The sequence below is a fragment of the Hermetia illucens genome, chromosome 2 (assembly GCF_905115235.1).
Source record: "Hermetia illucens chromosome 2, iHerIll2.2.curated.20191125, whole genome shotgun sequence".
Taxonomy (NCBI): domain Eukaryota; kingdom Metazoa; phylum Arthropoda; class Insecta; order Diptera; family Stratiomyidae; genus Hermetia; species Hermetia illucens.
The window spans coordinates 127,460,182-127,532,270 of record NC_051850.1 but is presented as its reverse complement, the minus strand read 5'-3'; the positions used below and the strand labels follow the sequence as shown (position 1 = coordinate 127,532,270).

At 43.3% G+C, this 72,089-nt stretch overlaps 1 protein-coding gene across 1 annotated transcript; it reads right to left on the bottom strand.

Annotated features, from left to right (window-relative positions):
• Positions 1–35,577: 35,577 nt before the first annotated feature.
• Positions 35,578–59,216, bottom strand: LOC119649880. The gene is made up of 4 exons (XM_038052257.1): positions 59,149–59,216; positions 58,796–58,895; positions 36,028–36,210; positions 35,578–35,968 (listed from the first exon to the last, which is right to left on the bottom strand). The coding sequence occupies exons 2-4, from the start codon at positions 58,847–58,849 to the stop codon at positions 35,951–35,953; spliced, it is 255 nt and encodes an 84-aa protein (XP_037908185.1). The 5' UTR covers positions 58,850–58,895; positions 59,149–59,216; the 3' UTR covers positions 35,578–35,950.
• Between the last annotated feature and the right edge of the window lie 12,873 nt (positions 59,217–72,089).

Below are 72,089 nucleotides of genomic sequence, written 5' to 3'. Positions count from 1 at the left end.
TGTTCGCCTGAGGTTCCCCCTCCTTGATAAGTACGTAGTCGTAATGAGAATCTTAGGGTTCTGAAGGCGCAGTGATTGCACAAACTTCTCCTTATCCATGCGGATCTTCGGCAACTACATGCAAGCGACCAGTCTCCTTGGAATCTCATCATACGGGTTTACTTTCAGCTTCCCGCCCTCCCAAGCGTCGCTGATCTTAGAGACGCGTGTTCGCCCTTGGCGTACAGGAGGTGCTCAATAACCATCTCCGGCAGCCTGGTCTCAACGCTCGCCCGTATCTCATCTGCTAGTTTGCCGCTGGTGGAATCGCCATCCGCCAGCGCCATACATAAGTGTCTCCTGGCCACGTCGCAGAAGGGTTTCGCAATTCGTGGTTCATCGACAAGCTTTGGCTGCTGACTAGTCTGCAGAGGTTATATTGCGTGCTAGTCAGCCTCGAGATCAATTGGGTTTGAGAGCGGCGTTTGCTGATATGTTCGTCAACAATTGCCTGGTATTTACCATATTTCATCCCGCTTGTTGCCAGTACCGGTCTCCTTATTCTTCGCAATCTTGCTGAGAATATGCATGGGCTTCTGGTATATTTTAAGCAAGATTCCAGTGGGACTCCGCTTTTTAGCCGAATTCGGGTGGCTGACATTCTCGTCAGTCCTTGCTTTTGGGAGGCTCCGACGTCGACGGTTTCAGGTTAGGAGTACTGTGGCTAGTACTCGCCGTACTCAGCTTAGCAGTGGTAGATTCTAAAATGAAAACCACTAGTCTGTCTGTCGCCTCGCTTCGGGAGGTCCCTACGGTTGGTTTCAGCACAACAGTGCAATGACTATTGCCGCCCAGCTGGAAGCCAGCAGCTCGTCCTCCTATGATTAGCCTGACGTCATCACCTCTTACTCTATCGTCCGTTTTTTTTAGTTTTTTTTTAATTGACTCCATGTCTTGGTTACCACGGCTTCACCTTGCCAGGCAAGTGAATTTGCTTTAACGGGTGAACTTATCATCTATCTTCGCACAAGGCTCTCATAGAATTGTGAAGAGTATATGGTTATTGACCAATTTCACCAATTGTGTTTCCCAGGTTGAGGATGCTCGGATTATCAAAAATCCTGACTTTCATAGCTGATGGTCTCTAACCTATCTGCAAGACTTTCAGGAATGTAATCAATTAAAAGAATGCATCAGCATAATCTTGTTAACTATATCTTTCCATGAATTCAATTGTAATATATTTACTTCATTTGTACTCGTATAGTGTCAAGCTTCATCAATGCCGTTGTCATTACAAATACATCGAATTTGGGAGTGGCAGTTTGAAATAGCATCGGAATATAGAAGATACACTAGCACATTTATTGAGCAAATTGCTTTGCTCAGCGGAACTGCACAGCAGCCTTTACCCGTTTGTGTACCATTTTTCAAAAGCCACAGTTGCTGGAAATAGATTTATATCCCCAATTCGGTTTTTAGAAATGCAGATCCATTAATCGCTTTCACATCGTTCGATGTTTTATCGCTTTATTTGTTGGTTTGCAAGTGCATTCCAATTTCCAATTCAGTTCACCGGAGAGAAATCAATGATTTACTCTATGAAGTACGATTATGCCGTATCACCATTAAATTACATTCACAAAGCCCCCTCCCTGGGGCTATGCCATATGCAAAGCGGAATCAAACACTAATTAGTAAAATGCAACATATTCAGGAGCCTCATTCATTAAACAGCCAGGCTGCGGTATTCACGCATGTATGCTGCCTTCCCTGCAAACTATATGTAGGCATGTAATCGTCCACACTATTTCAATTAGCTTTTTAAATTAAGTACTAAGTATGCTCCTCCAGCCAATGCAAAGCGGTCAATGGCATTAGCTTTTCGAAAAAGTTTCCCTATTACGGCGGCACTACCAACTGTAAGTAAGTGGAAAAAGCGGGAGAGGTGCAACCTGCGAGATGCGAGAAAGTAGAAAAATTCAGACTGTTGCAGTCGGATCTGAATAGCAGGAACGGGAATTCCGTTTCAATCCGCGCCGCTTTGACTTCGGTTTCATCCCTTAACATAATAATTCAAGGGAAGAGAAAACAGAAGTAGAAAAAGTCAACTGCTCGTCATTAAAATTTTCTCCCTAGACATTAATTGAAACTGAAAATAATTATAGCAGTATCGATCGACTGGGAATCTCCAGGGCAGAGCCTCCATCTCTTCGTCTGCAGGCATGGGAATCGCGAGCTGAAAAAATGCTCACGCCCATAATGTGCAGAATCCAGTTTTTGCGGTAGAACTGGGTAAATGGGAGCAGGATTGGAATCAAATGAATGTGGATTCTGGATTACACTTTGAGTTAGACCATTGCAATCCCATTAGGATTATTTTATCTATATTTTTGGCATTTGCGTGTCAGTGGGATTTGGCGACCTTGCTTGCGGTTGGAAATTCACTGAAAACACGTCACCTTAGATGCATTGGTTTCCTTATCAGCTGCTCGGTTGCCCATCATTCCATAGATAACCATGGTCAATCGAGGAGACTAGAAAATCGTTTACTTAGCATAATTAACTAGCGAACATTCTGGTGAGGACGAAAATTCGAACGGGGTTTGTGATGCCTAGGAGGGTCCTCGGTACCCACATTCTGTCCGCATTTACCCGAACATGCGGTAAAGGATCTGGATCCATGGCTTTCTGCTATCCTGAATGCAATACAAATGCAGCAGCGTATTGCATTACACTGACGATACAGGCACGATGCAATTGCTGTGTTTATAATGTAACCATCGACACGACATTGAGCCCCGGCTCTGTGAAGTTGGTTGCAAATAATCAAAGGCGCACCCAATGTGAAAGTTGGGGTCTAGGTGCACAGCGGATATCAAGCACTGAATGGGCTGAGGGCCAAGGGCAAAAAGTTTTAATTACCTGCCAATGCTACGGTCCAAGCTTCCTGACTTGGATAAGGACTTTTCCGCTGCCTCATTCCCTGCAGCCCTTCAGCCTGTAAAACGCAAAAATTTTATACCAGGCATTCGCGGAACCTTCTATTGAAATTCAATTGAATGCTGTTGAAATTGTGGGAAAAAATAAAAGCCTGGGAATGAGATTTGTCTGGATTTTTGGGGAATTAATGCGAAGTATAGTCGGGTAGGTCAGTCACCCAGTCACGAACCATCCTCGTGTGGTTGCTCACTGAGTGCCGATTTGGCACTCAGACGAGCTTTGAACCTTAGTAATTTTGCCAAAAGAGTTATACTGTGCACTTCCGTATTCCTAGTTGCGGTAAAATCCAGATGTTTCCTAGAAGTACCTCAAAATGAAATTCAAATATTTCCTACTGAAATATGAATGTATGTATGAACCATGGAAACATGGAAGACCATTTCACGTTAGCAATAATTTATCTATTTCCACGTGCCATGTGTTTCCATATGCTACTGCACCATTAATACGGACGTACATAAATAAATATTAATATCATTTGAATGGCTTTCAATGAAACGGAAGAATTATTGAACCTGACTCTAAATAATTTCCATAGCAATCAGAAATTTCAGTGTAATTAATGCTTTTTGAAAATCATCGGCTTGTTCAAAGGCATATATGAGAGATGATTTGTCTGATACTTCTTAATTGCAACATACACCAAGGAGTCAGTAGGGCTTTTAGCTGTTGAAATAAAAGTAATACCAGCCATTTATCTGCTGTTTCATTTAGAACCCTCTTTGGCCTTTTATTAGTTAATATTTGATTTGTAGTTGGTAGCCCCACAAAGAAATAGAAATGTGTTCAAAAGTTTTCACCATCGATAGTCAATATGGTTTCTACTATCATCACCCAATAGATTTGCTGAAATTTTGAACAACAGCCAGGGTGGTTGTTGAATATGTAGTCAATCAGCGCGACAGATGATATTGTGAGGGTTTTATATAGGAAGCATTGGTGACATAATCAAAAGGATCGTTGCATGAGTATTGAAGAAAAAAGATAGTTAACTGGTTCCCACAGGAAAACCCCAGTGAGAATATCTTTTTATTAATTTTTCACTCAAAGTTTTTGAAGGCAGTCCATATATCAGGAGCGGAAGAAGAGTTTGCAACGGGGGAGGGAGGGTATCGATGCAAGCTCGTGGTGGTCACCCCCATTAAAGATTTATGGCTCTTCAAAGTGGGGTTTTTTATAATATATCATCATTGTAAAGTTTGAATTATTAACCCAACCCCATTAGGGAGAGTGCATAGGGACGCTACTCGTTAAAAAAAAGAGTCTAGAGCTCCCTTTTCTCGAACCCACAATTTGCAGCGGCCACTTTTGCTTAAAAAGTTATAGCGGTTGAATATGATTATGCTAAAGATTGATTTGCTAAGCCCACCCTCGGAGATAGAGGAGATAGAGAGGATATGTAGAATGATAAAGAAAGCTTCCTCTTTCTAACACTGTTGCAGAATTGTGGTCGTCACCCCTGGCTGAAAGGATACCACTCTCCGAATAAGGGCTATTTTCGTATCAATTATAAGCTTATTAGTAGGGTAATCATTGTTGACATGGGTAACCGGTGTTACAGGGGAAGCAGTTCCGTCACTCCGCGAATTAGATTCATTGGACTTCGTAGGTCGTTTTCATAATTTTTTGGGGTTTCGTCTTTTGATAACTCAACTCGCGCAGATGAAGAAGTGAGAAGTGAAGAAGAAGCCTCCGTCTCTAAGACTCTTTGCATACCAATAAGCTTATATGAAAATAATCTCATCGGGGGGCAATAATTTTTTACTGTGTCCGTTTTTAGGAGAGGTAGGATAGTGGAATTTGTTCTTTCTGTTGCATGCCCCCTCTCCTCCCACCCTCGAGAGTAAGTCTCGCCAATCCCAATTTGCCTGATGTCAAAATACTCCCCATTTGCAGTGCAGTTTTTAAGGAGGGACCGCCGGGATTTCTAACTAGGATTACATACCCTTCTGTACAACCGTGTGGATTGGGCACAAAATTAAACTCAACCGTTCTGACAAATAGCCCCACGACATTTTAACAAAGTATGGATGCCGTAATTCTTTAAGGGAATTATAAAGAGGAGTTTCCCTTTCATCAGCTCTATTCATACCATACAGCAGCTAAGGTATCCAGGACTGAGCGTCGTCAGCATAGCCGAAATTATTCATACTATTCAGCAACTAGCTCGTCCAACATGTAACGTGTCAAACACAAAAGAATTCTTCCATACATTTAAGGGCTCGTCAAATAGAAAGTGGACTGTTCGCGCGAACTCTCGGTGCCGCAGTTCGTCACGAACAGGTGATGTCAAACAGCAGGCGGACTGTTTATAGCGGACTAGTTTTATGCAAAAAGTGATTGAATTTTCTTTCCAAGATGATCTTCAATAAAGAAGAACTTTTTTCAGTATCCATATTTCCTATCCGTCGCGAACTCGTTAATTTTTCACTGGTCCGCCGCGGTAAACCGCACACTGTTTGACTAGAATGATGCAATATTTCATACTACAGACTTGGCGACGGACAGTCCGCCCTGTTCGCGCAGGCAATGCTTTCTGTTTGGCGAGCCCTTTACTACGAGAGTATCCATACTATCTACCAGCGGGCGATCCGTGTCCAACACGGAGCATGTCAGATACGGTGAGAAAACTCCTCTACCAGTTGGAATTTGCATATTGGAAGGAAATAATTGAGCTTGCACGCCATTACATGCATTACAGTGGAGCTTTCTGCAGTTGTTTGGTTTCTACATCGATAATTTCATTAATAAACACTATTAAGAAATGAATGTATGTAAAATAAGTATCGACAAATGCAACTATCGCCCATTCTGCATGACATTGTAATCATTCATTTATTTTTCGAAGCTGAACTGATAAATTTACAATTAAAAAAGAAACAAATTTCGCGCAAAACTAGCTTTTTTCGCGAAATTACAAATTAAATTAAGTTTATATTTTCGAAAATGATGCTTGATTCCTTGAGAGGTACATTTTGATATAGATTGGCCTCTAACGGAACAACCACTAAAAAATCCCTCAAATGAACATATGTACAAACTTGTTCACTTCCAGTGGAATGGCTTTTCAATTTCTTTGCTGAGACCCATTGCAGTGCGGGGAAAAATATCCTTTGCAAGAATTCTGACCTGTGCTCTGCTAGGGATCCGGAGCGCCTACTGTTGGCTAATATGAATACTGTCATATTAAATAAATGGAAAAATTCGCTTGAATCTGACACTTTTGTTTGTGCTGTTTTGGACACTCTCCCTGCTGGATACTGAACGCCTGCTGCTGGATCGGATAAATACTCTCATAGTGAAGAGTTCTTTTGTGTCTCTTATGCGTTAGGTGCTATGCGTTGTTGACCTGTATAATATAAAAAATTGTAATATACTTTGAGGAATCATAAATTTTTAAGGAAGGTTGACTGCCGCTTCCCCTTCCCGCTCCATAAACTTTCCACACCCTCTGAGGGTGGAGTTGGAAATTCAACCTTTACCGAATAGTTTTCTTCTCAGTACAGCCTGCACAAGTTGACGCAAATCTGAGGGCTCTACATGAATACTCAGTAAAGCTTGTAATTAGCATGGGAGTTGACAATCGTCAACTTTGACAGCAATGCCATGGTTTATATCGGAAAATTGGTGGTGATTTTTAACAGTTGAGGTTAAAGTTCCTACCGAAAAGTTATTGCTCGCCAAACTGGTTGGCAAAGAAATTCAGATACTTACTCATTGGTCCCTCATATACCATCAAAGAAAATTCAGGTATATTAAATCCTCTACCGTACCTGTACCGAGACTGGCGCGGGCATAGATTTTATAACCAACAATGTAACCGAAACCAATCAGAACCATTAATGGTTCGACCGCAAAAGAAAAAGGAGAAAAAAGAATGGCTCCACTACCCGTTTGAAGTCACTAACCTGTAGTGTCTGCTAATCACACGGTGAGCAAGTCATCTTCATTTTAATATTGGTTTGTTCTGGAGTCGCATGAAAACTTTATTTAATTATTTACAGCCTACCAACCTTTTCCTAGCATATAGCAATCAATAATGTCCCGGCCGGAATTGTAATGGTTGAAGCACGGGAGTGATGATCCTTAGTATCCTGCAGGATTGAAGGCTGGATGGCCGATCCTACCAATAGTAGAGTATCGCAGTAGGATAGCACAGCTGCTTGAAATATCATACCATCGAATTTTATGAGGCTATTTTCCTTAGTGTGGATTATGCTGATGACTTATAACGACAACTCGACTCTTTCGCCTTAGCCTGAAGCCGTATTTTGTTTGATGGCAACAGACAATCAGCAGGTGCCATAAACTCCTTCCATACTATCACGTTAGTTTGTTGTTCCATACTGTTAGTTAGTTACCCAGTCCGAACGGTATATTAGTGTGTTGTTACTACACTTACTATCCAATTTGGAAACATAAATTTTTGATAAATTTTCGGAAGCACTGGCTTGACTTGAGCTTCGAATCCTCACGCTAGGAATAGTTGTCCTCGTTAAACTCAACAGTCACTGTGGGAACATTAATGCTGATTTTGTGGAGTCCAAAGTATATTGTCCAATCCGTCCGATCTTCATTATCATTTCGTTGATAGTGCTGATCAGTGCCTCTACTTTTATGAAGTTCAGAGTACTCCGGTGACGATATAACGCAAACCGTTAGGCTCTCATAGTTCGCATCCAATTTGTCACGAAAGCCGACAGTGATCAAATATGTAGGCACGTATAACTATAGCTTGACCAAGCACAGGGTCCATAATTCATATTTGTTCGAAAATAAGTTTTGCGCAAATATTATCCCGAACGATAGGAACAGAACCACCTATGCGAAGCTTATGACCAGTTGTACGGTGAAGCCCGTACCTCTTTCGGCCGTTTCAATATAGTAGGCTGGTACCGGGCCTCAGGGGCTACACCATATAGTATATACAACGGATTTAATATCCACTCATAGGCTCCGTCAACCTCCTTTCTGGCTTTTGAATCATAACTACTGACGAACTAACGGCGGTTGGCAAAGGAAAAATGCCAAGTTGCTTCTCCGGCCAACCTTGGTAACGAACAGTGACGGTTCGAATTCACTCATTATCTGTTCAGTGGGCCCGCTGGATGCCTACCAACGGGCATTTCGTCGGCGCCATGTTGCATTCTCGTTGTGGAACCAGTTGCTCATTTTGATCTAGCCTGTAAATGATGCAAAACTACTCTCGGGTCCACCTCATTCCTCGTGCAGACTTCGTTGAGTGCTAGTCAACGGTCATGGCACCCGAGAATGTCCTGTCGTCATCGTCGTTCGCAAATACACTTGCGACCTTCTTGACTGCCACTTTTATTGCCTACTGCATTTCCTTCTCCAAGTGATTGCTTGCTTCCTCGAAATTAATACTGTCACTCTCGGAGCGGAAACCTCTTCTCCTAGTAAGTCTTTTATGTGATGCCAGTCTTACTAGTTTCAAATGTATACAATTGTTTACCATGCATATGAACATACAAACATATAGTTTCAGTATAGCAGTGATCCTGCCTTTGAAAGAAAGGGACTGCCCCATTAGCTGCGCAGTACAGCTGCTTACATATATAATACAGGTCAGACAACGATGGATCTCTGAATCACCTTTAAATCGTTCAGGATCCAAAATCGCATCCTTAAATAATTGCAGCCAGTCATAGCCCCTCCATGCAGAGTATTTTCATGCACCTTCCGTATTATCAGGAATGTAAAATGAAGACTTCGACAGCCTCGTAAATGGCTTTGCGACTGAGAGGACTCTTGTAAATAACTTCGCAGACATTAACAGACTGCCCTTCCTCTGGAATCTCATACGAAACGAAGAAGCGATTGAGTGTTACTATATCAAATTAAACGATGGTGCTTTCCATTGGCTGGGAACTTTTCTGGGTAGGACCCAGCTTAATGTTGCCTCCTAGACAAACAAGTGATTTCCCCCACGATACAAGAATCTATTGTTTCTTCAAAAACATCCATTCCAATATGAAAATCGACACCCGGTTTTTTGTTGTAATCTTGGTCTACAAGTTGCAGTCCCTTCGTCCATTCCAATTTGCAATCAGCCAGATTTTCTTCCATACTGAATGTTGTTAAGTACGAATTTTCCACGCCTAACTCACATAACAGCTTCCAGTAACTTGCTCGAAAATCATCCATTCATTCTTTGCGCTTCTATGGTATTTTTTGCCAGATAGTCCACAGATTCTTCAATCTTTCTCGAAGGTACCGGCGTCTTTCGTAATGTCTCTTCTTTCTCCCAGCTTTTAGTTGTTACTCTTCCAGGAATTTTAGAATTTTCAGGACATTTCAGGGTGTAAGATTTGGTGCAAAGGGATCCGCCTCGATGGATAAATTGTTAGAAAAACTGCCGGTCCGACCACTCCGTTTAGAGAGGGCAGTGAAAATTTTAGAAACCAGTCAGCAGGTTGAAGCCCTATATGGTTGACGAAATTTTGTGGGCTGGTGGAGGCATGAAATCCAACTCATGGACCGAGGGGCATGGGCTGTATGATGAGTATTGGGAGGATCCAAAAATGTCAGGGGAAGATGATTACTGATTTTGTTCAACAAGTTAAGCACTTCCTGAAGCAGGTTTTAGCTTTCAGTTTGGTTGCAAACGTGAAAATTCGAAAAAGCCTATAATGACATCCCATTCAACCTAGGACTCAAAACAGATGCCGTTCCATTATCGTAAGGGATGTTTTCATCGATTCAACGGCCCCTTTTGAAAGAAATTCCCACCAGCTAGATATTTGTGTTTAAGATTGTTGTTTTTATTTTGTATAATCCTTAATATTTGGACTACTTCCAGATACCCTGTTTAGCCAGTTACTTCTATAAAAATGTTATAATAATGAAGTTACACTAATGATATTTTGCACTATACTAAAAAAAGAGATCTCCTCCTACAGACGAATGCCTTAAGCAGTATAAAATCTAGAATATCAATAAATTCAATGCTCGTTATCGTAATTGTATTAGATCCTGTTAGTTTTGGGGCGCTTATTGGATTACACAAACAATTCTGACGAACCGATTTCAATCGAAATCAATTAATTGAGATTAGAATAATGGACGACATTTCTATATATAGTAACAGGACACAATACCCTGCTCAAAGTCTGATTCGGCACCCAAGTAGAAAATTTATCCTGTGCAGATGTTTTAATTTTATTTTCAATAACCAACAGTGAATAGAGCATGGTATTACTTGTACACGTTGCAGGATATTTTGGAGACGACAATCGAATTAGTCCATGAAAGAAAGTAGGATGTTACACACTAACAAAAATGTTGTTTTCATCTTTAACGCTTGTGTATTTTTGTTGTAAAGAACAGGCTTCATATATCACGGGAATATGAATAAATTCTTTTATGTAGGGTATATTTGGCAAATTTTTCAAATGCTTGGAAAAGCGAATAAAAAAGGAAACAGGTTACATTTAGCATATACATAGTATTACTCAATTAATTTTTTTTATATTTTTTGCATCCGTGTTTTATGCGAATCTCATGGGACCAGCCCCGAAGCTGAATTGACACCTTTCGCATTCTTCATATCTGCTACGTATCGTCGTCTAAGGGGTTTCGGAACTTTCCTTGGTATTTTTACTCTTTGTTCAAGATTTTCTGCAAAGTATACATAAATATAACAGGAGAGCTATTTTGCCACTGACTTAGATTTCAACGCCAGGTTTTGATAGATATCATTCGAACGGATTTATGATGGCTGGGGTCCGGCGGGACTAATCAGGATCTTTGATACCGATGTTATGTGCTAGATGGTGTCCTCTACATAGTTACACACTTAAAATTCAAGTTATCAATTGAGGAAGTTGTTGGAGCAGGTGAAGCGAGATCTAAACTCCGCGCATTGTTCTAAAATCATGAGTAGTTAATAAAAGAGTATCCGGAGTAAGTGTAAGGAGCAGATCTGCATAAATTAAATAAATCTATGGAGAGACCGTCAAGCCCAGTGGCCCTATTCCGTTTGCGGCATTGATGACCGAGATGATTTCTCTTCTTAGGGGAATAGTCCCTAACGAGGAGAGGCTTCGCTGAATGTAATGTGGTTAAGAACCGCGGTGAAAGGTTTATTTTTCCAGCTCTTCAGTTGCTCGTTATGTCGGATGAGGAATCGATGGGTAATGTCCTAGACAGGACCATCGAAAGGTTTACGACCCCCACCAAATTCTTTCGTGATGCGGTATACACTTCTAAAATCAATGCGCAGAGCATTGTTTGCTTCCCTGAAAAGCGCAATAAGAAATTCCCTTTTGTCACATCGCACGTTGTCAATGCCACCAATTGCAGAATATAGATTATCTATAGTTTACAGTTTGTAGCGAAGCATCCCAGATTAATGTAGGGAAGCATTTGTCCCGAAAAACAACACACCACTATTCAAAAAAGTATAAAACATCATCAATCATGCAAGAATACCTATTCAGCAGGATTTGTTGAAGGTTAAAATACTTATTATATCATCTACACTTTACCCGAAACTTTATATACTCCTAACACCAGAAGATTAAGGTTAAACTCTTGACTTTGAAAACGATTCAGTAATTTTTCCTCGGAAGCTCTAAGTACACGCGTGGCCTCCGGTATAATTATAGGTAAAGTGGCCTGACTGTTGCCTAAAAAATATCCTTGCACCCGTGAGGTAGCCAAAAAGTCATCGTCCCACCCCTTGTATGAGTGTTCCGGGAGAGGGCCCAAACAATCTCGGATACGAACCCAAAAACTTGCGGGCCTCTAAATGGGCAAGTTCATTTAATGGGTGTCTCGCATGAGCGGGCCCCAGGTAATTTTCAGTGACTTAAAACAGGGGTCAGAAGTGAGGGTATGTATTTTGCTCACTACGTAGTGCACTCGCGAAGTTTGTTTGACTAATTTGCTGTCTGGAGAGAGTCTGTAATGATGGCAACCTTCTTTCCACCCACTCTGCAAGCCACCTTGATGGCCTGAGGGACAGCAAAAAATTCAGCCGCCAAAATCAAACTGACATTCAAGAAAAAGCATGAGATCTGGGTCCCGTCGGGGCCAACCATTGCACAGGATGAAACATCGCGCTTGAAGGCAGCATCCGATGTCAGGACCAGAAAACTTCTAGATTCAAGTCTATCGGCCAACCTTTCGCAAGCAGCCTTCATGTGGGCCCTGCCAAAGGTTCCCCCCAAATCATAAAACAAGATGATCTGGGCCTTATTTGAAATCACGGGGACTTCAGTGGGCACTACAATGTCAAACAGGCTCCGAAACGACCTGTAGATCGAGGACAGACCATTGCCAGCATCCGGATTTCGTACAATCAAAGTATAGGTTTTTAGATTCCTTTTCTTTAGTTTAAGAAGTTCTTTGGTCATCAAGAAGGGGGCTTCTGAAACGGAACTTCCTTAACCAAAGCAAAAATCTGATGCAAGGGGGTGGTTCTGGTCAGTTACAAGTAGATGTGGAGTTAAGTTTGCAGTATCTGGGCGGATTCATAGTGGATTTAGCTGCATACTCTAAGATAGGCCTTACCATCTATGTATAGATATTGATGGGCCTCTTGGGTGTGAGGCCCCAAGTTGTTGCAAAACTAATCAACCTTTCAGGTTTTCGGGATAATGGAGATCAAATAATCTCTGACGGAACTGCCTAAGTGATGGACTTGACATAAGCAAGAGTGTGATTATTAACTTTAATTAGCTGGGGTATGAGCCTGCTTCTCTTAAAGGATGTAGATTGGGATTTGGTTGTATTGATCAGTAACCCGTAACCTATCTTTGCAGACATTTGGAGATCGAACTCCAATTATCTTCGGTTGCCGAAATAATCGTCCACATATTGGAAGATTTCAATACTACTAGAACATTTACTGTGCAGTAATTCTGTATAAAGGTTGAGCAACATCGGTATTAAAACACATTGTTGGGTGATGCCATTGCCAACTTGAACGCTGCCTAGCCCTAGTTGAAGGCATCGATTGGACCATATCCTTAACACCCATAAGATAATGTCAGCAGGCAAGAAAATGGAAACGTGACATTACATCACACAGAGTCGTAAAATCCACCTTTTCCTAGGCATTCTTTACATTCAACACTACACCCAATCCCTGCTGACCCTTCCCTTTAGCAATCGAGATGTACAACAGAACATCATTAATGCAAGAAGACGTAGATTCGCTTGCAGAATAGTTTGGCAAGCACATTAATGAGGGCGATCCAGCGGTATATTGTCAACATTTTAGGGTCATTAAGAACTTTAGGGATGGGTACCACCCGAATAATGGACCAATCCTCGGGTGGAATCAAACTGCTCCAGGTGAAGTTAAGCCTCTATAGCAAAACCGGGAGGGCTTCAGGCGCCAACAAGGGTACATATTGTGATGTGATGTTGTCAGCACCAGGAGCAGAGGCACCCTTGTGCGTGAGCAAAACGGAAGATAGCACTTCTAGAGAGAAGGGGAGAGACATTGTGGGATATCTGAGGACATAAAGAAGAGAGGGAGAGTCCCTCCCTCCCAGCTAGATAATCAAGATGTTCGAAATTCTTCCTAGGGTCCCAAATTTGGGGCTTGGCACTCAGGTCGTCACGGAATCCCCTCATGCATTTCCAGAAGTTTATAATATCTTTTGTCTGAGTTAAACCAGAGTAAATTTCACGCCAATGCTTCCGCTTCGCGTTCGCAACCACCATCCTCCACAGTCGTTTGGCCTCTATTTGCCCTAAGGTTTTGAACGTTATACTTCATTATTTTCACTAACGGTATAGCGAGAATTTAGGTGATCACGTTGCAAGTCGGTCTGATTGAGTGTTTTCATTTTGTCAGCGACTTTACTCTTAAATTCCTGATCCTCAAGTCTTATAAAAGTTTCATTCAGCATTAGCAATATTTTGCTGAATTCCCCCTGGTACTTCGATACCACCGCATACAGAGGGTTCTCATATGCAGGAGTGTTTGGTTTGAAAACATTAAGCAGTGGCAGTGTTGTTGCAGGGAACATTACTAAATTTGTCTGAGTCTCTGGCAACCAGTCCAGAGTGGTACTTTTGGTATCAGAGCTCCTTTTACTTGGAAGAGAGGGGAACACACTACCATAGCCATCCGAACTCAGCAGAGGGCGATAGTAATTGTTAGGCTCATGAGCAGCTTTTTCAACCGTTATGTTTTTGATCGAAGCAATGCTAATTATAATAATCGAAAATTACTAAACATGATTTAAGATTTGAAGAATGGCGAATTTTGGGTAGAAATTTTGAAGTATAATCAAAAGGAAAATATAATTGGGAAAATAGAAATCGTAGAAGATGCTATTTAATAGGAAGAGAAGAAATGCTGCGTACAGTAAAATGAATCTAAAGAAACAAGACGATATATACCCTCAGCAACTGCCGATACTGCAAGGCATTATGTCATTTTACGCTAATCTAAAATGAAGGGTGTCCTCTGTAGAAAACGTTATGTATGGCTGATCTCTTTATTTTTTCTATCTTTCTTAATGACACAGTAGTACGAATCTCACACTCGAAGTCTGATGTCGCGGAACCAACAAGAGCATCTGGAAAATGTAGAATAGTGGCTGGTTTGATGGATAACTTGAGTGAATGAGGCAAGGTATTATCTTTTCTACTAAGGTTATGCGTAAAACAAAATATTATTAAAATCGATTTACTGTCTGTCTGTCTGGCTTTTTTTTTGAGGAGGCAGAAATCTTCAAAAAACACTAGTCTGGACACACAAGCGAATGCAATTTTTACCCACTAAAACCATCCCCGACTCGTTCCCTACTCCGCGGAACTACCATACGCTATTACATCACGGGGCGGGGTCAGCTTACCTCTAGTTTTATCACGTTTCTTCTATACTGGCATACGTGACCGCGCTTTTCTCCTCTCCTCTGCGTTTCGGAGTTTATTTTAGATAGATGCGATTATGGAGTTGAGCACATCCCAATTCTCTTGATGTGTTACCATTTTCGGCACCAAATTTTCTGGTACCAGCACCTCTCCTGGAGTCTCCTCTAGATTCTTCCTAAAATCTCGAAAATGGAAGCATACATGCTCTGGATTCTTTGGGATACCATCGCAATTTGGGCAGTCTCCTATATAAACCCATTCAGGTATTGGCGATATCCTCCGGGCCCTTTGAGAAGCTAGGTGAGATTATAATTAAACTTACCGTGTCATCTGACATCCGCAACGCCTCCCTCCAAACTGGGGTCGCGTAGAGCATGATTGAGGGTACCACCGTGGTCATGAAAAACCTAGAGGTATACCGTGACCCTCCCACGTTCAGCATCATCCTTGGCAGGGCCATACTTCCAGTGGAAGGTTTGTTGTAAACTGAGCTTCCTGTCTATCACCACCCCCGAATATTTGATGGTCGGCTTGAAAGTGATTATATGATTTCCGATTCTAATACAGGCGCAATTTCTCTTCCAGTACTAAGTGATGAGGACCGCTTCTGTTTTCCCTCCGCAAGTGCGCCTGACCTAAGTATAACTCAGCATTTTCGAGATGTTTTGCGACAACAACTAGCGATATGTTGTCAGCGTAACCCACCACTGTGGCTTCCCCCAAGGGGAAGATTAAGTATATCGTTGTACATGATGTTCCATAGTGGTGGACTCAATACGGAGCCCTGGGGTCCGCCATCGGTGCCATGCAAGAGCCTCCTTCCAGCTTAATAACTATCGACCATAGCAGCGAGACAGGCGGGAATAGCAACCTTCGCTAGGAATCCCAGCGTTAGATTCCAATTGACCGAATTGAATGCAATTTTCACGTTCGGGGTTATTACCACGCATTATTTGCGGGTACTACCCTTTCCGTGAATTGCATCTTCGGCCAAGCCAGTAACCAATTTGATGGCATCAATGGTTGATCCGAGGTCGGTATTAGGATGGTTCACCGGGAGGTTTACTAGGTTTTGGGCAGAAGTACCAACTTCTACTGCTTCCATGCCGCTAGAAATATCCCCTTGGACATACGCCCTTTCCACGCAGAAAACATGTCCGGTCTGGATTTCCCGGCAAACTTTGCTACTCCGTCCAGACCCGGCACTTTATTGTCTCTTATTCCACCGCAGATTTCCAGTAGCTCGTCTTTGGTTACTGGCGGTGGTGGTTGGAATGTGGCGATGCCCTCCTCTTGCTGACGGATTAACCCCTGGATGATTTTCAGAAAGAGGGTAGGACACGTGATCAGCGGAGATGAACGGCGTCTGAATTGTCCCATCGTGATTCTATAAGCAGTCCTCCATGGGTTTACGTCCGCTTCTGAACAAAGCTCCATAAAGTATTTCCTCTTGCATCGCTGAATGGCGAGTTTGAGGATTTTGAGGGCTGCCTTACAGACGCACTCTATTTGCCCCTGATCGACTCTACCTACCGCCCTCTCAGCCTCCTCTTCTGGCTCGGTGGCGTTTGATCGAAGGCTGGCAGGTTCATAATTGCACCAGCAGTTTGGTCTTCTACTGGGGAATGAGCATTTCCTAGGCATGGACGCGTTACATGCTTTGACGATGCGTTTTGCCACATGGACGATTTTTTCCATAGCAGGCGCCTGTTTTATCAAGTTGATTCAACCACACTTCTATGAAGGCCTGCTCACCCAAGGCTTTTGCAGACCAACCTGAAATCTTTCTCAATGTCTCAAAGAAGATTGTTTGGTGATCGTTGTGGGTCTGTGTGCCTGCCTGTCTATCTGTCCGTCATACGCATTTTTTTCGGAGACGGTTATAGCGATTGGCACCAAATTCGGTTAAAAAGTGAAAACTGTGAACACTCGCACATATAGTGGGTCACATCTTCCTATGTCGAATTTAAGGAGGGTCTCCATATATGCTAGAGAGAGTGTAATTTTTTTTTCACCAAATGTCAGTCATGTGGGACAAAACTGATCATTTCTTTAACGGACTCGGAAACTGCGCACCCAAAAATTTGAAAAAAATTCAAAACTGTCAATATCACGCGAAAGTTGATATTCTCACATAATATTCTACATACGAGTACATATTTAACGTGCTGGGTACTAATAGGACAAATACATACGAGACTTTAAAGCTGAAATAGTCAGCTACCTTGAGAGAAACCTATTATATGATTAGTTATAAAGTTTGATTAATATTCTGTCAGTTTGTTTATGAGAAGCATCAGGGCAATAAAAAAGTATAAGTAAAAAAAAGTATATAAAAGTATATAATAAAGTATGCTAAAATATAAAACTTTCCATGTTGGCTAATTACTGCATTATTTAAATTTTGATTGGCAAAGTCTCAGACCAATTTTCGAAATTTTATTAGCAATAAAATTCTGGACATGGGAGATATTGCATAATTTCAGCCCCATCTCTGATATCTCTGCATCGTCAATAAAGGATCTGCCGGAGGACTATTTATGAAGTCTTTTCGTCAATATTTTTCAAAACAGTACTCATAGTAGTCGTTTAATTTTATAAGTGTCATTAAATTTTTATATCCTCCTAAATCTTAGAAATCACATAAATTTGAATTTTCATATCAAGGATTCTCTTATGCAATTCCGGAAATATGGACATACTTAACATAGTTGAGATGAACATATCGGAATAGTTCACCAAAGAATTAACAATTCTTTAATTTGGAATTGAATTTAACATGTATCTTAAGGCCAAATTATATAACTAAATTTTTGTCTTTAAATTTCTTTCTTTGATCTAAGTGTCAGATGGAATTGCTCTCCGATTGCTGATTGTGCGATGTTACTGCACAAATACTGCCTCAATCGGTATCGTCAGTAATAATCAACTCTACTTGAAAAATTTATTGTTTGAATTAAATCTTAAATCAAACACAACAAGGGCTTTTAAAATTGCTCATATCACTGCACTGAATACATTCAGTTCGTTTTACTTGGATGACAAAATTTCGCCACATTGTATAGGATTGCTTACACAGTGATTGCAAACGCATCCTTTTTGCAGACATAGACGCTAATCCACATTTTAAGGCAGTCTGCACGGGGTATGTGTATGGTACCTTCGCAACGAATGCTGTAACAACGATTTGGATCAATGTTCTAAATTTGAATGACATATCACAATGCCATCAACCTATCAGAAAAGGAATCACAAAAATGTTCCCAACAACTTGTACCCTGCGGGCGTGGGGGCTGGGGTGGATATCCTCCTGTTGATATACATGAATGCCAACATTAGAGTGTGGTATGTTCATGACGCTACTCTCGAACGCTCGAGATTTCACCAAAGCCACTCAGACGGAATCTGTTCATTTTGTTTGAAAATGATTTCCACTTAGAAGATTTCTATCTTCCCGTTCGCAAACATTCTTCAAATAAATTGAAAATTTCCTTGGCGGTGGTGAGACGGTATCAGGACGTTAAAGCACCAGGCGAATGGCGTGAAAAACGCTCCAGTCTGGAATGCTTGTTACCAGTCTTCTAAACTGTCACCTTGGAAATTTTACATGAAAAGTTTTGTCGTATGTATGGATGTATGCAAACGGGAAGCCCATTTCGAACATTGCCACATACTTTTAGAGGCATGAATGATTTTTCAAGTATTCCCGTACATATGTATATGGTGTGTAACGGCGGGGGAGGGTGTGGGAGCCATAGGGTTTGAACAGTAGTGGGTTCGAGGGTTCAAGCGCTCGCTCATACGTGCATGAGGCTGTGTATTAGTCCGTTGCTAGCACCCCTATGTCTTCAAGTTACCGCCGCAGGATAATTTGCAAAGAATGGAGAACGGCGGTTACAAAAGGTCTCCAAGCTGAAGGACCGACACTTAACATTCAACCTCTTTTGTATTAGCCTGAATTTGAACAATAAACGAAGCCCTTGAGTATATCCTGTGAATAGAATTACAGCGAACCCTTTACTTGTGCGCCCGTGACGTTAGTGACGTGATTGTGGCTGTAATTTGTGATACTGGGCATAGGGAGTGTGAAGTAAATCGAGGATAGGACATGTTTACGTCGACAAGAGAACTTTCCTTCGTCCTGACATGAATCATGTTTGATGCCCACTCGGGTTTTGATTTTGAAAGTGGTGAATCCGGCAGTATGGGGAACACTTGGTTATAGAGGCAGGTGGTTAACGGTACTACTGAGCTCCATTCATATGTAGGTCATTGTATCTGCAAACGCTCTGCACTGCTTTTGTTTCTGATTCATTTCCACCGCAATGATTTTCACCTCACAATGTACGGCAACAGCCGTAGTGGAAATCCTTTCATTTCTAGTTTATTTGTGAAGCATTTGGGCTCCATGCATTGCGTTTTAAAATATCGTCCGTGCAAGTTTCCCTTGAAGGATATTTTACGTACGATATGCATAGTTTAAGATAAATCGTGAAAATCAGAACTTAATTAAATTGTGAGGACGGGACTTAGTGGCCTCATATATCAAGCTATCTTGCGCTTCATGAAGATCATTTTACTAAATCCTATCTTCATCAAAATTTACAATGATTTACTTTTCTTCCGATGAATGAAGGGTATTTTGATAGTAATTTCAGATAAAATTTAATAATTTGAAATAATCTGTTTCTCCAAAGCAGAGATTTTCAGTATTCAAATTATTTAACTTCGTCATTTACGACCTAAAGCCTGAGAAGAAAGTAGGAGAGATGACTTACTATGCCTTAGAACTATCTTCTCTGTTAGCTGGTCACGAACTCGCTGCCTGCCGCAAATCCAAATAAAAAGTATAGATATTTGAAGCAGGAGCGGCCATGCCTCGTAGGTGATGTTCACGTCTTGAGAACCAATATTAGATCAGATAGAATATTAACTGCAAGGCTCTGGTCTAGACTGAGCCAAGTCTGTATAGCACAGTGCTATTCATCAAAGGAGACTTTCAATAAAAAGGAGAAGGAGGCTTTCAGAAAATGACGTTGCGAAATTCACGGATGACATGACATGATATGGCGCCCGTATCGACAATAACGAGAGGTTAGCAAATTTTGGAAGCTGCCAAATTAATAGAACAAAGAGCTCGCCATAAGGTCATTTGGGTTTCAACTGGGATACAACTTACGGTTGTTGTCAGCCAACAGAGCCTATTTCAGCTTACAAAGACTGTTCCGCTCGAAACGTCTCACCATAGGGTCAAAGCTCTTACTGTACAAGGCTATGATCTTGCCAGTCCTCATGTATTCCTCGGAAACTTGGGTTCTTAGCAAGAAAAATTGCGAACTCTTGGCCGCGATCGAGAGAAGAATCCTCCGAAGAATTTTTGGCCCCCTACATGAGGATGGACGATTCCGTAGCCTACACAATGACGAAATCTATGAGCGATACCATGACCGTCAGGTTGTGGATAAAATCCGGCTCAATAGGTTACGGTGGGCGGGTCACTTAATCCGTATGGATGAAGATGATCCCACCCGGAAAGTCTATAAGGGCAATATCTATGGTAGGAAAAGAAGTCGAGGCAGACCCTGCCTTAGATGGAGCGATGGCGTGGGCCAGGACGCCAGACAGCATTTGGGGATATCGAATTGGTGGACCTCGGCGCAAAACCGGGATGTCTGAAGTTCCTTATTAATGCAGGCCTAGACCGGATACCGATTGTTCCGCCGTTGATGATGATGATGATGATACAACTTACATCTAATCAGATCGACAACATTGTGATTAGCAGTAGATTTAGCATTTGTCTTTTGAATATACGAAATATAGTGGGGGAGAGTAAGAGAATTTCGGCACCATGGCTCGCTTTGGTGATCCAGCTTGAAAAAAGCTGACACAAATATCTAGTAGCAGTCGAACTGAATGAGATATATCTTGAAAACCTAGGCCATATCTCAAAGGGATCTCGCTGATTGCGGAATCTACGGAAATTTCGAAGTGGACAATTGAACGAAATGAACTGGAGTTCCTTATTGCCGCTGCGGTGGAGCAAACGTGATGTGCTTATGCCGCAAAACTCAGGAAGTGCGGAATACTGTGCTCCGTGGAAAAGGGAATAGCAATGGTTTCAGTATTAAACATCGCAATACGGAAGAATTTATTCCCGCTCACAAATCTCTAAATAGTCCGGTCAAGGAGGTGAAAAGTGGCCTCCTAGTCCCCAATGATGAACACCCAAAGGGGTGGAAGGAGGAATTAACGGTAGTTCACAACCGTATAACATTCCGCGATTCTGCGCAGGAAATAACTAGTCATCGTAACATGATGATAAAGAATGTATTTCCAAACAAAACTAACATTATCTTGGTAATCATTGCACTCTAGTAAGGTAAGACCGTTAGGTTTAAAGCTCGCCCTCCTACCAATTAGCTTTCGTTGCCATCTCTTCAGTTCGGTTTTGAATGACCGGTTATGGTGGTTTCCAGAAAACCCCTATACTTCTACACCGTGACCTCCACCCCAATGTGCCATCAGTGCCTCTATTGTTCTACGCCACGTAGTACTCTGTCGACTCGCTCGTTGACTATTTTGGGATAATCGGGTCCCTTGCTTGACATAACATGCACCTACATACTCTTTCGTGATACGGTATACTATAACGATACCATTTACGCAGTGTCTGTTGCTCTCATCGGCGCATTGGTGAAATCCATTTTTCCACGGCACACACTAGGCTGCACTTCTCATGCTTTTTGACGGTCATGAAGATCTAGCGCTTCGTGCTTACCTGCACTTGCAGCTATCCGCATCCGCATTCTTTTTACGCTCGTCGTATCATTCACGTTTCATCTTTCATAATTCTTATTCTGGACATATGCTCCGCTAATGAATTATGGTCAGTCGAAATGCTCACAATATTGCTGTAAGTCCTCCTGCATTTCGTCACACAGACAGAAGTGCTCGGCGACCCCTGCGCTCATATCGGTTTTTGGCAAGTCGATACAGATTTCACTCGCATCTTGAGTGTCCAGCTTATCGTTAAGGTCTTTGTAATGGACCCGCTCGCTCTTATAAATCTGCGAATTAGCTAGAATTTTATGGTCGAGAAACTTGTGGTATATATATTTCTTTTCACAGACCTTTATTTCAATCTTATCACTCCAAAGCTTAGCTAGCTCGGTTGATGAGCCGCTTATTTGGCTTGGTGACTTATCTTGGTTCCACGATTCTTCAGCATTCCTAATGATTGGTAATCGCGTCAGTGAGATTATTACTTCTTTCTTCTTACGAAATCGCCACAATTCAAGGCAAGGGGGGCCAGTGCGTTCCCCATGCTGTTTTATCGGTGCCTTCATTCGCAAAACGGCGACCAATGGTCGATGTACAGGTGCGATGGTCTCATAGCGAGCGGCTTTGTGAAAAGTGGCGGAAGTAAAATATCAGCATCTTATGAAAATATAGTCGATTTGAGCTTTACTGTTCCCACTAAAAAATGTAAGAAGATGAGACAATCGCTTAATGAATGATGTATTTATAATCATAAGGTCATGGATACGCTCGCCACCCCCATTGCGTGCTCTAAACCCTTTTTCCCCTAGCCACCTCTTGTTGTCTGTCTTTTCACCCACATGACCATTAAGATTGCCTGCAATAACAACACAGTCCTCAGCAGGTACGTTATCGGTTTTCCCATCGAAAAGTTGCCGGAAGGCATCCTTCTCGGAATCATGCCGACCTGCCTGTAGTGCATACACGATGAAGAAGTGAATAATTTGATCAGTAGATATAATGGTGAGCTTAATCAGTCGGTCATCAAATCGTTCGACTTATTCAACGGCATCATGGAAACTTTCTGAGATGGCAATGCCAACACCGTATTGAGAGTGAGGGCCACCAAAATAGAGAAGTGTATAACCATTTGCACCGCGTTTGTGTTCTATGTCGCAGCTTTTGGCACCAGACCATCGCGTTTCTTGCAGATCCCAAATAACGATATGTCTTTTCCGAAGTGCTCTTGCGAGTTTCTCTGTCTTTCCTGTGAGAGTAGCAATTTTTAGTGTGCAGATACGTGTTTGATTTGCTTGGGCTAAATTACTTACGTCCTGCGTCACTGCCCTTTTTCTCAACAGGACCGTGGCCCATCCTGCCGCGTCCACTGAGGTAATTGCCCTGGAATTTTTCCGAGGAGGGAGAACAATATGATGTACAGAGAGTAACCGCACCAGGTGCGGAACTTTCATCAACAAGTCAACTGGATGAAGCCATACACACATGATCATCCTCTCAAGACAAAAAGGGGAAATGTGATTTGATGAATTACTCAATAACCAAAGTATCGGCGTGTTGGAGTTTCGCCAACTGGAGACGCAGAGATCATGATAGTCCGTCCAATTCCTCAGGCTAAGAATCATAAGTTGCCAGCGGCCGATGAAATTATAAAGAACTGGTTAATTACTGAGGCACTGCACTGCATCACTGCGGTTCAATAACTGATGTTCAAGGTGTGAAACAGTGAGTTAATGTCGGACAGTTGGTAAAGAGGCATTATCTGCCTCATATAAAAACAGGCCATCAGTTACACCATCCTTTCATCGACTTCAAGTTCGTCTACCTTAGCATAGCCATCGTAAAACTGTACACGGTCAGGGGAGAAAATTCGGTATCCCAACCAAGTTGATAGACTAACTAGGCGCCGGGATGACTGGAGTTCCTTATTAAGGCCTAGATCGGATATCGGTTGTTGTGCCGTTGATGGTGATGATGACATCAGATTGTTGAATTCATGCAACCCGTATTTGTCAGAGAACTTCTAGCGATGGCCACGGGTTTAGGGGTATATGTGGTAAAAAGTAAGGAAAAGTTAACGGTTAACAAAGAGGACGGAGCTTTGTGGGGTAACAATTGGATTGGTGTAAAAAGAAGGTAGCTACCGCTGAATCTTTATTTGGAACTGTAACCTTTTAGAAAGTTAAGAAGTAATTTACAGAGGAGCAGATGGAAGTGAAGGATATTGTTTAGCTCAGCTCAGTCCGTATTATCATACGAAGACAAAAGCTATTGTAGATGTCTTGCGATTACTGTTACGGTCTTGAATGAAGTGCTCTAACACACTTCATGGCCCTGATCCAATGGAGTTGTTGCGCCAACGAATGTTATTATTAAGGCCTCGGCTTTCAGCATTGGTGGAGCATGCTCAACTCAATAACCTCATCACTTAGCGAGCTGAAATTGTGGAGTAGTATTGTTTCTGGGACCGTGCTCATCTAACATGACTTTCATGGCCCGATCAAAAATTTTAACGAAGATATAGAGGATGGAGGTTGGCCAACATCCATCAGAAGGTTTTTCATTCTGCATGGGAATTGGTGGGATCTGAGAAGCAATCCAGATAGTGGGGAAGTGGGTATTCATCAATCAGTGGTTAAATATTTTCGATTGAAAGGGACTAGTTGATACCAAGCATTTTTTAAGGATAAGAGATAAACTGGGATCAACATTCCGAGTCGCGATTTCTGGTGAACTCAGCGGAGCTATAAGCTAAAGCAGATTCAAATTTGAGACTTCGATTCAAATAGTAGAAGCACTTGAGAATCCATCATATTCGTGCATAAATCTCAATACTCTGATGCGGCTTCAAGGTGATATTTGTTCCTAACCCTGAGGAGCATCCTGCCCTCTCGTTGTGAACACAGGAAGCTAGTATTACAAAGGCTAGTAAAGCTGTTTACAAATGTCGCATATATTTCCCACTGACAAAATATCTACAAGAAAGTATACCGGGCTGCAGCAGCGCTTGAAGAGCTGACGGTAAAATTCAAGGAAAGGAACACAACCTGTCTATGTGCGTCAGGATTGCCTTCAACTACAAGCCATTCGCAGCGATTTGCGACGGGTCAGGACAGAGTTGCAGAGTGCAGTGAAGGAATGTCCATATTACTGTTAGAAGTTAGTCAATCGAGGAGATAAGGAGAACTTTTGCCTCCTTGCCTTACCTTGTTATGACCTCTGGAGAGAGAAAAAGTCTTTCTCAAGCATGTTGTTTATTGTTTTGCAATGAAGAATTAGGATATTTTGTAGTCCAACTCAATCCAAGGGAGCTTTTATGTTATTTTTTCAATCGTTATAGAAGGTTTCATAAAAAAAGAATATAACAAAAGCACATTTTTATCAAAAGTGGATTGCTATCTCTTTACTACATTCTGTACACACATTGTTCATCAGCGACATGCTGACGATGGTGTTGAATGCATGAAATAAAGTGCCAGGACATTTAACAAGAGAATTGCTAAAGGACAATTCCGCAGTTGAATTGAAAGTAAAAAAACTTAAAACCTGCCCTGGTTGCCGAATTGTAATTCGAAGTTGAAGAGAGATCTACTGCAAGACGAAACTAGGCCCCTGTACATAGGTTTCCCTACATAGGAGTATGACTGCCAGCTGTGCAATGATGGTTTTTTATTGAAGGATGAGTGCTGAGAGGGAGAAAGGGCTTGGCTCATAAACGAAATTCGCGGTGATATACTCCCAAGTGTTCCCAGCGTAACTCAACCGTGTGAATACTTGTTGGAAAAGACTTAAAATCATTTTAGAAGTGATCTCCTTCGATTCTGTTTAATTTCGCTCTAACTACCTGAAAGCTGCAATATTGCGGTGTGATGAAATTTTTATCCATCCCCAACTACTCGGAACCCAATGAAGCAGATAATAATAGGTAGCACCCCTTCAAAACCTCCATCACCGGATAAGTAACTGAAACATTGAGCCGAGTGTACTCACATCAGCCTGGTTTCCCGGATTTGTACGTAATATATTCGGAATTAATACCACTGCTGTGAGCTCCGAGTGCCATGCCAGCTACGTGTGCCATAATAGAGCATTAATTTATTGCAGCGTCCTTTGCCATTCAGCCACGATTTATATAGGTCAGTGGTTTTGATCATGATATCCTTATGACCAATAAATCCCCTACGTGGTCAGAAAAATTATATCACTTGAGATGCGTTTCACTCGAATTGTTGCTGATGTACGAGCATTGTCGTTTCGCGCAGAATCCATTCAGAAGGAACTTTTTCATTTTTGGAGGCAGTTGTTGCCTGGGATATTCATAAATGGACTTTGGATGTCTGCAATTCCCTGTTGTAAAAAAGACATGCATTTCAAAAATGTATTTCCACATGCTATTGTGGCCCAGGCGAGCATCATAAAGGATTCCATTTGCCATCTCTGTGAATTTGTTACTGTACGAATGGTTTCATTTGAATGTTGAATGGATGATATTCAGCGGGTAATTCCTTTTTATGGCCTGAAAATGCTATATTCCCTTCAGCATGTGACCGTATTTTCTAGGAATGTTGTATCCTTTTTCCCAGTTTTCGGCTTTTATTTTCCTCTCTCTGTGCCTATTTATTTAGCGTCGTGTTGTGTGAAAATTGAAGCGAAAAGGCCACGAATGCGATAGGCGCAGATGTTATCAAGCCTTTTCTACATTTCAATAGATATGTAGTAGATTCGGCTGCTTGTTAATAACCGATGAAAAGAGCTGTATGTGGAGCTAGTCATCGTCAGTAGGCATCTGTAGGCTGCAGGTCAGCTATTAGGTTTCACCAACAACAGGAGTCATAGAATTAGCTTTTACACCGCAATTTATTTCATAATTGCAGGAAAACCATACCAACAAATTGGGCAATTATTGTATATTATTGTAAACTATTTTCAGGATCTTTCTTGACATACATATAGTGTTTAGTTTATCAGTAATTCTAGAGTTACCAGAATTTATTTGAGTAATAGTAATACTTAGTTTTAGCTACTTAGTTAGCAATAATTTATAATAGATATTATAACTTTTGTTTGGAGCCTGCCTTGCATGGCCGGCTTGAGCGACAAATACTGGGCAGTTATTCCCATGAAAATATCTATATCTCACCCATGATGTGTCCTGCGGATTATATAAGGGTGTGAACAACATTTAATAATCACTTCGTTCATGCCCTGGGAGCAGGCAGAGGCAGAGTCCGATGAGTTGTTTCTGCTCAGGACGAAATCGGAATCGTCTATATATTTTCTTCCTCTAATTAGAAATCTCTAAACCCAATATGATTTTAGTTGATATGATGAACAGATGCCTGTTGTGCTGAAACCAACAACGAGGACCTCTGGGAGCGAGATGACTGACGGACTGTTGGTTCCCAATTTGGAAACCGCTGCCGTCGAGCTGGTTGTGGGGGTTACCCATCATATTAGTTCTATCCCGAAACTGTTGGGGTCGAGGACCCTCAATAGCAAGTTCTGACAAGAATGAAGAAGCGAAAGTCCACTGAGGTCCTGCTCAGGAGCAGATACCAGAAGGTCTTACATATTCCGAGCAAGATTACTAAGAATAAGCATGCCAGTATTGTCGATGGGCGAAATGAAAAATGCCCACCTAAATATCAAGCCGTTGTCGAAGAATATAAAAGTAAACGGCTGAGAGACGATCAGAAGGCGCAGATCAGCGCCTCCAAATGCAATAGATCTCCAGACGTGGTTGTACAGCAACATAAGTGGAGAAGAGTGTGCAAGGGCTCAAACGTCAAGCAAACCTCCGCAAACAGGTAGGCACCAACAGCCAACCAACAACGAACGAACTGCGGAATCTTTCAGCTGGTGGCCAGGAGTCGCTTAGGTGTAATGCTGCCAGATAATAATTCGGCTAGCGGCAAATTGGCGTCGGTGGAATGGATTGGTACTGAGGACACGCTGTCGGAAAGATCATCGAGCATCGCCTGGACGCCAGAGGGAATGTCAGATGGCCCGTGGATTCTACGATATAGCGTGCGAGCACCAATTCATCAGGAACTGTCTCGGTTCGGGCGTTAGTAAGATCAGCGGCACCTAGGAGAGCGTGAAACTCAAAGCCATTGCATCTGATTACCAAAGACTCAAATGACTAAGGAGAAGTTTGTCTAATCTTTATGCCTTCAAAACCTTAGGATTCCATTGACGACTGGGTGCTGATGGGAGGAGGAACCTCAGGCGAATAGCCAGACATTTCTGCTCCGTATAAATGGAAAATGCTTGGAGGCGCTGGAAAAGATGGATTACAAAGTGTAGTTTGGAGTTAGGAACACAAAGGTAAGAGTGTTCCGCCTCCCTGGATCAACGCCGCCAACGAGCTGTTCAAGAAGGTGAACATCAAAGGTCCGACGGGGACTAAAGAATCCCCAACGTAAGCAAATTATGCTGAGGATAATAATAATAATAATCGTTGGCGCAACAATCCATATTAGATCAGAGAGTTCAAGTGTGTTAAAGCACTTCATTCAAGACCGTAACGGTACACTACAGTACACTCTGGGATTCAATGTTGTCAGTGTAGCGCTCACCAAAAATTATTACCCTGATTTGACTCAAGTACTCAATTGAAGCTGCGTCGACTGGTATTCGACATTCAGCCACGATAACAAATCCCTCTGCCACCAGTGATATTCGAACCGGGACTTTCCGGCAGCCCAGCAGTCTAACAACTTGAGCCAACTGGACAATATGCTGACCATAGCGCAGACAAATCCACGGCATCTGAAGTACGCTTTGGCTAATCTACTGGTTTTCCTTCTAGAGGTGAGAGAAGATGAATATTTTGCCTGCTAATATGTCCCAGGCTGCGATAGGCTGGGATGCCAATGCAAGGCATTAGCTTTGGGGCAACGCAGAGATCAATGAAAGAATACACCAACCTTGCATGTTGCCAACTTGGAGAACTGTAAAGGTTGGGAGGAGGATCTTGATATCACCCTGCTAACCGACAATGGGACTGTTAAGAAAGAGAACTGGAGAGTGTGTGACCATAGTCCCTTCTCAGATCACAGTTGGATATTTTTAAGTTTAGATTTCACTGAAGAGACCTGTAACCCTTTCAGAGACACCAGGAGGATCGACTAGAGGTCAAGTTATCAAGAACAAACTTTCTGGTGCGAAAATTTATAAGGTTGGCACGACAGACGAACTGTCATCGAGTCAAAGGTCCGGGCTCTGAAAAAGTTATTGGAAGCCACCTTGAAAATCTCGTGCAGTAAGATGATATTGCCGCTGTGGTGGAATGATCAGTCCAGCCTCAGTAAGGTGACCAGGGAGATTCGCAGCAATACAAAGACTGGCTAAAGAAATGCAAGGTGGACTATTGTCAGAACATTGAAAGTATCAGAGAATCAGCGAAATTCAGTAAGATTCTGTCCATGGAACGTAGGAGCCCATCTTTTTTTACAAAGTCGGAAGGCTCTCGGAGGGAATCTTCTGGTGAACACCTTGAGCTGGTAGTTCAGAGGCACTTCCCCGCCAGCAGAAAGGACTGTGAGTCAGAGCCTGGCTTGGGGAGTATCAAATTTGAGAATAGAATCGGCTGGGCTGCACATATAGTTTCTCCACATATAAATCTCTACGCCTTGACGGCATAATGTCAGTCTGTTGCAGGGGCAGCAAGAAAAGGTTATCCCATGCCAATATTTTCCGGAGCACTATCTTTTTGCGATACGTAGCTTAGTTGTGGAGACGCGCGCCTGTAGTTATCATAAGGAAAGCGGGGAGGCACACGTGTGAGTCCGCGACGAATTTTCGACTAATCAGCCCCTCAGTACGCGCACCGCAAACGCAAATCCATAGAAACCACTATCCACATGGTAATTAACACATTTGAGCGATACAAGCATTAGACTGTAGCTACCATCCTGGATATAGGGAGAGCATTCAATAACGTTAGTACCAGTACCATCATCAAGGTAGCCTTAATCACTGTAGGATTGGAGAGGTATCTTACCCATTGGATACAATCCATGCTAAGAACTAGGATAATCCAATCTGATATCAGAGGTAACAACTTTACCAAGGCTGAGCAGAGGTACTCCCAAGGGTGCGCCGTTTCTTCGTTGTGCTGCTTGATTGTGACGGACAGAATTCAATGCATATTAAATAGGAATTTAAACGTGAAGGTGGTGGCATAGATCAACAATTTGTTGATATCGGTGTCAGCATGTTTCCTATGATTATGAGTGCCATAGTTGAATGACCGTTCGGAATGGTATGGCTGTTGACCGCAAGGTGCGGGCTTTACATAAATCCAACCAATACAGTGCGGATTCTGTTCATCATCAAGCCAAGGGTACTCGAATTCCACTCCCCGGCTAAATGAGCAAAGATTAATTTTTTCCTACTATGTAAAATATGTGGGTGTAATCGTGGACCCGAAGATAAATTGAATATTGGACACAGAACTGAGTAACCCTCAGAGGAGCAGACCTTTTACGTCTGCATGAGAACCTTTGCAAGGAAATGGGATCTCCATCCGAGGATAGGTCTCTGAATGTACATAGCCGTGGTGCGTCCCTGCCGAAGGTAAGGTTCTCTTGTGTGTGGCTGGCGTTTTGCAAAAATTCCAATAGAACGAAGCTTAATAGGATTTCAAGAAACGCGTGTGCAGATGTTACTGAGGATCTGCAGTCCTAGCCGTCAGATGCTCCTAATGTGCTTCTGCACCTTTTGCCCTAGTCATCCGCATTAAACACGTTGTAGTGTGCACTGTTTTCTGACTACGTGAGTCCGGAGCGAAGTATATATAGTAACATTATAGGTGAAGTACCTCGAGATATCTGGGCATTCCCCACGGACTACGCCAAACAAAGAGCGAATTTCATGAGAAACTTCGTAGTGGACTTCCTAACTAGGGCAGAATGGAAGACCGACGCTTTGTTCCAAGGCTATGATACAGTATTCTTTACCGACGGGCCAAATGCGGTGGGAGGAGCTGGTATGGGAGTTTCTCGGAGATAGACAGTGTTGCCGAGTTGGGCGGTCTCCCGGGATCCGCAAACGTATTCGAAGCGGAAGGACTGGCGATATTGGAAGCCTGTTGATGGTTAGGGCATGATCTGAGCTGCAAGGGTAACATAACGATTCTGACTGACAACCAAGCGACCACTAAGGTTTTGCAATAAACGGTCACATCTTCCAGGCTCGTAGGATAGTGCAGCAACGCGCCGAACAGTCTAGGTGGCATATTCAATATCACCTTTTTCTGGGTTCCCGCCTTTGTAACATAGAGGGAATGAACGGGCTGATGGATTATCCAGCCGGGACTTCACTGTTGGCAATCTGTCGGTGGGCACAGTCTAAAACCCGCTGCCGACTATTTTTTGAAGAGAATCTACTCGCACTATTTGTCAACCGCGAAACTCGGATGGTAAACTCACCACTTCGCTAAGTCAAGTAGTGGCCACTGATACCTCCCTGCCAACCTCTCTCATCTTTGTTTGTAATAAAGAGCAGTCGAACTTCGTACTTTATATGATCGTCATCTCATTTGCTGAAATGTCGACTGGTGTTATCGCTTAGATAACAACGCTTCCTCACCTGAGATATTCCTAAAGACAGAGCACACCCTCTGGGCTGTCTTGCTGTAGGCTGCACTCAGTTTAAGATGCCTTTCTCCTAACTGAAGCAACTCTCGCTATGAGGAGCCTACATGTAGGATGTGAATGTTTTGTCTTAAGTATATAGCGCACATTATTTGGTCGGTAATGAGGACCGTTTCAATTTTTTCATTCTACAAGGGTCAGTCCAGAACTCTTCGGCGAAGCCTTAACAGCACTGACGGCTTTACATGAGCTCAACAAAGCATCTTCGCGAAGTGCAACCATTGCCATATCGACGGCGTAACCTTCCACCGTGACTTCTGCTGGGATCGAAAGATTAACAACATCGTTTCATATGATGTTCCACTATAGTAGAAATACCAACCAAGGATATCCATGTTAGGTTACAATTGAATGAATTTCTCACATTCCGGGCCACAACCATGCAATATTTGCTGGTAGTTTCCGTGAATTGAATCGTCAGCTAAGCCAGCAACCAACTTGGCGGTATCGATGGTTGATCAGGCTTTGTGGCACCCATATTGCCAATTTGCCACTCAACAATCGGGATCTGTTGGATGATGACCTGCCTGAATGTTTGCCAACTTGAGGCAACAGTTCCACGTTTTGCCGCATTCTTTGTGCGGGAAATATATGGGATATCCACATTTCCAATTGATTAATAAACATGTCCAGTTTGCAGTTCGCAGCGAGTTTAAGGGTACTATTAGGTATCCCGCCCAAACCTGGAGCATTACTGTCGCGTATTCTACTACAGATCTTCTACGCTTCGTCTCTGGTGGTTGCAGGAATGGTCATCACACTCAGAAGTTGCTGAAAGTTTTCAGCACTCCTTTCTTGCTGGGGAGTAACCTCCTGAATGATTTTCAGCAAGAGGATAAGGGACATATTTTGCGGAGATGACCGTCACTTGAATCGTCCTATCATGGTTTTATAGGCTCTCCTTCACGAGTCCACGTCTGCTTCAGAACAGAGCTCCATAAAATATTCCCTTTGGTTTCGCTGGATGACTAGCTTAAAGTTTGCCTAATGTCCTTTTTGCCCTTGATCAATCCTACCTATCGACGAAAAACTAGTCGAAAGCCTGTAGTTCTCTATTCCACCAGTAGTTGGGCCTCCTACTGGGGAATATGCATCTCCTAGGCATGGACGCATCACACACTTTAGTGACGCAATTGTGTCACATGAATCGCCTATCCGTACCTTTTTTCCGAAGGTAGACATTTTCGAAGGGCACAGACATATACGTTCCTGCGTACGGGATTTTTACCCACTCAAACCACCCCGTAGCTCCCGTCGTTTTCTTCGTAGAACCACCGCAAATTATTAATTCACGGGGTGGACATAGCTCTAGCCTCTCTCTCCCCTCATGGATTGCATTCGCAACTTCGCGTTTCTCGCCTCCTCTACCTCTCTCAGCTTACAATGTATCAGCTCTACCATGTGGTTAACTACGTTTCAGTTCAGCATTATCACAATTAGACTTTCCGGTGCAACTACCCTTCCTAATATCTCCTCTAGACCTTTCCTTTTTTCTGTGAATATAATACAATAGAGGAAGACATGCTTCGGGTTCCCCGGAATACTGTCGCAGCTGGAAAAGATAGATGAGCTGTCCAACTTAAACCTATACAGTTTTTTACGATATCAACCAACTCCCGTCAATTAGTTTTTAACCATACGTTCTCTATGTCCACATGATGATGCTAGGAATCAATTTATCGTTCCATCGACTCCTGTCCTCACGGTCGTTGTCAACCGATCCACGATTTCTCCCCTTCGACGTTTTTTACATACCAAACAGAAAAAGAACTGAGTTTATCATAGACGCGTGTCATTTCATCGGTCAAATTTCATTTCGACTACCATGTAGGCAGCTTCCTTTGAGATAGTTCTAAAGCGATACCACACTCTTAAGGCGGTCCTTCTATCATATAACGCGCACTCAGCGTTATATATAATGTTCCACAATAGCAGTTCCAGCACGTAGCCCTGCGGAACACTCGCGGAGCCAATGTATTCGCAAATTATCTGTCTTATACAATATTGGCTCCAGTATTTTACCTATAGTTTCAAAGAGGTTTAATAGCCATGTTGCGGGCTTTGTTTGGTATACTGTCAAGGCCCATTGCTACGTTTTCGCACAGCCTACTAGAAATCCCCAAATTATCGTATTATATCACATCTAACGGTCTATAAAGAGTATTACCGGTCGTGCCTATCTTAGGAAACAAACACAGTAGGATATTCGGACATGTAATTTGTAGGCATGCTTGACTCTTTAATTTTCCTATTACAACCCTGTAGATACTTCCCAATGCAGTTGTATCAGCCTCTGCTGCTTAACTTCCTGGTTAATCTTGCCCATTACTCTCTGTCCGGCTTAACTGGCCCGACGACATGCCGATCGCAGATCAGTCAGGGCATTGTTCCATCAGCAGTTAGGCCTTTCACAGAGGAAAGCATAACGTTTCGTTCGTCATCAATAGGTTGCATCCAGTTACGATACACTGCACGATGTGGAAGGCTTCTCTGTGGGTGTGTCGTACATAGTATCCTGGTCAAACATACACATTCGCTTGTTAATTGCTTTCGTAGACCAACCTAGCGTTCTTGGCATTCTTGGACGAGTAGGTATTCAACCGCTTGGTTTGTTCTTCATATCAAAGGCGATTGCTTGGTGATCGCTGGCTGGCAAATCCACAACCGAACTAGATCCTCTGTTCCGGCAAGTAAGATCAGGTTGATCATAGTTAGCCGATAAGACGGCTAACGGTGCTGAAGCTTCCAAGAGACATTTTAAAGAAGAGACCATTTACAGGAGCTTGAAGCTAGATGAAAAATACAATATAGAACATCATACCCGAGAGTTTAGCAAAAATCCCGCTAATATGAAGGTGGCGTAAAATACTGAAGGAGTGAAATATAATTATCGTTGCACAACAATCCATACTGAATCAGGATCTTGAAGTGTGTTAGAGCAGTTCATTCAAGACCGCAACGGTACACTACAGGATTACAGTACCCTGTAGGCGGCAAAGTGGTCGGGTGTGCATTGCGCGCGCCCGAGATTATTACCCTGATTTGACTCAGGTACTCATTCACAGCTAAGTCGACTGGTATCCGACATCAAATCATGATACAAATACCACTGTCAGGTTTGAACCGTTCGTACGACAGCCTTGCCCTCTAACGACTCAGCTATCCGGAAGGGGTGAAAGTATTTTGGAAAATCATGGAGACACTTACAAGAATCGACGCAGCTCACTTTCGGCCTAGCAGCCAGATTCGAAATCGGCGCTATGACACGTTTTTTAAACGCAAAAGAGTTTGCACCTATAGGCGTCGTCAAATAAATGAAGTTTGCGGAGAAAAGCTAGCAGCTGCTGCATAGAGAAATCAGTGAAGGTCGCATGGAAATTGACAATGAAGAGCGAAGCGGATGGCCTTCAGTTACAGAGAGGATTCTTAAGAAAATAGCCTAAGTAGCAAGTAGATGGTAGGATCACCATTAGCAAAATCGCTGTTGAATGTACCAGTTCTAAAGTGAAAAACAATCCTATCACACGTTATATGTATGATTGGCACGGAGGATTCTCGCAGAAAACCACTACTAGAAACGCGTCGCGTATCAAAATTTGGAACCATGTGCACGAAACAAAAACGCCTTATTAATTCCCATCGTTATGGATGGCGAAACGTAGGGCTATCATTTCACTTTCGAAACCAAAACACAATTACTTGCGTCACTTAGCGCCATGGTAAGCGTCTCTTGGGACCGAATAGGGTTATGCCTTTATGCCTCTTTAAACAGGTACAAACTCTGCAGATATTTTAGCACATTAGAAAACTCAGCTGGGAAATTCAAAGCCGTCGGAGACGTAGATTGTCAAAGGCTATGAGACTACTCAATGACAACACTCAACTTTACGTCTCTGCTCAAACGCGGAAACGGCTGACAGTTTTCGGCTTGTCTGTCATAGCCTAGTTCACATTCATGTCCTAACTCCAAGAGATTACCATCTGTTTCCTAAGTTGAAGAATGAGGAATGGTGGTGGCGGGATGCGATTGATATCAACGATGAACTCAAAGAAGGGGTTGCATGATTTACAAATGGTTTACAGTAGAATTCTATGACATGGTTACACAAAAGTTGGAGGATCATATGCAGGCTTCGAGGAAACGGGGATTATGTAGAAAAATAGAATGAGTTTGAAACTTTTAAATGACGTATAATAGGAAAACAAATACTCTGGCCTGCTTTTAAAACCACTAGAACTTTATTTTACAAGTGCTCCTTGTATTTTAGTGTTACAAGATTACTTTTCTATTGATTCCAACTCTTAATCTGTCCTGCTCATTAATTCAAAATATTGTAAGCAAGAAATATCACTTAGGCGATACCATACATCACGTCCTTTCTAAATTTGGCTTAAAAAGTGTTAGCAACCTTCATAATAACACGCGAAACTTCATCGCTTTTACCTCTCAATAAAGACGAATCCACGTCTACTTGTTTATTAACCTGTGTCTCTAAACATATTTCTTTAATCGATAATTTACCACTTGAAACTGGAAAACATTCAGGCAATTTAATTTGCCTTGCCATTTAACTTTGCTACTTTCCATATTTTCCTCCATTCGTTCCAAGACAAATTTTCACTTAAGGCGATGAAATACATGAAGTGTAAAGTTGAGAGAAAGTTTGCCGATTTTATAATAAACTTTTCACCTGAAAGCGGCTTTCAACAACTTGGAGGACTCAGTTCCTTAATTCAATTTTACACTTACCTGGTTAAAATGAAAATACATAACTGTCAGCAAGGAGGAAAAACTTTTGATTGGTTTTGACACTTCAGGTACGAAATAGCGAAATGTGCATATGATGTCTAAACATTGAGTAATTTTAATAATTACGAAAATGCCACTTTGGCACTTATTCACGGGTTCACTGCTAAAACTTTTGACAATAACCTAGAAATGAGAATGTTTTTAGTTGAAGTTGATAATTTAATTTTAAGACAAAAGAGATATTGCCAATATTCTCCATACGTGCATTTATTTCTAAGCGGATTTTAGGGTTTTGTTCGAAGCGTCAGTGAAATACTTCACTGTCTCTTTATGCACCGGAAATGGTTGAACCTATTGTAAGGACAATCATTTTGGTTTGCTTAAGGAGTCGTGACCTAATTTTTTGAAAAAAAAAACAATGTTTGCGTGATTAATTTCGATAGATATAAAAGTGGAATTCATTTTTCAAAATTTGTTAGCCCCCCTCGGTCAAAACCGGAAATTTATAAATAAAACCGCAAACGACTTATTTTTCGAACAAATTTATTTTATCTTCTCGAAAATTATCTGAAGCAACATAGCGTTTCAGGATTCACTTAAGGGGGTCATCCCGTGTGAAGGCCGTTTTTTTTGGCATTTTTTGGAAATTTTTTGTGAAGAACTAGAGAAAGATGCAAATACGAATTTCTCACTATAGATTTACTAATATCTTGAGCGTGTAGTAATTTTTCCAGCACGATCACATAGTTCGTTATTGAAATACAGAGCAATTTATACACCCATCTCCAAAAAAGGAGTGTATTTCTGCTGCCACGCTAGAGGGCGCTGCGATCATCTTAGAGAAAAAAGTAAACGGCATTTTAACGTACAGACTTAACTACAGTCCGCAAACGAGGATTATTAAAAAATATTAAAAACTAAATTTTTGGTGCCTTGTTAAACTTTTTTTTTTGAATTTTGCCGTTTCTTTTACAGCTTCTTCAATGAATAAAAAAAAAACTACTAAATGAATCGCAATTATCCTAGTTTGCGGTCCGCAGAAATATGTTCTGAATAAGTCGTGAAAATTTCAAAGAATTTGGTTGGACAGATTTGGGGTTATGGTGGCAGACGATTTTCAACATGCGGTTTTGAGAAAAACGCATTTAAAAAGTAGAATGCGATTTTTAGCCATAATACCTTAACTGACCGTTAATCTGCTATATCTAGTACATAAATATTAGGTTTCTTGAAGAAACACAGGTATGGCCTTGGCTTCAATTCTTGTCCTTTTAGCGAAGTCATTCGAATGTCATTCGGACCGATAAATACAAGCTTTATTACGGCGATCGACATAAATCTGGCATGTGACTTATCACGTGTTTGACACTATAATTTCCGAATGACTCCGAATATCAAAAAATCACTTCGCCCATATATTCTACACTATATCTAGATACAATTGATGTCAAAAAAAAAATTCGATTCCGCGAATCCGACACACGGGATGACCCCCTTAAGTCCCGTTGTTAGCCCGCCAAAGGGATTGGCTCTCCCGGCTTCCATTTCTTCGGCCTCGGCTCTTCTTTGAATTGCGATTCGGACGATTGCTGGCTTGTCTCAATGTTACACTCGTAGACCCACGCCTCCGCAGCAGTGATAAATTTTTACATTTTTACATTTTATGAAGGTCGAGTCATTATTCACTTTAGGAATCATGTTCAAAGCAACTATCTTTCGATGTTGTTTTTGCTGAAAATTTAGAGATTTCGGACGAAACAGGATGCAGCATGTCTCATGCGCAAAAGTTCCACTACAATGTGCTGAACGGTTGCATATGCAATGCCAAGTTCACTAGCAATCTCTCTTAGACTGGTAAATATGATGATTTTCGGGTACCATTTATTTCTTTTTAATGTTTGGTGTGGAACCTTATTCAAATGGATTCAATGACTGCCTGTCCGGTATGTTTGACACGCCCAATTTACTCCGAAACGGCTGAACCGATTGTCACTAAATTTGGTGAGAACATGCGGTCTGTGTGTTTGTTTACTTGCTGCGACTGGCACTTTTGTGTTGAATTTGAAGGGGGCCTCCCCACACATGTAAAAGAGGATGTAAATTTTTTCACAGAGTATGACCTTGTGGGGTATCAAATCAAAGGGCACGATTAATACTTTCCGAAACTGATCTTATTCCTGATATTAGGTGAAAGTTAGGGCGTGAGGACTGAAAATATGTGTCCCAAAAAATGAAACAGGTCCTGTTCTCAGAACTTATCTAACCGAAAAATCACTGTGATGCATATATACGAAATCTAGTCCTCAAAATGCATCCTTTTCCAGTATCTGCGAAAATAAATTTATATAATATACTATATATTATCATATTTTGGAAATTTACCAGAAAACCCCCCTTACGTTTATGCTAGAAGTACAAAATGGGATCAGTATAGGCGATAATATAAGATATAATCCTGGGTATTCAATAATATGGACTTGTGTCTACGTATGTATGCTTTCGTGCACCTAGTAAAGTGGAACTGTGTCAAGATGCGTTAGATCAATTTATATGCTTATATATGTAGGCATCAGTATACGGTAATAGGCAATTTTCCTTTAGGATGAGCCCAGTCCTTTCCAACCAGAATTTTATCTGCCATATTACTTCGGTGGTGTATATTTCGACGTCGTTGTACGGCTTACCACGATTCTAATTCCGATATCGTCTGCAAACCCAGTGGAGGTGATACCGCCGCACTCCTTTATACATTATGTTCGACAATAAAGGGCCAAGGACTTATCCTTGTGGTACACCACAGGTTGTTTGGTGTTCTTTAGGACCCTCATCTAAGACGCAACAAACCGGGCTTTCTATTAGATTAAGGTAAGGTAAGGTACGTCGCGGCACCAAGCTTGGGAAGTGTCTCAATGATTTGCTTTGCTGCGTGGAGGGTTTCCATCACACAACATTTATTTCCTTCAATAGCCAATTTCGCCAGATTTTTCACCAAATTAATCGTATCGATCGTTGATTTTGCTTGTCAGAATCCAAACCGCCTTTTTGATAGACCGCTTCCCTTTCCCGCTATTGAGAGGAATCTATTATATATTACTCGCTCGAAAAGTTTGCCGATGGTATTTAAAAAGCATATTACCCTATACGATGTAGGCTCCCCTAGCAGCTTCTTTGGCTTCGGAATGAGTATCAACTTTTGTCCCTTCCACTGTACCTTGCATATCTTTTGTTGACTTTGACTTTGATGCTTTTGCCGCTTCCAATACTCTTCGTCGCTTATCTATGGTACTTCGTCGGGGTTGATTTGAACACTCGGAAGGTCGTCATTAATATTCTGAGTGAGTAGTATGTGGTTCAACCACTTGGGACACAAGGCTTTCGTTGGTTAATGCCATAACTGTTTTGTACGGATCCCTCCAAGGCTCAGAGTCAGCTTCCTTTAAGAGCTGCTTGGAATGCATGGTTTCGCTCTTAGCGACAGCGGTTTGGAGTTTTTTTTTGGGAACCTTGTATAGTAGTTGTAGCTCCTCATATTCTGGCCTGTTTCTGCGGCGTTGGCATCACCTTCTCGCATTTAAGCATTTTGTGATTCTGCATCTCGGACTAATCTTTCGATCAACGATTTGTGCCCATCCAGTAGCAGCAGCTACAGTATATATTTCCGCTCTCTTATCTCGAGGAAATGCATTATTCGCATTCCCATGTGTTCCCTCTATAGAAAGATTTCCACAAGCCCAAATTGCAGCTTCTCTACTCATGTTGCTTGCTCAAACGCCGAATTGTTCAGAAACAATCTCAAAGTCGACCTTATCTTCATATGTGCTTTGCCTAAGCAAATCCTGTGCTGGTTGGCAATGGTTAAGGTTAAGTTGCATGAACTTCATCGCCGCATTGCATGTAGCGCCTTCTTAAATATTGTACCCTTGAGACTCATGTCACAGGGAGCACAGTCATTTATATTCAAGCGTGTACAGAGGAGATAGTTGAGCTTAACTTTGCAATCATTGGTAAAAAATCTTAACCCTCCACACATTCAACATTGGTCTGATCTGTCATGTAGGCTGGTACAGTTTTTCGCTACGTGTCCGAACTCTAGACATTAGAAGCATTTTCTACGCGATATTTGCTCGCAAAGTCGAAAAGCAACCCAACCGACTCGTGCTTTACCTACGGAAGTGTTTTTTTTGGCTGCTTCGAACGGCAAGTTTATGGTCGCAATTTAAGTATCTCCATAAGCTTTCGCCATCCTTGTATCACTGAGAGATTGTAAACCTAGTTGAGCTAGCTTCGCATAACTCAGCCTCAGCTATGTCATTCAGATCCTTACACTCGACCGTAACAAAGTCTCTACTTAGTTTTATCTCTGGCTTTGCGCCCAGCATTGCTTGGAGATAATCGGTCTTATTTTTATTGTGTTTAGGTACCAGCAATAATTCGCCTTTCTGCGTTCACTTAATACGTGCTACGTTCACCTCTAGATCTTTCTGAGAATCTCCTCTTACTGTGCGTAAAATCTTCGAATACTTTTACTAGTAAAAATAATAATCACTTACTAGTAATAAACGTGTCAGATTGGCCCCTCCTTTTAAGTTTTTTCTAGTTTTCAACCCTCGTCCAAGCCGGTTCCTTCAATTTCTTCCTGGCGACGATGTTTTTCTTGAGGTAGCTTCCCTGTGAGTTTTCGGGTTGCTTTGCTCTTCTTTCTCTTCGAGGCTTCTTCATACTTTTGTAGTTTGCGTTGCGGATTCTACTGTATCCAGCTTACGCTTCCCAGCTAAACAGTCATTATTGCTCTTAATTGCTCCTGTACATTATGGCACCGATTTGCAGACTTCATAAGTTTTCGGATCTTCGTTCCTAGCTTTATAAACGCATCCGCATTTTGTAAAGACAATTCTCTATTAATCATTCTGATAGTGTCGGTTTGTCTCCCACACTCGAAAACCGCTGAACCGATTGTTATGAAATTTCGTGAAGAGGTGTGGATCATGAATTTCTTTGCATGTAGAAAGTGGCGCCATTTTGTGTTGAATTTGAAGGGGGATTCTCGATACATGCCAAGCACAAAATATAAGTCAATCTATCCACTCTAAAGGTCTAAAAAGGTGACAATGATGCGTCTATCTAGGTTTGAGCCTGAAGCGGGCAACAAACAACACTTCAAATTCCCTCTGATAATCAGGTGTGAGCTTCACTCCGGGCAAATCAGCAACAGATCAGTTTTTTTCTCTGCGGCAAACGATGGAAAAACTGTAGGAATATGGATATCATTTGCACTATCTCTTCATCGACTTTAAAGCCGCCTATGATATCATAGCCAGGGTAAAACTGTATACGGCCATAAGAGACTTTGGTATCCCGACGAAATTAATAAGACTGACTAGGCTGACCCTGACCAATATGCGAAGCCAGATAGAAGCAGCAGGATCACTCTCAAGACCATTCGACATCGACTACGGTCTACGACAAGGGGATGCCCTATCTTGCGTCCTCTTTAACCTGACCCTCGAGAAAGTGATCCGTGATGCTGAGGTAAATACAAGGGGTACGATCCTCTTCAAGTCCACCCAACTACTGGCCTATGCTGACGATATCGACATCATGGGAGGAACCACTGGATCTATGAGCGATATCATGGCCGTCAAGTTGTGAATAAATTCCGGCTCAATAGGTTACGGTGGGCTGGTCACTGAATCCGTGTGGATGAAGATGATCCAGGCCGAAAAGTCTATAAGGGCAATATTTATGGTTGAAAAAGAAGACGAGGGAGACCCTGCCTAAGATGGAGCGATGGCGTAGGTCAGGGCGCCAGGCAGCTTTTAGGGATATCGAATTAGTGGATCTCGGCGCAAAACTGGGATGTCTGGAGTTCCTTAATAAGCCCGGCCTAGACCGGATACCGGTTGTTGCGCCGTTGATGATGATAAGTTCTGAGAGCGGGACCTGTTTCCCTTTTTGGGACACACTCTTGAGCCCCCACTCCCCTACCTTTCTTGCTAAATCTGACCTGCGCTCTTGAGTGGGATATTGTCATTTTGGTACAGCTTATCAGTTTTGGAATTCTCAGGCAATCACTTTATTTCTCAGTAAAACTTCTAGAGCACGTACTTATTATTTTCACTGTTGAGAAAAGCTGCTTTCAAAATATAATGGTATGTAGAAATATCAGCTGAAAAGTTAAAATTTGTGGGAAAATACATTGATGTATTGAAATAATTATGCCCATATTCGATAACATGACGAAAACGTAATTCACGCCAGCTACAGTTTAATGCTAGTAGGCTTGCACAGTTTTCTGGCTCCGTGTTGCATTTTAGACCAAAATTGTCATGGTACGTTATTAATACAAGCGGAAAATAAGCTAAGAAATGGAGGGGAGATGTCTTACGTCTACTTAATTGAATGCTATCAGTATCTTACTTTATATAAGGCTTTTCATGGACTGCTTGTATTTTACCGACGAAACAATTATCATTTTCTAACGTTCACTGAGAATAGCTGTTGTAAGCATCAGTTCCTGAGCCCATTTTCTGAATTATTATTTTGTGAGTATATACTAAATATATATATACATAGGTACAATGAAGATATGCTTTTGTAAAAATACTCATGGGTGCGACTCTCTCTCTTTTCAGGAAATTGAAAAGATCAAGCATTAAACCGTTTTGGAACGCCGACGTTAATTTGTGCATCAGTAAGTGGTAAAATAAACGAAAAGCTTCATGAAATTGAATGGCAACGATATAGGGTGAGAAATCCTTGAAAATACCGTTAAATCTGCTCAATACTATCATCTTTTATTATAATTTCCATTGAGAGTTATATGGAAAACTCCAAGCGGTTTACCTAAACCAAATAAAAACCGATGATGAAATTAGCTGGGAGGGAAAAAGTTCACATTCCTATTCAGCTTCATATTTGAGAATTTGCCAAGTTCAACATCCCCTAAATAAATGAACATAAAAAGCAGATTTTTTAGTAAAAATGACTTTTCTGTTTTTGGCGAACATTGAAAACTTCTCTTTCGACTTATTTTTTGCTTATTCATCACAGAAATTCCACGCCTGGCGGTATTCTGACTTGCGAATAAAAATTCATTGCATTCGTCGTTTGAAATTCACAGGATTTATTCTACAGAATAGGTAGCAGAAGAAGTGAGGAAGAAACCAGCTTCCAAGCTTCCGTGTACGTGCTCATATTTTTCAAAGGGTTGATCCTTAAAACTGGGATTCTACAAAAATAATAAAGGAAAGTGGTTTCGTCTTATATTAGAGAGGAAAAAAGGATTTCACTTTTATACGATTCCTTCACGTCGTTTTTTATTTTTTTTTAGTTGTCTTTCCTCTTTCCGCTATATATCTTTTCAACTAAATTTGAAGGAACATTTTTTGATGTATCCTAATATGAAAAAGGTTTAGCCAGGATTTTCTGGGACTTTCAGTGTTTTCTTTTATGGAATTTCAAGAGAGTAATCTCTGAGTTGGTGATTGTATTCTATTTAGAAACTTGAAAATTGTATTGGCTTTGATTTTAGTCAGAGAAAAGCGCTTCAGTTCGTTTCTCTCTCTTGGAATATGGAATTTTTGGCCCTGCGTGTTACTAAGTAAATCCCAATAGCAATCTAATTTCTCTATACTTCAAATGTTAAGTTTCCTTTTCATATTATTATTCACACTTCAATATTCAACCTGATACAGTTCTTCATGCGTATAAAAGCTTCACATCATGAATTTATTCCGGTTTATTTCCATTATTGGCTCTATTCCCTCTCAATTTCCAAGAATTTTAAGACCATGGGCTTGAATTTCATTGATCAAAAGCACCTGATTGGCACCTAAATTGGTTTTAGCTAATGCAATAAAATTTTGTTTAGTTTCCCTTGACGATTACCTACCTTGTAAGTCAGTAAAAAAGATCCCCTAAGAAACGAGAGGTGACACCTGGAGCCAAGCGGTAACCAAAACCTCAAGCCAAGGTGTCACTGTCGTGCCGAGGGCTAAATGGTCACAAAAGTTAGGATGTGGCCGTAAACGGTGAACTCTGGCTACCAGGTAACCCCCAGTTTCAACTAACCTTGTCTCGGCAAAAAGGAACTCAGCCGAGATCGACTTGCTTTCCCCAATAAAATTGAAACCTGTTAAAAAATTCAAATTAAATCTCGATCGTGACGATCCAACCCCGAATGACGAGGCAACCCTAAACTCATCAATGGAGAACCTGTGTCTAGACTCTGATTCTCTACTTATTCAAGTGGGAACCAATCTAATTGGGACCCAGCCCTTAACGGACGAGCCGAAGCAGGCCTCTTTTGTCAGCACTCCTGACCCCGGGCTCCAATCGGCGCCATCTGCTGAGGTTAAAGTCTTGCAAATGGGTAAATACCTGTCCACGGACAGCAAACAGCCTTCGGGTACACCGCCACAATCTACGGGCTGTGTCAAGGTTGAGGGGAAAGGATCGTTCGGGGCACGGGAAACCGAAGCGGCAGCCGTCCTCAAACGATCATAACTCTTCGACACAAAAGGCAGCTAAGGGGGTTCGGCCGGCAACGGCTAGGCCTTCATTTGCAGCCAAGGCTATCAAAGCTGATGGACGGGTGCTGTATGACGACACCAATCCATATGGTTATGGTACTGACCAGTGCGAACAGCTTAGGGTTAAATTCATCTTCGCAAGACATTAAGCTTCCATTTGAGTCGGAAAGTGTATACTGTAAAAGGTAACGGCTAAACTTTGCGCCGAAAATACAATCGAGTGGCTCAGGCAGTTTCAAACCGAAACCGTCAACAAGCGCTGGTAATAACAGCAAAAGAAGGTGTGTCCTGTGCTGATATTTTCGAAGAATTAAGGCTGATCTTAGGAAGGAAGGAGCTTAGCGACAATGAAACACGAATTAGGCGAGCACTGAAAGGAGGATTGCTATTCGAACTGTCGAAGAAAAAGAAAGATCACTGCAAAGGAATATAGCGTAAGTCGGCCAATGGTTACGACAGAGTGTAAAGATCTTGGGGAGGTCACTGCCAAAGAGCGCTCAAATATCAATTGAAACTGGAGAACGGGCAGGAAACGGACATCAAGAACCTAAGGAGAGCGTACGGTGGAACGGAAACAGTGACCCCAACTATGTCTACGACCTCTGCTACAAAAGCACTGTCTGGGGGTAAAATTCGCATCGGCTGGGTCGTGTGCAGACTACGGGAGAAAATTCCACTAAAAAGTGTTTGAAACGCCTCGGGTTCGGATATATAGCGAAGGATTCCACTAGCACCACTGATAGATCTAAAGTGTGTCGAAGATATGGAGAGGAAAATAATTTGGCGAAGGTCTGCCTTCTATGCAGGGAAACCAAAGATCGTGATTGCAATCATATAACAGGTAGTACCAGGTCTCCTTACAGGATCCATTTTAAGTAGACTACGTAAATGAGAGTCTTCCAGCTGAATCTTAATTACTACCAAGCCCCCAGGACCTGACAGCACAGAAAGTGGGTGAAGAGGAAATCGATGTTCGTATTATCTGCGAACAACACAAAAGCCTTCATGACGACGTTTGGGAAACAGACATAAGTGGAAAGCCTGCGATGCCGGCTTACGGTAATCGCACCTTGCAGCAAGCAATGAAGCACAGCGAACACGATTTTGTAAGGGTTAAGATCGATGACCTTTACATATACAGCTGTTATGCCGCCGCAAGTATGACACTATCAAAGTAGTGCAATATGCTAGATAGACTGCCGAGAGACGCCAAAGATGGCAACCCCAAAATTATTCCTGGCGATTTCAACGCTTGGACAATGAAGTGGGGAAGCCAGAAAACAAATGAAAGGGGAAGAATCCTGCCCAAGGTTTTCTCCTGCCTAAACGTCATCAGAAGCGTAAACACTTTTAGGCGTGGAGAGCTACGCTCGGTTGTAAATCTTACTTTCGTAAGTGATTCGCTAGTAAAGCGTCTACACCGGCATTTTCGCGAAGAAGACACGGATAGCGATCACCAGGAGATATATATTACTATTGATGAGGGACCCAGAACAATAAATCTTCACCTGAAGGAACCAGAAATAAGTTCGTCATCAAGAGCGCTTGATGAGGATACATTTCTGAAGGTATTGCAGTGGGACACGGAGTTTACTAGAACGGCCATAGAAAAAGCATCGAATCTGTCCCAGCATACCGAGCATGTGACGCTTCCATGCCAAGACGTGCACACTCTTGGGAGCGCAACCCTAACTACTCGTGGAACGCTGAAATAGCGAAGTGCCGTACGGAATGCTTAAAGGACAGAAGGCGGAGTCAACGCCGAAGAAACAGGCCAGAGTATGAGCAGAGGTACCTCAAATATAAACAGGCACGCAAAAAGTTGCAGTGGGCCATCACGAAAAGTAAAAATTATTGCTTCAAGCGACTCGGTGATGAGGCAGACTCAGATCCGTGGGGAGGAGTGTACAAGTCGGTTATGTCAGCAATAAAAGGCAAAAGGTCCCCTTCTATTGTGTGCCCTAGATTATTGTGTGAAATAGTTTCGACATCGTTTCCCCAACATCCGGAAACAATCTTGCCAATGATACCAACGATCGCCGAAGACATACCTCCAGTAACCACAAACGAAGTCTTACATGCAGTGAAAAGGGTCCGGAATACCGCAGCCCCCGGCAATGAGAATGGGACCAAGCATGTTCGCACAAGTATTTACAGACTGCCTAAAAGAAGGTCCTTCTTCGCAGAGTGGAAAATACAAAAGCTTGTATTGATCCCAAAGATAGGTAAGCCGATTGGTGAACCGACATCCTATAGATCTATCTGCCTTCTAAATACAGTCGGCAAGGTCCTCGAGCGACTATATCCATTAATCGATAGTGGCGGTTATTTATCAAATAGGTTTGGCTTCCGGAAGGCTCGATCAGCGGTAGATGCTACCGAACTGGTTTTTGAGCTAGCCAGAAAACGCTACTACGAAGGGAAATACTGCGCACTGGGGACTCTTGACGTCAAGAACGCGTTAAATTCTGGCAGATGGAACTATATCATCGAAGCGCTCATCGCGGCACAAACGCCAAAATATGTATTAAATATAATATTCGATTACATCGTACATCATACTTTATGATACGGACGAAGAGTCGAAGATGTATGTAATAGCGGTAGGAGTTTCGCAGGGGTCTGTTCTGGGTCCTTTACTATGGAATTTAATGTATATATAGTGGCTTCCAGTGGCTAAACAAGCCGTTGTCGTCGGATTCGCAGATCACCTAGGAGTGGTCATAACATCGAGTCACCCCGACGAAGTACACATATATGCGAATAAGACTATACGGACGATCAAGTCTTGGCTTAAAGATCACGAGCTGGAACTTGCCGAAGACAAGGCGCAGTTGGTGCTCCTTACAAAGCGGCAGAAAACTGTTGAAATTTGCATCGGGGCGCATGTCTCAGCCTGGGAGTAACATTCAACTACAAGCTGAGCTTTAAACCCTAATTAAAGCTTGCTGCGCAGAAAGCGGCGACTATCAGCTGAGCACTGGCAAGGATGCTTCCAAATGTAGACGACCCGAAACACAGTAGACGGCATGTGTGATTGCGGCGGCGATTCCAGTGGATATTCCAACCGATGAGGCAAGTCGTCTGCACGAGAATCAAGAAGCCAGACAAGAAAAGTGAGCATATGCAATCGCTGGCTGTATGGCAAACAGCATGAGGCCAGGCGGAAAATGGCTTACCCCAGACATAAGTATGTGGAATATGCGGAACCACGGTGAGAAGAGTTACCATCGTTCTAGTTGAATCGCCTGATTGTCCTACTTGTGAAAGTGCAGCCAAAAATGCTGAACATGTCTAATTGCCTAAATACCCGTTTAACGGTGGAAAATCTGATGAGGTACATGGTATAATCAAATGCAGCAAGGGACGCGGTAGTTGCGTTGGCTAAACGGATCCACCAGCAGCTAAAAGCAGCGGAAGCGCAGCGAAAACATAGAAGGGAGCTACTGCAATTAACGCCACGCAAAGTGGTAGGAGCGCGTTTAGAGTGAACAGTTAGGTACTGAGCAGCTCCACGGAGTAATACCAGAACGGTGGTCCCACAGTGGCATGCGTATCCTAGATTCCAGATGCGGAACCATGATGGATTTCCCCTAGCCAAAAAAAAAGACAGACAAAGGGACGGACAGACAGACCGACAGTAAATGGATTTTAATCAGGTTTTGTTTTACACAAAACCTTAAAAACGGGTCCGGATAGCTGAGTGGTGAGAGCACAAGGGCGTCATACGGACAGTCGCCGTTCAAATCTCACTGATGGCAGTGAAATTTGTATCGTAATTTGATGTCAGATACCAGCCAACTCAGCTGTAAATGAGTATCTGAGTCAAATCAGGGTTAATAATCTCGGGCGAGTGCAATGCTGGCCACATTGCCTCCTATAGGGTACTGCAGTCCTGTAGTTACGGTCTTTGCTCTAACACACTTCGAGGGCCTGATCCAATTGAATTGCTGCGCCAACGATTATTATTATTAATGTATGAAAACCGGCCCGATAAATGACAATAATTCTAGTTTGCAAACTGTAGTCATGAGAATTCCGTTGCCTGACACTTTACCTGTCTAACACTGTAATTTTGGAATGGCTCGTAATATAGAAAAATCACTTTACCCAACTTTACTACACTATATCTAGATCCAATTGATGATCCATGTCGTTGGACCACCGAAACAGATTCGAATAGTGTGATGCTGTTTTGCTGCAGATATTGTTCTGTAGTCAATGAGATGTTTACATCGTCGTTTTTTGGGTGAAAGCCACTGCGTTCGTGTAGTCGTTACTTTCATACCGAGACGAGCTGCGCCGGGTTTTCAAGGAGGCAAGAACACCATCTGATTGGCGAAAAAGTGCCCTTACTACTATGAGAAGCATGGCCCTCTTCTCGTTGTATTTCCGAATCTAAACCGATCGTGCAGCACACAAGTTCATCAAATATGTTCTGTGGCAACGCCAAGTACCAGAGGAACTGGTGCGCTAAGTTGAATTGCTGTATAAAGATGACCATTATCAACGGCGCAACAACCGATTTTTGCGTCTAGTTCCAGATATCCCGGCCAAGGTTCATATCCCTAAAAGCTGTCTGGCGTCTTGGCCTACGTCATCGTTCAATCTGAGGTAGGGTTTTCCACGTCTTCTTTTTCTACCACAGATATTATCTTTATAGAAATTTTGAGGTTGGATCATTCTCATCCATACAGATTAAGTGACTCGCCCACCGCAACCTGTTGAGTCGGATCCTATTCAAAACCAGACAGTCGCAGTATCACTCATAGACTTCCGCATTATGTAGGCTTTGGAATCGCCTGATGTCTGATGTAGGGGCAAACAATTTTTCAGAGGATTCTCCTCTTTAACCTGGTTAAGAGTTCCAAATTTTTCTTGCTAAGAGCCCAGGTCTCCGAGGAATACATGACGACTGGCAAGATCATTGCTTTGTCCAGCAAAAGCTTTGACACTATGGTGAGACGTTTCAAGCGGAACGATTTTTGTAAGCTAAAATAGGCTCCGTTGGCTGCAAACAACCGTGCGCGGATTTCATCATTGTACTTATTATCGGTTGTGACTTTCGACCCTAGATCCATATTTAACTGTAATTCTATCGGCCCTTGCCGTCTTACGATTTTTAAGACGATGAGTTGCAGGCACTGATTCTTGAATACTTGGTGATGGCAATATTTGTCCGACATCTTCACTGGTTGGTACTTTGGTGGTAGAGCAGTTCATCAAAAGCCGGTATGCCCATACGGTCGGAAATCCTTTTTCATCTCGTCAAAATGAGCGTCGACGTGTATGTGTCTTCATATCATATCATATTGTTGGTAAATCTTACACGCTTAGTGCGTGGTTCCCTGCACTTTATGAATTTGTGGATATCTCTTACACCGATAATTACTTAAATTTATATTACGATAATACGTTCGGCATTTCAAGCCGTATAACAGGTAAGAACTGTTAAAGTCCAAAGCTGCTCACTGCAGGAGTTGCGACAGATTGGAAGTCGGATTGGTAGAACTCGGAGTTTTAGATGTTTTCCCATTCGTAAAACGTTGTAAGCCGTAGTATGTACTACAGTCACAGCAAGAAGCAAGGGATCGTAACGCACTAGCCTCGTTCCAGGTCGCTAGGTGTGCCGGCGGAAGTTCGGTTCATCGGCGAAGGCGTTCAAACTACTGGCGATGCAGTTGGTGGTTCAGGTTTCCGCTGTGCCGCCAGATCACTCTGCCCCTAACTGAAACCGCGCAGGTTCAGTGGAGGAAACCGGAGTGTGATCCCGCCAATAGTGTTACCGGCTAAACTGCGGTTTTTACAAAGTTTTTTGGAGCGTCCCCCGGTTTGGCGAAGGCCTTCAGTCTCGACAAGAAGACACATTTTGGCCCGCCCCGCACGGCGAGCTTGAAGGAGTGCCCGCGTTTCTCATGGACTTTAAAGTGGTCCTCATATGTTGGGTGTAGCGGCCTCTGAGGAGCGTCCAGTCTAATGTAGACCTGTGATCATGTCTCGAGGTACCTGTGAATGTCGACCTGCAGCGTCGTGTGTCAGGGAGGTGGAGGAGGCTTTTGATCGCTTCAACCTTGTCTAAGTCTACTTGAATTTTGTGAAGGGTGGTCATGTGGTCGAGAAATTATACCTGCTCTTGTGGGAATTTGCATTTTTCAATGTTTAAAACGAGCCAGGGCTTAAGGAGACGTTGGAGAATGCACTCGAGGTGGTCCAACAGCTCATAGTGGCACAGGAAGTCAGCGTGAATCGCCACGAAAACGTTCATCGAAAACCGAGACCCACGTCCACCTGCCTAGTCGTAAGTGCTTCGCGATGTTAAAGTGTTTGGATGGGGTACGGGGAGAACTGACACCTGCGTGCCCTTGTCGAACATTGTAAGGTGACGGGATACTGCGATTCGGGTAGGCGTGTTTGCGACGGTGTCAATAACAACCTTGTTCAGGAGATTGTGGAGATCATTTGTCGGTGCTTCTTCCTCAACAAATCTGTTAACTGGGGTTATTGCGGCATCCATTTCTCCTTTATAAGTATTCCGGGGAGCTTTGTTGTGGATGGCTTTAGTTTTCAGTCTCACCTGATTGTTAGAGCACATTATAGGCGGTGTTGTTATTCGTCCTCGGCTCCCCTCCTCGGAAGTAGAAGGAATCCTCGAAGTCTGTCTCAGGTATGATATAAAAATGATAATTGGAGAAAAAAGTTGACTGACGGTTTCGTCCAGGCCCGAGCTAACTCATCAGACGCTGCCATATCTCTGCCCTGGGTGCAGTGGCAACAGATGGTAATCACTCCTTTTATATATAATCGCAAATACGACATCAGTGCGAATTATATTGAAATGAGGGGCAGATGAGGTAGCATCTGGCCGGCCGACCCCACCTCTGAGCGGGACAAAGACTGAAGAAGAGGACCCTATGCAAATAATTAATCTTGGCCTCAAAATTCAACATCACGTTCCAACCTCTTTTGAAAATCAATCGGATTAGAGTTAAAATAAAATAGATTAATTTGATTTGAGATTCACCTATTCTTCAAACTTAGAAATACCTTGTACCATTAGACTACAACTACCACTATACAAATATATAACTTACTTAATAAATTTGGAAATATTAATAATTTGTATTGCCTGCTTTTATGTAAGGCAAAGCCTTTTCTAGCAAGAGCCTGCCTCACCTTGATTATTTTTGAAAAACTCCAGAACACAATAAAAAATTTAACGTACCCGAAATTGAATGATTACTTGAACAGTTATCGCACAAAAATATCAAACAGCAACATAAGATAATTGTCAGCAATAAGTCACTTAATGTAGCGTGTAAACTACTGTATGTAATAGAGGCCATTGGGATAAATTAAGTGCCAGTAAATTGGTTGCCGACTTAGCATCTTTTCTCTGTCCGACTTCATGAACAGGAAGGAGGAAGCCGGACGAATTATAGCTTTTTGGCCAGTTTTTGTCGCTTTATCCAATCGCACGGAATTATGGAGACAATCCAACAGCAGGACCTCTGCCTTCATATCTATGGACAGTTGCCAAGCTTTCATGTTACTCACATGGGACGCAATAAATTACCAAGAGAAGGAAGGAAACTATTTACTGACCTTAAGAATTATCACAAAAGATATACAATCCGAAATCGCCATGGAGATTGAAATTTATGTTGTCACGTAAATTAGAACTTTGCCAACCAAGCAGGATATATATGTACATAGGGACATAGTATGGACTATGTACATTGTGAAAGTTGCTGTGAAGTTTCTTGAGTTTCATTGCTTCTCTGCAGTAATTCTGCTTGTACGCTTTACTAACTGTGCTAAGAATGGAAAACTTCATATAAAACTTAAAGTAAGAAGTCCTCCCATCCTACAATATAATCTGTAATATGGCAACATATATATCAAAGTGGGTTCATTAAATTATTTAATCGAGTAGCGTTTTCGCTGAAACTAGATTATCTCAAAACGAATAGATTATCGCCTTGGAAAATTCTACCAGAATTAAGTTTTCATTTTCATCTTTGCTCGCTAACTGCTTAGGGTAAATTTCTCAATAACTCAACAATTTTCTAACCTCCAACTTAATGAAGGACAACTCTATAATTATCTCTATTCGCTAGTTGTCTTATGGTTTCCTCAGAGGGTGGGGGCTTTAATTTTGTTTCCCTAATTTTCCCATTTATTATGGAGTGAAGAAAGGAGAAAACAGCCCACTTTTGGCAGTCAAAATAAAATCCTCTGCTGCCATGTAATTTCATAATATCAACAAGTTGTTCGATGTCGAGACGTGTTTTCTTTGTTGCTTTAAATTGAAGGGATTTCCAAGGATTCGAGTCCGTGGGGAGAAAGGGAGCGCTTCCACCGAGAAGCAGTTAAGAAGACAAATGATTCAATTGCCTAATGTAGGTTTCAGGTTATTGTCACCCGTAACGAAAATGTCGTATGGACAATTTATTTCTTTGATTTTCCTATCAAGATTGATTTATTTTGAATTGGGTTCGCACGGAGCGCGGAATAATTCGGTTGAGGTGGTTTTAGAGGAATTTTATTCCGCTAATTAGCTGATGTATTGGTTCATTTAAACAACATGTACATTTTGATTAAAAAGGGACAAGTCAGGATGCGAAACTTTAGGGAATTAATCTTAATAGAGGTGTGTTCCTGTAACCTCTTTTATTTTTAATTAGAAAATAATATAGAGGTTTGCATGGACAGCATTCCTTTTTTATTAGGATTCCTTCGCTTTATATGGAATCGAAATGGCGAAAAATCATCCATCACCATATAAGCTAGATTGGGTAGATCTGAGTTGAAATTAATTGTGAACATCCCAGATCGAACGCTGGTTTCCTCACTCAGCAAATTTAATTAATTTTTTGACTGTAGTTCGGGTAGGATATTTTTGCGGAAGGTAATAGTCCTAAAGTTAGACAACAGTCAACTCCAAAGAATAAAAGGTTTAAGCCAAAAATAGAATAACAAAAGAGAAAAGCCCTATTAGCGGCACAGTTGCAAAATGGAAAGGTTGAAACCTATTTTTGGCTCCTGCCTTGCAGTTGGGTGAGAATCCTACTCATTAAAGTCACCTCCTTCTGCTTCCACTCCGACTGGACTGCAGCTGCTCCAAGGTGGAGCTTGTCGGGGTTAGATCGGTATTTAAATTTGGTTCGCTATAGTTCTCTCCGTTTCTTGTTTTTATCGGAATTCTTTCTGTATAAGCTATTCATGAATAGTTTTCAACTACTGACTCCAGCGTAAACTCCCTTATATATTTGTGCGCTAAATGCCTGCCTGCGTCAACATCCAATTTTGTTCGGTACGGAACTAACCCTGGGTCTATCAATTCTAGACAACATGCTCTACATTCTTGGCCACGTTGTTGTTCAGTATGGTGACTCTTTGTGACCAAATTGATGTAGCCATGCACAACAACCTTTATGTACACTTTTTTTTTTTTTTTGTGCGTACACGGAGGTGGAAAATCTTAGAAAGACACGTCCGCCGCAGCTCCGCCGCCCGAACGGCGGAACAACAGCGGGCGCGTGTGGGATTCACACCCACTAAAAACCACCCCCGGTCTCTCCAGCCCCAGCCCCGCGGGACCACCATTGAGGTATTACTTCGCGGGGTAGGTTTGCTCTTAGGCACTCATCCTTCTCCTATTTCCGGCTTTCCTCCTTCTTTTTTCTTTCAGCAACTCCTCCTGCATTTGGATGATTGCGGAGCTAACCGCAAGCCACTTCTCCTCGGACTCCAGCATCTCAGTAACCAAGCTCTCCGGGGTCCCGCTCCTGCCCAGCACCTGATTTAAGCTCCTTCTCTCCATCGCAAATCGTGGGCAGTGAAACATCACATGCTCTGGATCCTCCGGTATGCCATCGCATCTGGGACAGTTCGGAAAATCATCCAACCCAAAGCGGTGCAGATACTGCCTGTAGCAACCACCGTGTCCCGTGAGGAACTGGGTAATGTGGTAGTTGGTATCCCCATGTTTTCGCTCAAGCCACACCCTAATGTTGGGAATGAGCCTGTGCGTCTACCGACCTTTCGCAGACTCGTCCCATCTGCGTTGCCAGAGATCAAGCGACTCTGACCTTGCCGCATTTCTACGCTGTGCATGCCCCTCCATATGTCTTGCATTGTACAGGACACTCATTTCTTTGGCCTGAATGTCAACCGGGATCATGCCTGCCACCACCAATACTGCCTCATCTGATGTGGTTCTAAAAGCACTGCAAACCCTCAAAGCCATCCGCCGGTAAACCGAGTTCACCTGCTTCCGTCTCTGAGAGTTTGCAAGCGCCTCTGCCCACACAGGCAACGAGTAGAGCAGGATGGAGCGCACCACTCCGGCTAGCACCAACCTCCGGCAATGTTTCGGCCCACCAATATTTGGCAACATTTTTGCAAGTGCCGTGGTGGCACCGGCTGCCTTTTGGCATGCATACTCTAGGTGGTCCCTAAAACTCAATTTGGTGTCAATTATTACCCCCAGGTATTTGATAGCCGGCTTTGATACGACCGTATGTCCACCGACCTCCACTTTTACAGTATTATTTTTCCTGCGTTTCGTTATCAAGACCGCTTCCGTTTTCGCGTCCGCCAAGATCAGCCCGGCCTTTTCTAGCCAGGACTTTACCGCTCTCACTGTTTCCGTTGCGTAAACCTCCACATCTTCTGGGTGTTTTGCTGCAACAACCACAGCTAGGTCATCAGCAAAGCCGACAATCGTAATCCCCTCTGGGACGGGAAGAGCAAGCACCCCATTATACATGATATTCCACAACAGGGGACCAAGAAGAACGGTGTTAGCTCGAAGTTTAATTTGCCGTAGCTTCGTCCAATCTATCTCCGAATGCCTGAAATGATGCGGTATGTCCAGCCCCAAACCCATTTTGCGATACTTTGACAGTCTTTCATACATAATTATCGCCTGCCCAGAGCAAAATGATTCAAATATCTCGAGTCAATGTTAACAGCCAATGGTGAACTATGTTGTGAAATTGCTTCACGCATTAGGGCCACCTGGATCAAGTAGCGTCCCACAATTGGCGTTCTTTGTGATCGACGTATCAACGAACATCTCAAATCTAATATTTGCTGCATTGCCGTGCGCCCTGCCACCCTCTATGATCTTTAGTGTTGACCGATTATAAAAAGCAAAGAATGGCGTCTCGCGGTGACAGAGATGAAAACGTTGGATGGGACGAATGGCGTAGCACGCCTTAATCACATTCGAAATGATGATATCCGCTAGCAAAATGGGGTTGTGCCGAACGTGGAAAAATTGCGAGAGAACCGTCTTCGATGGCATAGTCACGTAATTCGCACTAAAGAGAATTCAGTTAACAAGACTGGTCTGAACATCAAAGTTAATTGTAACTGACCGAAAAGCCGGCCAAAACAATGGTGGCTTCATACGCCGGAAAGCCTTGCGACTTCATCCAGATCAGGTCTTTGACAGAACAAATACTATTGTTAAGTTTAATTGAACAGATATCGGGTACGGAGGGGTTTCTTATGGGTGGAAATCTTAAAAAGATGCTGCTGCGCCACGTTGCAGCAGTGTGCGGGATTCTCACCCACTAAAACCACGCTCACTTCTCCACCCATATCCCCGCGGGACCACTGTGAAGTATTAATTCGCGAGGAGGGCTCTAATTTACACCAGCACAAATAAGTAGCGCGTCCGTCGTAGAGTCCAGGCTCGATCCAGTTCCTGAAGCTTTTCTTGCATTGTAGTTACTGTTGCGTTCATCGCATTTCAATTTGATGTGAACTTCAGCGTCTCTTCCACGAAATTATGGGGCCGATAACTGCATTGAGGGCGTCGTTTAACCTACCTCTTTCATTCGTCAATCTCAGACAGTGGAACATAACATGCTTCGAATCTTGTTCATTACAACCTTGTACGCAGCGCCCCATGGGTTCGTAATTGCCTCAAGGTACAACTGCATGTAGCAATTCCGCTTACTTTCCCGTATAGCCTTCTTAAGGCTACTTCGAAAATCGCGGTATTCTTTCTCCGACTGCAAAACCTCCTCGCTCGCTTGCTCTCAACAGCGCGATTTCTTGGTTTCACCAGTAGTTTGGTTTCCTACAGTGGTGAAACTTAAGTGGCGGCATTGTAGAGTCGCACGCCTTAGTTACCCGCTGACATAACTGGCTCACTTTTTACAGCGTCGCCGCTTCAGACCATGATGACGGCCTTTCTAATGCCGCCAGGAAAGTTTTTCCACGAAAGCTCCAGTGGACCACCCAGATATCCTCGTTTTTCGGCTTCGTTTGCTTACTAGACCGTCGCCTCGACCGCTCTTGATGTCGAAGAAGATGGCCTGGCGATCACTGTGGGTGTAGTGTTCACTTATCCGCCAGACCATCCTTCTCGCCAACGAGGCGGTATGGAGGGTATTTCGAAGCCTAAGAATCACATAGGAGCAGACTCTTGGTTTTTTTTCAGATTTTTCGGTTGAGTAGTTTCTGAGAATAGGTCTGTGAAAAAAATAATAATTTTCAAACCCCCGCAGTCCCCCCCCTGTCAAGAAGAACATGGATGACTTGTTGCATGAGGCATCAAATATAAGCGCTATCAAGGACGTGATTCTGATCTCAGAAATTGAAAAAGGGAGGAAGACCCGAACAAAATGGGCCACCAGCCGGGGGGCTTTACTTGCAATCATGGATAAATCACGACAGATTGATTGCTTTGTTTTCCTCCAAAAAGGCAAGGGTGACTTGAACAAAATCCTAAGGTCCTTTTTAGCTGACTCTTTCATGCCTGGTAAGTTCACGCAGTACAGTGCCTTCCACCGTTCGTCTTCATTCTTTAGTGTCATTGCCATGATCCGTTTCGAGACTTTATAAAAGAGGTTCCTAGCCGCATTTGTTGAGACAATGCGGTCACTGTACACTGGCGGCAGGAAGTCTACCTGCTTGCTTCCAAAAACCGCCAATATAGGATTTCCTAATCTGCGTACCATAAATACGTTTTTTTCACTCCTCTGTATTTAGTTTGTTTTTTCTGGGTATCCTTCCAATGGTAAATTATTATCCACCTGGCCAGCTCTGCTTAGTCTGCGGATAAAGATGCTCCTGTGTTGATATCTTCGGATGAGTCGGCATTAAAATATAGAAAGGGGGCAGTTTTGTCAAGTCATGTACGCATTTCGGAGGATTTTATCAGAAAGGAACGAACTTGAAGTTAATTTCAAACACAGCTTCTTGTGTCGTAGAGATTCACTTCTAATGAATGTAAGACCATTTTTATTTTGTGTGTATATCAACAAAAAATGTTTGCTAGTGGGTGTCATAGGAGTAAACTTCAAAGTATGGGTCCGTCCTGCTGGAAGGTAATTGCTGAAATCGCTGGACCAAAAGATTCTTTATATGTGAACTAACAAAGCCCTGACTGAATTCGTGTGTGGACTGTGTGTATGAGCACATATTGATAAAAAAAATAAAATAAATCATTTCTATATTATTTGTTCGTTATGTAGATGAACATACATGTACAAACGTATGTACAAAATGTGCATGTATACCCCCTACATGTAAACACATATAGCTTTTATGAAGTGCGGATTCCACTTCTGAATTTTCAGTTTCAAGCTTTTTCGCATATGGTCTGACTCGCTTGAGCATTTCCATCACGGCAAAAGTAATTTTCATACTCATGATGAAAATTCAAGCTGTGCACGCAACGAAAATACGGTATATCCTGCACGTTTCATGAATTGAATATTTTCCCCATACACAACACTTTGATTCATTTGAATCGAACGGACGCATATAGACATTCGAAAGGTTCTGAGTGCAAGAGTAAAGGACCCTCAGTGAAACACCATGTGCACCATAAAATAATAGCAAAACCGTCTGGGTTAAGCCTGTCTGTACCCTGCTGCCATTTTAAAGCTCCTAAATGCCTACCTGCGCAATTGGGCAAACAGGCGGAAATTTTATACTGTGAGCAGAGTACTCGGAAAGGATATAGAATTTCACTCAAATTGGGAAAGGATTTTACTGGCACATTGTGCTGTACTCGCAATAGGCTTGGCCTACTGTACATTTAACAGATAAAGCTAAAACCGAGAGCGCCCAAACGTCAGACTTCCTAGCCACAATTTATCAGTTGAATTCTATTTGGTAAATGCGAACAGAAATATTGTAAAATAGGATTAAATACAATGTACTGTACACAAGCATATGGGCCTTGAAATAAAAAATGTTATATTGTTACTTACCCAAGGATAACATTGAAAACGATGTTGAAGTGGGGTTGGAAGACCTATCGACATCTGTTCAATGCATGGAACATTCTGCTTTCAACATTGAACTCGGAAGCTAGCAATTAAAATGGTTTTCAAAAAATCTAGAATTTTCATTCACTAGTAAGTTAAATCTTATTTCCGGATAAACCTAACTGGAGTAAACAGCGGAAAGTGTAATTTTACACTAAGCACAATTCTGACATGTTTCGCAAATAAATAACTGCAAGGGATGTTCACCCCGTGCCCCTGAATATTTAATACGAAATTGGATAGACCGAATGCATTTATTTTAATTACATTACTAATTAAAAATTTACCGAGCATACATATTAACATTGCAATTACACGCCCTTCCCATTTGCAATAATAATGGCCGAAACTCATTGGATTAGACGAACTGTCGCAAACAACGGCCAATGCGATACATTATACTACTATCACTGAATCAATTATTTCCTGGTCATTATTGGGTTAAGCAATACCATCGAAATGTGAATCAATCCTTGTAGTACCATTTTCCGAATTAATTAATAGTAGCAGCTCGTGTGGAGTTTCTGATCGATTTCAAATACAAGCGCTCGTTGTAGGTAAACCCAACCCAGACTTGCGTATATTTGCAAATGTACATATATCCGGGGTGCCCTCCTGTTTTGCTCGTTTGCTCAGTCAATACATCCATGCTCAAGTGGGTTCGGCATTTCTATAGTTTTATTCGGCTAACGATTTGACCTAAATTTCCGAAATCTTTGAGGATATAACGAACTTATTATTGACTGTCAGTTTTTGGTAATTGGTATTGCGTTACTGGTTTTCATTTATTCGTGGAAAGTCGAATGCATTCCATTATTTATTTCATTAATTGGTAATTACTTTATATTGCACGCCTTGGTTACCTTCGGACAAAGTTAAACGTCTCCAGCCGCAGCAGTGGCTTTCCCCTTTTCCTTTGTCCCGATCGCAAACGGGGTCGGTTCATCTTGATCGATTGCTCTATTTTGCCCCGCCATTTGTTTGATCTGGATGCCATCGCGAAGCCTTCAAATCATCATCCAGCGTATCAAGTCATCGTTGTTTCGGCCGGCCTTTCGTTCGTTTTCCATCGACTTCGATGTTCGGACTAATCTTGGCAACGATAATTCTTATTAACGCAAATTATGTGACTATACCATCGAAGAAGCTTCTTTTGCAATTTTTCCACGAACGATGCAACACCATATCGATCGCAAACATCCTCATTTCGGAGTTACGACCACAGTCCACCGCAACATCTTCGTCTCTATTACCGCGAGACGCCGTTCATTGTCCTTTATAATCATCCAACACTCAGAGCCATAGAGCGCGACATGGTGAACGACACTGCGGTAAATTTTGGATTTGAGATGTTTATTGATACATCAACCGCAAAGAATGTCAGCTGTGGGACGCCACTTCATCCAGGTGGCACTAATTGGTGAAGCAATTTCGTAAAGCAATTCTTCGTTGGCTGGCAGGACTGACTTGAGACATTTAATCTGTCAGATCACAGCCACTCCAGCGATAGTGCCTGTTTCATGGGGATCGGTCGTTTAAAATTCAGTTGTTGCATGAGGCGACCGTTCCATTTTTGGGCAAGTTCCTCGAGATCAGCTTTGCAATTAGACGCTAGGAAAACATAAAGCATAAAGCAGTGTATGGGGTTCTGGACATTGGATGTCCGTGTGCCAGTGTCCAAAACAAGAGTAAAAGAGGAATGATGAGCTTCCTTGATGAACACCGACAGAGACACGAATCGGTTTTGATACACTCGACACAAATTTTACTTTTTGGATGATAGTAGCCCAATTTAACCCAGAGCATGTGTTCCTCCGGTATTTGGAACTGTCGTAGAGGCGATGAGTTCGTGTGGCACGGTTAAACCCTTTCACAAGATCCAAAAATGCAATGTAAAGAAGGTGATGTTTCTAACGGTGTTCGCGTGAGTGATCGCGTAGTATGTATTGTATCAGTACTTCCACAGTTTGTAATGACAAAATAAAATTAGAGATGATCAATAGACCGTCCTGAATTGCTGAAGACGGCCAAGAGGAAAGAGCTATTCCAAAAACCTAAAAGGATATCTTCACTTTCCAGAGCTGAGATGCGATGTCATCGGGTCCTGTTGCTTTCCCCGATTTCATTTCGTTTTATTGCTTCCTTGAGTTCAGTCGCGCTGACAGATGGAATTGGTCCAAATGCGGGAATGCGAAAGTGGAGGATGAACAAATTCTTCAGTTGAAATCTGCTCCAAATATTCTCGCCATCTGCCCGTGGTGGCTCGTAGATCCGTAAGCAAATTGCTGTCTTTGTCATGCGTTGGTGCTGGCTTTTAAAAAGTCGAACCACATCGCAACCGAGTATTCACTTTATCGAGCGAGACAGTTTTTGTAAGCTGAAATATGCTCTGTTGGCAGCCAACAATGGGGAGCGGATTTCATCGTCATAGCTGTTATCGGTTGGGATTTTTGGCCCTAGATAGGAGAAATTTTCAACGGTCTCAAAGCTGTAGTCTCCTATCTTTATTGTTTTCGTTTGACCAGTGCAATTCGATGTTGTTCGTTCTTTCGGTTTTGGTTTTGGCGCTGACGTTGACGTTGAATGACCTAGAGAGTGATCCTGCTATTATTATCTCGCCTCGCGCACTGATCAGGGTCAGTCTAGTCAGTCTTATTAATTTCATCGGGATACCGAATTCTCTCAAGGCCGTGTACAGTTTGACCCTAGCTATGCTGTCATAAGCGGTTTTAAAATCAATGGAATGATGGTCCAACTGATGTCCATATTCCAACAGTTTTTCCATCGCTTGCAGCAGAGCGAAAATCTGATCTGTTGCTGATTTGCCTGGTCTCTTTAGGATGGGAGAACGATGTTCTGGGCGTATGTGACTATCCGACCTGGCAATATAGCTGAGAATATCCTATAGATGATACTCAGTAGCGCGGTACCTCCATAATTGCTGCACCGCGTGGTATCACCCTTTTTATGTTTAGGGCAAATAATGTCTCGTTCCCAGTCGTCAGGCAGTGATTCGCTATCACCTTGAGCATTAGTTGATGAATCGATTGGTCGCCTCCATGTTTAATCGATTCGACTGTAATTCGATCGGCTCCTGGTGACTTATGGTTTATAAGCCGATAAATTCTTTTCAGTTTGGGGGCCTTCAACTCGCCGACATTTTGGTTGTTGATCAGTTCATGAAAATACTCAATCAATGGTTCTAATATGCCCATTCTGTCGGAAATCAGATTTCTCTTTGCCTCGGTAGGATGAGCATCCTGCTCACTTCTTAGTAAAATTTCCGCGGCTGGCACAGTTGCCCCTTGTATTTTGCGAGTTCACGGACCTGTTGGTTCTCCCAGGCTTCCTTTTTCGCATATCTGCTCGACGCAGTTCTTGGTAGGTCTCTGCGGGTACCCGCGTGCTTCAAGAATGCAACATTATTCGGTATGTAGCATTCTTCCGTTCCGCTGCTAGCTTACATTTATCGTTGAACCAGCCGTTCCGACTTTTCTGTGGCCAAGTATTTTTGTGGCCGTTTCAATTATAAGGATCTTCAGGTGTGAAGATCATTTGTTGATGTTTCATCTCCAGGGCATCTGTAGACTGCGTTTATTGCGGCATCCATTTTCCCCTTATAGGTGTTACGGAGGGCTGCGTTGTGAATGCCTTCAGTATTCACTCTCATCTAATTGTCATAGGGGATTGTAAGTGGCGTCGTAATTCGAGTTCGGAGCACTACGCCAACGAGATAATGATCCGAGTCTATCTTGGGCCTACTATATGTTCTAACGTTCATCAAGGCTGAGAGGTGGCGGCGTTCAATCAGCACGTGGTGAATTTGGTTGAAAGTGGTCCCGTGTGGAGAAGCCCACGTATGTTTGGGGACCGCTTTCCGCGCAAACTAGGGTACTTCCTGCAACCATTTCGTGCGACGCTGCTAATTGAATAGTCCCCAGCCCGTTATTTGTTTTTTCGTGTAAGCTATGGGAGACAACGTATCGCCTGAATACGGGCTCCTTCCCTACTTGGCTGTTAAAATCACCAAGTATGATTTTAATATCATATCTGGGACAGGCTTCGAGGGTTCGTTCTACTGCCTCGTAGAAGGTATCCTTCTCCGACTCTGCAGTCTCCTCTGTAGGGGCGTGAACGTTAATGAGGCTTATATTTCTAAACTTGCCTCGCAAGCGCAGAGTGCATAGCCGTTTGCTTATGTTTTCAAAGCCGATAACAGCAGGTTTCATTTTTTGGCTGACTAAGAAACCTACTCCGAACCCATGGTTTACTGGATGACCGCTATAATACATGGTGTAGTGGCTCTTCTCCAGGAAACCGGTCCCATCGCATCTGGCATACCGGAGGATCCAGAGCATGTGATGTTTCACTGCCCACGATTTGCGATGGAGAGAAGGAGCTTAAACCAGGTGCTGGGCAGGAGCGGGACCCCGGAGAGCTTGGTTACTGAGATGCTGGAGTCCGAGGAGAAGTGGCTTGCGGTTAGCTCCGCAATCATCCAAATGCAGGAGGAGTTGCTGAAAGAACAAAGAAGGAGGAAAGCTGCAAATAGGAGAAGGATGAGTGCCTAAGAGCAAACCTACCCCGCGAAGTAATACCTCAACGGTGGTCCCGCGGGGCTGGAGCTGGAGAGACCGCGGGTGGTTTTTAGTGGGTGTGAATCCCACACGCGCCCGCTGTTGTTCCGCCGTTCGGGCGGCGGAGCTGCGGCGGACGTGTCTTTCAAAGATTTTCCACCTCCGTGTACGCACAAAAAAAAAAAAAGGATTATGCCTCGTTGCCAATCGTCAGGCATTGATTCGCTGTCCCATACCTTGAGCACAAGGTGATGGACCACTTGGTGTAACTGGTCACCTCCATATTTAACCAATTCGGCTGTAATTCCATCGGCTCCTGGCGACTTATGATTTTTTAGCCGATCAATTGCACGGACTGTTTCTCCTAAACTTGGTGGTGGCAGTATTTGTCCGTCGTCTTCAGTTGGCGGGACCTCCAACTTGCCGATGTTTTGGTTGTTCAGTGGCTCATCAAAGTACTCAACCCATCGCTCTAATATTCCCATTCTGTCGGAAATCAGAGTTCCCTCTTTATCTCGGCAGGATGAGCATCGAGGTGTATAAGACTGCATCCTGCTGACTTGTTGGTAAAACTTCCGCGCCTGGTGCGGTTGCTCCCTGTACTTTTCTAGTTCACAGACTTGTTGGTTCTCCCAGGTTTCCTTTTTCCGTCTGCGAAGTCGCTTCTCCGCTCGACGGAATTCGTGATAAGTCTCTGCGCGTGTCCGCGTTCTTTGAGAATGCAACATTACTTGGTATGCGGCATTCTTCCGTTCCGTTGCTAGCTTACATTCATCGTCAAACCAGCCGTTCCGACTCCTTTTGCGGCTGGGGCCAAGTATATTTGTGGCCGTATCCATGATAACGTTCTTCAGGTGGTTGTGAAGATCATTTGTTGATGCTTCATCTCCAGGTCCTCTATTGACTGCGGTTATTGCGGCATCCATTTCCCTCTTATAGGTGTCGCGGAGGGTTATGTTGTGGATGGCTTCAGTGTTCACTCTCACCTGATTGTCAGAGGGGATTCTAGGTGGTATTGTTATTCGAGCTCGGAGCACCATGCCAACGAGAGATCCGAGTCTATATTGCCCCCTATATGTTCTGACATTCATCAAGGCTGAGAGGTGGCGGCGTTCGATCAACACGTGGTCAATTTGCTTGAAAGTGGTCCCGTCTGGAGAGGCCCACGTATGATTGTGGACCGCTTTCCGCGCAAACCAGGTACTTCCAACAACCATTTCGTGTGACCCTGCTAATTGAATAGTCCGCAGTCGGTTATCATTTGTTTTTTCGTGTAAGCTATGGGAGACAACGTATCGCCTGAATACGGGCTCCTTCCCTACTTGGCTGTTAAAATCACCAAGTATGATTTTGATATCATATCTGGGACAGGCTTCGAGGGTTGGTTCTATTGCCTCGTAGAAGGTATCCTTCTCCGACCCTGCAGTCTCTCCTCTGTAGGGGCGTGAACGTTTATGAGGCTTATATTTCTAAACTTGCCTCGCAAGCGCAGAGTGCATAGCCGTTTGCTTATGTTTTCAAAGCCGATAACAGCAGGTTTCATTTTTTGGCTGACTAAGAAACCTACTCCGAGCACATGGTTTACTGGATGACCGCTATAATATATGGTGTAGTGGCTCTTCTCCAGGAAACCGATCTCTGTCCATCGCATCTCTTGCAACGCTGTTATATCAGCCCTATATTGGGACAGGGAATCGGCTAGCTGCTTATCAGCTTCATCTCTGTACAGGGAGCGCACGTTCCATGACAAAATGCGCAAATCGTTGTTCCTTTGTCGTTGCCGGGTCCGTCGTTTTAAAATCCGTCCTGTCCGAGGCTCCTGTTGTGGCTTCGTAACAAGTTGTTTTCCGTGTAGGGTTGTCAGCCCTACCCAACCCCCAACTTGGAGGACCAGTTGGTACAATTTGTCCCGTTTTTAGGCGCGGGAGACTCGCCTTCATCCTTCTCCGTCTGCAGCTTTTCGTCAAGAAAGAGCTCCCAGCGGTCACCACGTGGAGGTGGAGATACGGTTTGGTAGTAGAGCTGTTGGTGTTGGTTCAGCAGGCATTTCCCAGGTTTTATGCTCCATCGTGGGTACCAATCCACGTTTCGCCCTGGAACCTATACTACCCTTTGACCATCATCATTGGTTTGCATAAATGTGTCAGCTTCCATGGGTTTCCGTGTATGTTCCGTCCCGTACGCTTTCAATGTTTTGTACATTGATGAAGAGGAATACGACGTCAGGCCTCATTTTGTAAATATTAATTTTCAGCCTTCCTGTTGATGCGTTCCTTTCCAACTCCAGAGCAGTTTAACTAAAGCCCGATGGTTGAGTAACCATCTGTTTTTTAATGTCTTGTTTGCAAAATAACGCCTTATTAAAATCGTTTCAATATCTGTCTGTCTGCCCGTCTGTCTCACTATCTGTCCGTTGGTCTGTCACACGCAGTTTTCTTATTGATTTCTATAGCGATTGACACGAAACTTGGTAAGAAGATGGGAACTTTGAACGCTCACACATGCAGTAAGTTACATATTTGAATGTTGAGTTTGAGTTAACTATGCAAAAGGGAGATGTATATTTTTTTCACCAAATATAGTCATGTGGGGTATGAAATGAAAGGCCTTGATTAGCACTTTTCGAAGCCAGTTCTTGTTTTGACATTTATTGGAAAGACGGGGAGTGCAGGGGTCGACAGTAATATTTCTTTGGCGGACCCATTGTCAGAAATGAAAAGAACAAGGTTGGGGGGGTCCGAAACTTCTTCCGCAATGGATACTTTAAAGAAATGATATTATGTACCTCCGTGGTGAAGCAAGTTGCGTAAGGACGCAGACAAGTAGGAAAAAAAAGGGGGAAGACAAGATATTTTAAAAGGTGCTAAGAACTTTATCACACATTGAGTTAGATAATATCTGATGTCAGTGATTTGACGCGGCGAGATAGGTTCGGAGACTGGGTAGATCGTAACTAGCCAGTTGAAGCATCCCTGATGTAGCAAAGCATTTCAAATGAGAGCTCCGGCATAAGCGTTTGAGTGAAGCTGTACGAAATCAACTCAGGTTGAAAGGTCAGTTGCACGAACGCCTGAGACGACATTATTTCTAGACTGTTAAGCGCAGTTGGAGGCGCATTTTCAGAACCCAAAGTGCCATCAAACGAATTGCTACCGGGTACACGTAGGTAGCAACAACTTAGTAGATCGTGGTGTTTTGGACATTACACCAGTGTTGTGATTCATGTTCCCCATGGTATTCCATGGTTCAGTAAAATTGCTCCAGTTGGTTTAATCAGCATTAGTAGAAGTAAATAAAGAAACAGCTGAAGCAGTTGTAACTGTAGAAATAGTTGATTCCGCCTGCAGCCAATCGGCTGCCGTACCAATATAGAAGCCTCAACGTGGCGCTGAATGATTGATAAAGTCGTTAGCTGTTTATTAAGTAGCAGAATTGTATCCGGCAGCGTGGATCGGATATCGGATTCAATAAACAAATACAACCGAGATCAATAAATTTGGTCTCGTTGCCCTCAAGGATATTTATGCTCAGCTTACGTTGCTATTGCTTACTACTTGCACAGAATTAACAGAGAGGATAGTGAAACTGAAGCAGTCTCATTAAAAATAAAGTGGGAAAAGCAAGAAATAACAAGGGAACTCTCAGTCAGTCTCAAGCGTCCGAGACGATCGGACGTGTGCTCACGAAAGTGCAGAGTGAAAAATCCTAAGTGCGGAGTGAAAAACAAAACAAAACACAATCGCGACCGTAGTGTTTTCGAGCAAACATTCAGTGGCGAGGCGCTATGTCAAAGCGCCCGGTTGAGGACAGGTCACTGTCGCCCCAGGGGATGGATCCTGAGCCCAAGAGGATTCACCCCCTTGGGGACAGCGAAAGCGAGGCTCCATCAAGTCCCGAAGCCAGTCGGGAACCCGCCCGAGAAGATAGCGAGTCGGACATGGCTCGCGAAACGTCAGACGACGATCAAGACGATGTCGCCGCCCTGCGGAGACAGGTCGAAGAACTGAGAACCTCCCTGAAGGAGATGACAAGTCGGTACGACCGGCTCTCTGCGTTGTTCAGCTCTTCATTAGTGGAATCTACCATCGCCCTCAACAAGTCATCTCAGCAACCCAATACAGCAACTACATCAATTCATGAGAACCAAGAAGAACGGTCGATGGCAGAAATGGAAATTCCCACACCGAAGCCACAACAAAAAATAGCCTCAGCAATGGCATCTACACCCTCACCCCATCTAACGACAACAACAACGAATGTCACCGAACATCCAGCCCGACAACTACAACAACCAACCACACACACCCCGATAACAACCACCACAACCACGCAGCAAGCCGCTCAACAAGCCAAATCCACCCCACCAAGGGTAAGTCAGGAAAAATTCCCACCGCTAATTATCCGCGCTGACCCCACAACCACTAAAGATATCACTAACAAAATTCTGTCCACAATCCCCAACAATATATCCCTTAAAAAAACATCAATACGCTCAACCCACGTCCTCGCCACCTCCCAGGCAGATTACGATTCTGCAAAAAACCTACTTAAAGAAGGAAACCACCCCTTCTTCACGTATACTCCGTCACACCTCAAACCAATCAACCTAGTCCTCCGAGGACTAGATTATACATACTCTCCCGATGAAATCCTCAAGGAGCTACACCGCCTCGGCATCTCCGAAGCCATCAGCGTTCGTCAATACGAGACTAGCTCCTCCCGACGAAACGCGAAACCCCTCCACCTCTTCCTTGTAACGTTTTCCCCCAAATTCCAGCAGGCCACTCTCACGAAAGCCAGGGCGATGTTTCACTGCATCGTGAAGTTCGAAGCCGTCCAGCTACACGAAATCACCCAATGCCGGAACTGCCAGCGCATTGGGCATGCAGCGTCAAATTGCAATCTGGCTTACCGTTGCGTTAAATGCAACACCCCTCACGGGCCACGACAATGCCCAAAGAAGCAGGAAGAAAATCCATCCTGCATCAACTGCGGAGCCAACACTCATCCGGCTAGTTATCGCAACTGCCCGATGTTCGTGCAAGCCCGCGCCCGCCAAACACAACAATCACCCCCCACAAAGCATAACCCTGCTCCACCAACCAAACCCGGTCCCCAACCAAAACCCGTTCAGGTCCCCGCCCCGTACAACCCTACGTCCCCACCACTCTCTTACGCTGCGATGGCCAGGAACGCCTCGCGCCCAGTCCCCACCTTTGACCTCGACTCCGAGATCCACTCCCTCTTCAACACCTCCACCACCCAACTAGCCTCCCAACTCACCTCATTCCTCCCCACATACAACTCCCTTTCCTCGCCGATGGAGAAGAGACTCGCTCTCCTCTCTTTCCTCTGCCAAGTGTCCCCCAGTAATGTCCACTAAAGTGGTATTACTGAACATAAATTCGGTGGTCAGTCGACAAAAACGTCACGATCTAACTAATTTCTTGTCCGTCCACAAACCTAACCTACTCCTCCTCACAGAATCCAAACTGCACCCAAGGCATAAGCTGCACATCCCCAACTATACCACCTTCCGCTCCGACCGTGTTGACCGCCCAGGCGGAGGCACAGCCATACTAGTGGCAAATCCCCTAGACGCTCAACGGGTCTACATCCCAAACACTATTGCCCCATCCATGGAGCTAACCATTGTCTTCATTGCCACACCTTCCTCCATCACATTCCTAGGTAGCCTCTACTGCCCCGACCAAACCCTCAATCCCGCTGACATCTCCAACCTTACACAACACCTCAAAGCCCTCCCAGTCAGCCGAAACAAGCGTTTCTCCCTTGTACTAGGGGGCGACCTAAATGCCAAACATAACACCTGGTATAACACCACTATAAATGCCAATGGCAATAGGTTAGCCAACTGGTACTCACAACACTCCCACCCTCTACAGCTCACCCTCCTCCCCACCAACCAACCCACCTACCACAGGCAAAATACCCACTCCTTCATCGACCTCTTCCTGGTAAGCAACCACCTTCTCGTACACCCCAGCACGCCTACCTCCCCCCAAGACCTCCCCACCATCCCCGGCTTGAGCGATCATGACGGAGTGGTTCTCCACTTCAATATCACCGACCGCCTCCCCAAATCCCAGCCTAAATTCCTTCCCAACTACGCTGCCACTAACTGGCAACGCCTCAACTACAACCTAGCCGACAAACTCTCGACCATCCGCCTCCCGTCCAATCCGTCTCCTACCGAAATCGATTCAGCCGTGGAAAAGCTCACGGAATCCACACAAAAGGCTTGTAACGAAACCATCCCTCTCAGACCACTAAACTACCAGGGCCTAATCACCCTGCCACCACACATCCTAGACCTCATCAAACAAAAATCAACCCTACGACGCCAACTCCACAGGCACAGGTACGCTCCTCAATTTAACTTCCTCAAGTCACAAATCCACTCCCTCACACAACGCATCCAATCCCAGATCCAGACGCTATACGCTGATCACTACGCGGTAAAGCATGCGAACATCTCGCTTAATCAGCAAACATGCAATAAACTCCGGGGTACCTGCCCCCGACTAGCCAAACCCCGCTCAGCCAGCGTCCTCCCACACAACACTTCACCCAAAGCCCACGCCGACCTGATTGCTAACAGCTTTCTAGCCGCCCACCACACCACCCAACATTTGTCCGACCCACCCACAGAAACAGCGGTGCGACAACACATACACAACATCACTACCACGCCAGCCATCCACACCGAATTCCCGATCCCACCATCCGAACCCACAACACCCTACTGCTTACCAATACAAGCCGTCACACCCCAAACAATTGAATCCATTATCCTCTCCCGAAATAATAAAAAATCTACCGGACCCGACCACATCCCCATCATCATCCTCAAAAAATGCGCCAAAACCCTAAGCCCCTTTCTCGCCCAACTCTTCAATCAATGCCTCCTCTCTGCACACTTTCCCACCCCATGGAAACGAGCCCACATCGTCCCAATCCTAAAAAAGGACCAGCCTTCAGCTTCCCCGGGCAGCTACCGCCCCATCTCCCTCCTTAACGTGACATCGAAAATTTTTGAACACGTCATCCACGATATCATGCTCCAACACATCACCGACCACGCCATTATCCCCCCCTTCCAGTTTGCCAACAGGCGCGGCCACGGCACCTCACATGCCCTCCTAGTCCTCAAAACCGACATCCTATCCCAACTAAACAACAACATCCCCACCACAGCTTGCCTTCTCGATATCCAGAAAGCCTTCGACGCGGTCTGGCACGACGGCCTCACCTACAAACTCTCCCACACTTTCAAATTCCACCCACAATTATGCAAACTCATCCTTAACTACCTGTCTGATCGCCAATCCTTAGTCCGTATCCACGATACCCTGTCCGACCCTTACAGTCCTCCCGCAGGCATCCCCCAAGGCTCAGTTTTGTCAGCAACCCTCTTCTCCCTATACACCGCAGATATCCCACTCCAGCACCCTACCAACTCCCCCCAAGCAGTCAAAACCATCCAATACGCTGACGACTTGATCCTCTACACCTCTTCCCGGAGAATAAAATCCGCCCAAAACCGCATCAATACTTCAATCCAAACCCTCAACAAATTCCTCCTATCCTGGAAGCTCCTACTCAACCCCTGCAAATGCGAAGCCATCGTCTTCCGCGGTAGAGCCACCTTTACCCGCAAGATGCTGGCCGACACCCGCAACCTCACTATCAAGATCGGACCTTCTACCATTCCCTCCGTCAAATCCACTAAATACCTGGGAATAACCCTCAATACCCGCCTATCACCCATACCCCAGGTAAATTCCATCATTTCGAAGACCCTAACAGGTCTAAAAACCCTATGGCCCATCCTTAAGAAAGACTCCGCCATCCTCCCTAAAGTGAAACTCTACTGCTATAAGCAACTAATCCGTCCCTTAATTACATATGGATTCGTCGCATGGTGTGACGTCTCCTCAGCTCAAATGGAGCGCCTTCGGGTACGCGAAAGGAGGTTCTTCCGCCTCTCCCTTTCCCAGTCCAATATCCACTCCAACCAAGCTGTCTACGACGAGGTAAAGTGCTCCCGCATAGACCAGATCCTCCTTACCTCACTAACCAAATTCCTCATCAAATGTCAAGCCCATGAAAACAACCTCATCCAGTTTTACTCACACATACGCAACCATAACACTAACCCCACATACCGCCACCATCCCCTCCCTTCAGACCTCCTAACCCTTTCCTCCCAAAACAGCAGTTATCGCGACGGGAAGATGATCATATTCAACCGCCCATACGATCGACATCGCCCTGGCCTCGTCTACTCCACCGCCCAATAACACCACCTTCCCCTATATGTATCCTTCCTCCATCCATTCATGCGACACAATTATCCAACGAACAAACAACAACATAAGAGGGGTTTTTCCTGACTTTCCCCTCTATAGCATTAGCCATAGGATAAATTAATACCACCGTAAATTAAGTCTAGTATTAAGCAAAATGTTAATTTCTAGGTAAAGTTAAGATGTTAGAGATAAGTCTAGTATTAATTTTAGTCATAAACTACCTGTAACAAAATCAAACAAAATAAATTGAATGTGTTAAGAAAAAAAAAAAAAAAAAAAAACAAGGGAACAGAAAACGTACATGGCTCGATGATCGAACATGTAGAT

Excerpts from the sequence above, each read along its gene's own strand:
- LOC119649880 (XM_038052257.1), bottom strand. The coding sequence starts at position 58,849 with ATGTCGATAGGTCTTCCAACCCCACTTCAACATCGTTTTCAATGTTAT. Across the intron at positions 36,211-58,795 it reads GTTTTCAATGTTATCCTTGG|GTTATTGTCAAAAGTTTTAG; the intron begins GTAAGTAACAAT and ends TCTCATTTCTAG.